The sequence below is a fragment of the Ascidiella aspersa genome, chromosome 6 (genome assembly GCF_963924565.1).
Source record: "Ascidiella aspersa chromosome 6, kaAscAspe10.2, whole genome shotgun sequence".
Taxonomy (NCBI): Eukaryota; Metazoa; Chordata; class Ascidiacea; order Phlebobranchia; family Ascidiidae; genus Ascidiella; species Ascidiella aspersa.
Window position 1 is genome coordinate 27,575,388 of NC_139452.1, and position 72,089 is coordinate 27,647,476.

General features: G+C 35.9%; 5 protein-coding genes and 1 non-coding gene across 6 annotated transcripts; all 6 read left to right on the plus strand.

Moving 5' to 3' along the window:
- The first annotated feature begins 5,400 nt into the window (after positions 1-5,400).
- LOC146141077 (uncharacterized) lies at positions 5,401-6,418 on the plus strand. Its single transcript, XM_083392309.1, has one exon. It carries the CDS (start codon positions 5,452-5,454, stop codon positions 6,166-6,168), a length of 717 nt encoding a protein of 238 aa, XP_083248435.1. The 5' UTR covers positions 5,401-5,451; the 3' UTR covers positions 6,169-6,418.
- A 25,894-nt stretch (positions 6,419-32,312) lies between these two features.
- On the plus strand, positions 32,313-36,158 carry LOC146141078 (claudin-7-like). The gene is made up of 5 exons (XM_083392045.1): positions 32,313-32,492; positions 33,050-33,152; positions 33,685-33,791; positions 34,367-34,515; positions 35,346-36,158. Exons 1-5 carry the CDS (start codon positions 32,361-32,363, stop codon positions 35,515-35,517), a joined length of 663 nt encoding a protein of 220 aa, XP_083248171.1. The 5' UTR covers positions 32,313-32,360; the 3' UTR covers positions 35,518-36,158.
- A 4,714-nt stretch (positions 36,159-40,872) lies between these two features.
- Positions 40,873-48,846, plus strand: LOC146141079 (claudin-7-like). The gene is made up of 5 exons (XM_083391617.1): positions 40,873-41,045; positions 42,571-42,673; positions 45,201-45,307; positions 47,288-47,439; positions 48,431-48,846. Exons 1-5 carry the CDS (start codon positions 40,914-40,916, stop codon positions 48,600-48,602), a joined length of 666 nt encoding a protein of 221 aa, XP_083247743.1. The 5' UTR covers positions 40,873-40,913; the 3' UTR covers positions 48,603-48,846.
- On the plus strand, positions 43,484-43,558 carry Trnaq-uug (transfer RNA glutamine (anticodon UUG)). The gene has a single exon. It is a non-coding gene; the product is annotated as a tRNA-Gln (tRNA).
- Positions 48,847-53,814: 4,968 nt separating the features above from the next.
- On the plus strand, positions 53,815-58,519 carry LOC146141081 (claudin-7-like). The gene is made up of 5 exons (XM_083392261.1): positions 53,815-54,231; positions 55,380-55,482; positions 55,883-55,983; positions 56,479-56,621; positions 57,224-58,519. The coding sequence occupies exons 1-5, from the start codon at positions 54,049-54,051 to the stop codon at positions 57,393-57,395; spliced, it is 702 nt and encodes a 233-aa protein (XP_083248387.1). The 5' UTR covers positions 53,815-54,048; the 3' UTR covers positions 57,396-58,519.
- Positions 58,520-65,340: 6,821 nt separating this feature from the next.
- On the plus strand, positions 65,341-66,015 carry LOC146141082 (uncharacterized). Its single transcript, XM_083392805.1, has one exon. It carries the CDS (start codon positions 65,341-65,343, stop codon positions 66,013-66,015), a length of 675 nt encoding a protein of 224 aa, XP_083248931.1.
- The last annotated feature ends 6,074 nt before the right edge of the window (positions 66,016-72,089 follow it).

Below are 72,089 nucleotides of genomic sequence, written 5' to 3' on the forward strand. Positions count from 1 at the left end.
TTTATACTGGAGAAATTATGTTGCTAGACAGTACATTTCATTTCATTAAAATTGTTTTAGCCCAAATGCGCCATACGTCATAAATTGGGCAACTTAAACGATATAAAGGCGTTTTTTGTATCGTAACGTGACGTGAAGGAATGACGTCATCTCTGAAAAAAATTGTCGTGCCCCCTCCAGAGAAAAATCCTTGATCCGCCCCTGGTCACGGCGATGGAATTTTATGACAGCTGAACGTTGAGATACAGATCCGGTAATTGGACAGATTAAAAATTGCTGTGCCTTATGTATAAAATTGGAATTTTAGACTGTTATAATTAACGCGACATGTACGGTATTCCAAACACGCCTTTTCAAAAGACATTTTTCCTTTAGCCCTATCTTAACTCAAACAGAATATTAATGTAAACATTGCGTCGCCAACACAGGGTTATAGTCAAGTTTTGGTTAACATTTGGCGTTCCTGATTGGCGACCTTTGTGAAAGTTTTAAAGAACATTACTGAACCGGCCTAGAAAGACCAACTGCTAATTCTTTTGCTTATATAGAGAAAGGCTTTATTTTAAGAGAGAAGGCTGTATTTTAGGAGACTATCAGATCAGCTTAAGAGACCCTCTGGGGCTTCAACAATTGAATAGCTCTTGTGTTAGTACTGAAATCGTTTTTTTTTGTTTTTGTTTTATTTATAAAAAAACACAACAAAACGAATGCGATAAAAAAGAGACGAGATAAAACACATGTCAGAAAGCGACGATATACCAGGGCGCATTAAAAGACAGCTGGGGATTCAGACTTACTTATATAGCCTACTGGGCTTCAAAAGAACCCTGTCCACTTGCAGAGGAAGTCACTCATTTTATTGTTATAAGTGGCAATAAGACGTTCAGATTGCTGGACCGATTTAATCATACTGAGAAACATATTTAATCAAAACGGACGTATAGTAGCCTACTGAAATCTGCTAGACGACATCTCATCATGTATAGGTTAGCTTTTCTAGCGGCCAATTTACGCTAGATTAAATCCTCGTCAGAAAATATTTCTTTAGTATATTTGCCGATCTGACTAATACTTACAATTTATACTGTTACTACTACTTATATTGTTTCCTAATTACACAGCTCGTCCATCATTACACTAACATTTAGACCCTGTTAAGGACTTAAGTCAATAAAAATGCTTTGGAAAAAAGGTGTAGAGTTTTTACCTGGCTTTATGTGTAGACTCCTGTGCGAAAAAAGTCTACCTCAAATTAACGGGTTGATTGCCAGCTATTTTACTCACGAAGTTCCAGGGAGAAAAGTGTTTAAGATCAACGAAAAAGATATCGGAGATTATGATGTAAGGGCGGCCAAAGAACATCTCAAGTACAATGCCTCGTTGGGAACTTTTGTGAAAGATAGCGACGAACTAATTGCTGTCGAGCTGAACACAATACATAACAAAACAGAAGGCGACACTCTTTATAAGTTTGCTACAACTGAGCGAAATGCTTTGGAGGTTACATTTTTAAAATCGGTTCTGGGCGACGTGTTTTCCGATTTTAAAACAAATTGTTACATGTACCTTTCCATGGGTTGCGTGAAACCAGATTATCGTTCTAAAGGCATTTTTAACGCCCTAGAAGACTCCAGGATTCATCTTGCTAGATCAAGGGGTTGTGAATATATTGTGTCCGTTGCTGGTTCATATTATTCGCAACGCTATGCAAAAAGCAAAGGATATAAAGTGTTAAGGGAGATTGCATTTGCTGACTTTGTCGACCCGAAAACTGGATTGAAACCGGATTTAGAACCTTCTCCAATCCATACTTCTTATCAGATGGTGTACAAAAAGATCACAAGTGCTGGCAACAAGTTTTTTTAAAGGGGACTGATTGCTTTTATTGCTTGTGTTTTGCTGGGCAATGTCACGAATCGTATTACTTACGTCAGCACAGTTTTAAACGAGGATGAAACAATTTGTAAAACAGGTTTCCAGCGAAACTTTTTTGCATACTTTTTCAGCAGCTTTGATGTCGTAATCTCCGAGCCTTGTGTTGTGACCTTAAAATAGCTCGCCAAGGTTATTGGTAAAATTAGTTACTTGCAAATGGATAAATAATTTTTGGCCAATAAGTTTGGTCCAAAAACATAAATATCAGACCTAGTAGCAACTTATTCCTCTGAAATAATTTCTCAGGTCATTTAGAGATTAGTAAAACAGTAATTCCAGACTTTAAATATAAAAAATGAAAATAAAATTAAAATGAAATTCAAGTTACACAAGTTGTGTTGTAAATACAAATATTTTATTACAAAATCCCTTTTTTCTACCTAGCTGTTTATATTTGAAAGAAATTGACTACAGTTTAAACTTCACAATGTTCGTTAAATGAACACATCATTTTCATCACATGTGAAATAATAACATGGAAATTGCAGTAAAATTGAGATGTTCGGTAAATTCCAACCAAATGACCTATATTTTTCAACCATTCGTCTATTAAAAAAATGATGTCCTTTTTTGCTACGTTAAGTGCTTTGTTATTGTAATAGGGCGTGTTCACTTAACTCTTGATTGGTCAAAACTGTTTTCACCAAAATACACTTCAAAACTGCTATTTATTTCAAAAACAGATGTCTAAAATGTCGAAGTGCCGTTATAATTTGTGTTCAAAGAATGGCATTCTTCCGAAGAAGTGTTTTTTAAACTGGGGTACGCGGGCCTTCTGGGGTATACGTGACCTCATTTTTTGAGTCCATGAATTTTTATATTAAAATCTAGCGTAGGTATTGTATAATACAAAAAAAATTGATTTTCCAAAATAAAGATAAGTTTTTTCTTAAGTCTACGTGTTCCACGTGGTCATCTCTGAAAAACTTCATATTCACCCTGATCCAAATAAACTTAAAATTCCACATTGCAAAAGGTTTAAGAATCCCTGTTCGAGTCACATTGGTTTTATGAGAAATAACTTCAATAGGACTTCAACCATAAGATTAAAATAATAAAAAAACACGCTTTGAAATATTACCAAAATAGAACTATTAGCTAATAGTCGTAAAGCCGTCTAAATCAGAATAGGTCCCAAATACGTTAAAACAATTCCTAAATGGTCAGAATCAGGCTTATACAACCTTTTACCTAACCCCAAATCCACCCCGAAGTACACCACTAACTCCCCTAATAATTTCAACCGTAGCCCAAATTCTAACTCCTAACATTCCCCCCACTAACCCACAAAAGGTGCAAACAATCCGGTGCCAAAACAGCGTCACCCTAACGGCAAACTAGGCCGCCTAAACGTCGGCACCCAAACGGCTTATGCCAGAACGACGGCCCCCGACCTCTCCCTGCAGTTTCAGGCGTTATTTTAGCCATTTAGGCCTTATTCTGACAGGTTTGGGATTTTGCAGATCATTCTGCTTTAGATATTGTTGCTTTGTAGGTCATATTGTTATTGGTAAGTAAATTTTTTTTAAACAATTTTTGAGTAACACTTTATCAAATGCAATAGACATCGTATATGTATGACAACTATACTAGATTACCATACATCCGCTTTTCTTTCTTCATTTTAAGAAACAATAGCCGCCGTTAAATAGCGTATGATATTAGCTGTAAATCAACCGCTTGATATAAACTGTGCGGGAGCTAAATGGAAGTGTTCAGGTCATTTTGAAATGAAAGTCCCACAAAGTAATTTGCGAACTACTTAAGTTCAAGTCAAGTCTTTTTAAAAAATAACGAGGCAAACAAGTCATTGTAAGAGCAAGTCGTTTACCCCAAGTCAAATTGCTAATACAATAAAACGATAAACCTTTAAAATTGTCAAACTTGTCCGATTCGGAGCAATAAGTCACCTAAAAAATAAAAATAAACATGCAGCAAACTGATCATTTTACGTGTAACAATTAATATAAATAGCTCAATTTTATAGTGGGCCTAATGTGTTCAATAAAAAACACTTAATTTAAACCTAAGCCAATTAACAAAATGACTTAATTAGGTCGTCCAAAAGACTTAAGTCAAGTAAAGTCATTCGAAAAAGCCAAGCAATTGTGTTGCTTAATACTGCTGAATGGTGCCGCAGTCTACATGTTGCATACACCTGTCCTAGCATGATGACTACCACAGCGCACAGCCGAAAGCCATTATGTAATGTAACATTTTACAGTGCAGTCGTGACCACGTATAAGCTCAATGTCTAGCAAATATTGACTATTCCTGTGGGGCTGCAGTCTAGTTACGTATGGTGACTTTACAGGCATTTGATTCAAGGCTTTAAGTTGAGGTTTAAGTTTATGGCTAATGCAAAACTGACACTGCAAGAAATAGAGCAAGAAATAAAAACCTCAACTTGCTTTAGCTTATATTAAATACATTCAGTGGCAGAAAACGACATCTTTTAGATCTAATAAACTGTACTGCAATTGCTAATTTGAAAAACCAAAGTGATTATATTCTAAAATGGTCACAACTTTATTGCATGATTAATCACCAGAGCGTAGCATACTCACCAGACCGTAGCAAACGGAAGGACAAGGCAATAAGAACAAGGCAGCTGACTAATTTCGGCAACTTTTTAGAAATGCCATTTTAAGTTAGTTAAACAATCTTGTCAGCAGATGGCAAGATAATTTGATGTTGCCAATACTCTACTTTGGTTGTTGGTTGGTCTAATTCTATGTTTGAACATATTTACAACTGCTGCTACACTTACTTACAGCCTTTACCACAATTGTGAGAAACATAAGAGCGTTTGCTTTTGTTGTTGTACGTCTAAAGTTCAGTTTTGCTGGCGGCTTTTGCGTCATTTGAAGTAGCTAAGGTCGTCGACTGGCAATTTGTATCAGTAGACAGCTGCTGAAACTACTAGTACTGTCAAATATAGTCTCGTTTTGCTTTATGGCAAATTTGGCAATACAAGACTAGATCTGATATGAATAATCACGATTGCGTTACAGCTTAAAACCAATAGCATAGACTTGGACAATACGTTTGAAATGTGGTTTGTTTAATTATTACACCTATCCCGAGATTTGCGTAATAATTCTACTAAAATTTGATAAACTATGAGCCTGCTTGGTGCGCTCCTTCACTTTTGTTCGTAGAAAGGTATGCAAAAAACAAAACAAAAACTGCCGCATACCACAACGCACATTATTTGGGTTAGGGTGCTGGTTAGCGTTTGGGTGATGGTGGGTCAAGTATTGTTATATTTATTATTAATAATAGCACTTAACCCATCCTCACCCAAACGCTAACCCGCACCCTAACATAAACAATGTGCGTTGCGGTATGCGGTATTTGTAGACCGTTTTTTGGTAATTTCTACATACATAACTGAAGTAGCGCCTCTATTTTACCTAAAATTGTTGCTATACGATTTTCCCTTTTCAGTTCTCATAGTAGGCCTATAGCGCGTTTTTGAATATGTTAGCTTCTAGCTAGACACGAGTTGATAACATGGGAAAAATGTTTCTGAAAAAAGCGATCGAAGTGTCTCCAGGCTTGCTGTGCCGACTCTTGCACCAAGGCGATTTGCCACAAATCAACCAACTTATCGCAACCAACTACAGCTACCAGTATCCGATGCGGCGGGTGTTCAAAGTGACCGAGAAAGAACTGGGCGATTTTGATGCAAGGGCGGCCAAAGAAAACCTGAAAAGCAACGCCTCGCTGGGCACCTTCGTGAAAAACACTGGCGAACTTATCGCGATTGAAATGAACACAATACACGACGTAACAGTAGGTGATCACGTGCACACTGTAGCGGACAGCGAGCGGCTTTCCTCTGAGTTACGAATGATTAAAATGGTTCTAGGAGACGTTTTCGCCGACTTGAAGACCAGCAGATACATTCGCGGCAGGCTGGCGTGCGTGAAATCCGATCACCTTGCCAGCGGGCTGTTTACGTCGCTCGAAGACCTCAGAATGGAGCTGGCTAGACGGAGAGGCTGCGAATACCTCGTGGCCGTTGTTGGTTCCTATTATACGCAAAGGGCGGCCAAACGCGCCGGCTATTCAACGCTAAGGGAGATTCGTTGCGCCGACTTTGTAGACCCCGAAACTGGACTTAAACCTGACTTGGAGCTTTCCCCAGTACACACTTCTTGCCAGCTCGTGTACAAAAAGATTCCGCCCGCTGCCAAAACGAAACAACAGCCACAAAGCAAGCTATAGGACCAGACTTGGACAACTAGATTTAGTTTCGCTTTTCAAACTTCTATCGGCCATTAAATCAGATCATATTAGGTTTCTCAAAATAGAATTACCGAATTTTTGAAAACCAGAATTTAACCTAGAGCAGGGGTTCTTAAACTGGGGTCCATGGACCCCTTGGGGGTCCGTGAACTAGTTTTAAGGGGTCCATGAAGGCCTAATTGAAATATTCGTGTATATTTTAAAAGTGGACGTAATTTATTATTTTGTTCCCTACCGTGGTCCACGCGAGGCCAAAAAAAAAAAAATTTAGGGGTCCGCGGTAAAAAAAGTTTAAGAACCCCTGACCTAGAGTTTGAACTAGAATTGCATTTAACTATTCACAATTAGTTTAATTTATATCGCAATTTATTGTCATATGAATCTAAGTGGTAAAGATTTGTGTGCTAATTTGTGTACGGTTTAGCGTAATTTATCCTTTTCAGACTACAGAAATCAATTACAAGTCGTTTTGAGCAAATAGTGGTAATAATATTTTGTTCCGACTGGGAGACTGAACTCTGTAAAATAAATCATTTTTTATTAAACCCGATTTAGATTAGAACTATCACACAAGCAATTTACAAATTAAAGAACCTAGCCGCATATTTCACCAATTCGTTGAATTAGAAAACTGGAATTATTCCACATCAATTCAGAATTGATAAGTTTAATAGAGTGAATGCAACTAGAAAATCGTGTCAAGCTGTTCGATTTTGTTTTTTTGCTTGTCTTTTATCATACTTTAACATTAACATTTGTGGGTTTTAAGCACAAAGAAAGAATATTTATTGCAATTACACAAACGACCATCAGTACTTACACAGATACTTACGATACATACATACAATAATTACCTCCGTATAACGTACGCGATCTGGACTCCACAATGAACAGTATGCAAGACTGCTATTTTTGGTATAAAATGAAATCCCTTATATACAGCATTCCAGCTGGCGGTAATTAAATATCGTGACAATGCGGTTCGGCGACGCATCGAAAAAGAGGAAACTCGGACAAACGACGAAAACACGATAAGGCAATAAACTGTCAATTTGATGAATTCACAGAGGCTGGTGTGACGACGTCACAACCGGCCAGCCTGCTTCATTTGGTTGGCCGGGGTTTCAAGCCGGTAACAATATGGAGCGCAAACGCTACACATTAAACCATTATGCTTGGTGCTCCAGGTTTATAACAAGGTGCATATTTAAAAACAACTTTGAGGTTTTTACATATAAGACGTTCAGATTTCGTCAATTAAATGAAACATGACTATTAAAAATCCGGTTACACCGAGAAACACTAGAAGGCTACCAACAGAACTCCATTTTTCAACATTTATTACATTGCTAATTGCTTACAATCGAGTATTGTTTTTCTATGACTAAACTTTCGCAACTAAATTCTTACTTATTGGCAGTTACAGATTTGGAGCTAAACGGAAAGTAGGATAAACTTTGTCGTTTCTGAAACGCAGAGAATTGTTAAATTGTGATGTTAACGTTTTCAAACTGACGGAAGAGGAATGCTGGTATAAATGTATTGTATGTTGAAATTGCTGGGTATAGAAAGGCTATATTTATGTCCAATAATATTTGAGCCAATACCTGATTCCAAGTGGTATAAATGACTTGACTTGAGTGCGCTTAAATTACTTTTTTCAAATGACTTGGCTCGATTCAAGTATTTTGGCAACATGACTTGACTTGAATCTTTTTGTAAATGAGTTAAAATGGCCGTAAGTCATTGAGTCAATATACGTTGGTTGAAATTAAATGCTTTTATTAAACATTTAAAAATAATTCTGTTTTTTGTTTCAAATTTTGCACCTAAAAATACTTGCTTGCTTCATGTTACCCTATAAGTATTTTTTTTAGATTTTTGCTCATAATAATCAGATGAGCTTATAAAGTTTAAAAGTATTACTTTAGGTTTATATTTTAATGACTTGGCTTGCTCAAAGAATGAGTTTGACCTTGGACTGAGACTTGATATGTTTATTTTCCAAAATAGTTGACTTGGACTTTTCAATAAGACTTTCATTTTCAAATGACTTTTACTGTGACTTAATTTCAAAATGTCTTGTTTACAACTGTCTATACCAGGGGTGGGCAAATGTATTCAATGGAAGAGCCATTTGCAGAAAATACCAGTACCAGAGAGCCTCAAAATTGTAAGCTGAAGGTTACTATTATAGCAGTGAAATTGCGTTGACTTGCTGTTGACTAACTATTCGGATTCTATGTCTAGTGTGGCGTCATAAACGAAATGCTGGCTTACACAACGAAAAAATGAGAGAAACGTCTATAAACTGTATTCTTGGTAACCTTTACCATTTTTTTTGAAATGTTACGAAGAGCCACAAAAAACATGCCGGCGAGCCGCAGTTGACCCACCCCTGGTACATAGGCTGCTATGATATACGACCGGCAACTATACCTATTTGTCAATCATTGCCGAGGTAAAATACACCAAATGGTAAGTCAGTATTCACAAAGCAGGCCGCTAAGATGAAATAACAAATCCAACTGCGATTAACAACGTTAGCAGCAAGTAATATGCACTTAGAACGGGTTGTTTTTATCGTCAGAAAATAGTGTTGTGGGAAAATAGTAATGTTTCGTAGATAAAGCCTATGTTTTCGGCTAGATGAGAATTGTACAAACTTTTTGGTTTCACTTTGCAAACATACTTTGCTTTTATAGCAAACCTCCACTTAACAATGTTTGTGGCTTCGTTCAGAAGTATAGGATATTCAAGCCAATTAAGATTCCTTTACATGCTCGAAATTACCCAGAAACTCGAATTATTAGTATACTTAACGAAGAGATCAGTGATTTAATTCAGTGGGTTGTATCATTTCTAGATCTTCACACCTTTAAGTTTAATGCAAAACCCACTACCTGATTTTATTTCAAGAAATACAATGCAAGAAATAGATTTAAAGAAAGGAGTTGAAATATTGCCTGGCTTGATATGCAGACTTTTGGACGAAAACGATTTGCCAAAAGTAAACGAACTGTTGGCTGGCAACTACACTTACCAGCTCCCGGGAAGGCAAATATTCAAATTAACAAAAGAAGACATTCGAGACTATGATGTCAGGGCGGCCAAGGAAATCGTAAAACATAATGTTTCGTTGGGGACTTTTGTGAAAGAAACTGGCGAACTTGTTCAGGCTGAAATGAATACGATACATGACCTAAGAAAAGGAAACACCCGCTTTATGGTTTCCAGTGTTGGGCGAAATGCAGTGGAACTTCGTTCGAGGAAAGTCATACTGGGTGACGTGTTTGCAGACTTGAAGACCAAACGTTACATGTTCGTAGGAATGGGTTGCGTAAAGTCGAATTTCCGTTCTCGCCGAATAATGATCTTCATCGAGGGTCTTCGTGTTGAACTTGCCAAACTGAGGGGCTGCGAATACTTGGTCTGTTTGGCTCTTTCCCTTTATTCGCAAAAAGGCACGAAACGAGTCGGTTACAAAGTGTTGAGGGAAGTAAAGTAGGCTATGCCGACTATATCGATCCCGAAACAGATTTGAAACCAGACCTTGAACTGTCACCAATACACACCTCATGTCAGGTGTTATATAAAAAGATTACGCCGGATTGCAAAGGAAATTTGCTTCCCCAACATAAACTGTGAGCCAGTGGTGGTTAATCTGTGTCCCTACATGGTATTTAGCAACGTTATGAATGTAATTTTGGCAATTAGGTAAGACACTGTCTTTGACCAAGAGCATAAAGATGTATCTACATCTGTACATCTTTTCACATGCTTTAATTCAGTCATCAATTCATTTAAATTCTTTGGAATTGTTTAATTGCAGCTCAAATCTTATCTCCTTTTTTTCATGTCATTTTTCATTCGTGAGTTGATGAGTGTTGTGTGCTCCGTATTGAAGGCATCCTTCATAGGTTTTCAAACTTTGCATTAAATAAATAAATACAAATCAGAAGAGCTTCTAGGCCTACTTAGTCAAGAAAAACAAGTAATGTGCAACGATAAAAAGAAGTGCGTTTTAAAGGAAGAAATTTGTGCGTATATTAATAAAAAGTAGTTATACAGGGTTCATAGATTGTACTGATACTCTTTCAAAATACAAGTCTTAGTGTCGTTGCACATCACTTCATGTTCCGTGTAAGGACAGTTAATCTCATCACTCCCATCGATAACAGTCTTATTTCAAGTCACAAATAATTTATTTTACTTAAAATGCATATATTAGTATCATTGCACATTACTTCATGTGTTTGGCAAAAGCATTTCAATTCATCACTTCCATCATTACAGTTAGTATTCCAGTCACAAATATCTTCCTTCAAAATGCACTTCTTCGTATGGTTGCACTTCACTTCGTTTTTTTTTGGCATGAGCAATTCCATTCATCGCTCCCATCATCACAGTTTATATGGTTATCACAAATCTCTTTCGAAATAGGCTACAAGCCTGGGTATCATTGCACATTACTTCATGTTCTGCACAAGGACAGCCACATTAATCGCTGCCATCTTGGCAGTCAGAAACACCATTGCACTTAGTATAGTAGGGAATACATACCCAGCTAACAATTTGACGTCGCAGCGACGTAGATTTTTGGTTTAAGTTTGGTCGATAAGACGTTGCAACCAACGTTATTTCTACGTAAAAGCGTCGACACTTTACGACCTAGATGCGACGTTGTGCAACTACGTTATTTATGCGTTTATCATCAACGTTATTTTTACGTAGAAGTGTCTACTCCAGATGACGTAGATTAGACGTTGCAAATTACGATGTTTAGCGACGTTATTTATACGTTTATCCTGAACGATATTTTCACGTAAAAGCGTCGACACCAAACGATGTAGATGCGACGTTGTGCAACTACGTTATTTAGACGTTTATCATGAACGTTATTTTCACGTAAAAGCGTCGACACTTTACGACCTAGATGCGACGTTGTGCAACTACGTTATTTATACCTTTATCATGAACGTTGTTTTTACGTAGAAGTGTCTATTCCAGACGACGTAGATTAGACGTTGCAAATTACGATGTTCAGCGACGTTATTTATAAGTTTATCACAGACGTTATTTTTACGTAAAAATGTGTGATCCGGACAAAGTTCATGCGACGTTGGAAACTACGTTGTAAAACTAGGTTATTGAAAGCGTTTACATTGTTATGTTTGCGTAATAGTTTGGACTCCATGCCCTACAAATTACGTTTGCAATGAAGTTACAAATTACATTCGCAACTACGGTATAATGCGCAAAAAAGAAACATAATAACGATGTTTTTGAACTTTTAAAACACTTATACTTGTTGTGACATATCTGACTGTAATTATTTACACTTGCAAATTCTTACTAAATCTTCTAAACAATTACCATCCAGGAAAATATAGAAATAATATAGTATTGAAGTAAAACAAACACGGCAGTATAAAAATGTTGACAATAAAGAACTGTAAAAAAGACAAGAAAACTGAGAAAATTGGTCTGTGGACCTGCAAAACACACAAATTTTATAGTGTTACTTAAATTGCTCTATTACACTAACACAGTCTAAAAGACAAAATTGAAAAAGTTTTGCATTTCACAGACTATGTGTAAAACAATGCACATTAAAACAGGAAAGTAACGTTAACAACAACAACGTATTGAAAAACTAAAAACAATACAAATCCAGCGGTGTAAAACGAAAATCCAGCAGTTTAATCCGAATCTGAATGCATGTGTGATACATCGAGAGAGCTGTGGGCAAATAATATAAAAATTAGGGAATAGGGAATGTGCCATTTACTAATTTAGCCAAGCACAGAAATTTTATATCACTGTTAATGTATTTTCTTGTGCAACCTGAATTTGTTTGGTAAAATTTAGTATCAAGAATTTTTATCTCAGTTTTTTGCCAATAATAACATTTAATAATGAATATTAGTATTTTTTACATTTTTTAAACTTTGTTTTTATATTAAAAAAATATAGACCATTCTTAGTACTAGTCTATGGTATAATTTTTTCCCAATAATTCTGTCATATTATGTTTATTTTGCCTTTACTTATTGTGTGATAGCGTTTTGTGCTGTGTAGCTTCTGGTCCACAGAATGCAGACTGGTCAGAAATATATAAAATTAAAATTCTGGTGACATTGTATAACTATCACTGGTAGGTTTTGAAAAAAATTGCTGCCCAAATAAAGAAATTTAAACGCAGCCAGGATACATTTTAAAGTCTTTGTTGTTAGTATCTAGGGCAATTGCAAGCATAAAACAAAACAGTAAGAGTCAAATAAATATAATAATTAACAAAAATCTTGAAAATATTAATCACTAATTTACCTGTAAATATTGATGAGCAGCCAAGTTCATGAGGAATATCTTTAACGTGTACCCTTCTTCAAATCCCACCTTGAACTTTTAATCAAGCCTTCAGTCGAGATCTTCAGTAATGAATTTTCAAGTGTTCATTTGGGGTTTTATGCACACCCAAGGTATTTACGCTGGCATGATACAAATATAAAGATTTGCATTAAAATTGTCTAAAAAGTTTGGGTGTTCACTCGCCGTAGAATGCAATTGGGCGCTGGTTTAGAATCCTACCACAATGATTAAATCAACGCACAATATTTGGGTTAGGGTGCGAGTTAGCGTTTGGGTGAGGGTGGGCCAAGTATTATTATATCTATTATTTAATACTTCACCCACCCTAATCCAAAATGCTAACCCGCACCCTAACCCAAATATTGTGCACTGTGGTAGGATTCTAGACCAGTGCCTGCAATTGCCCACAGAGGTAATAGAGCTTGTTTTTCTATGTTAGATGAAAATTAGTGGAGGCTTTAAAGTCATTTATTCAGTAAATCATTTTTTTTCCTACTTAAAATAAAAGTTATAAATAAAACTACAAATACAGCTTAGACTATTTAACCTGAAAATATATTTGATAACAAAGCCTTATCTTTTTATGTAACCCTAATCTTCATGGTTTAAGGAAAACAACCTAAATATCTAACAAGCACTCTAGCGCTGAGCTGCCAAAACTTATTTTGAATTCCAATGTCCTGACAGCAAATGTTCAAACTGGACTGTGATGTCATCCGCATATTGGCCAATCACGAGTTTACGCGCCGTTCGAAAACCGCGAAAAAAAAGCAGCAGGGAGCGACATTCTTGTCTATCCAGGAAACTGCGTCTATAGCGGTCGCTGCGCTAAGTACTTTTTTATGCGATTTGTTTCATGTAAAGACAATGTTACCCTTACTAAAATGCTATCTTAAATTAAGTCACATCTCTATTTTATGTAAGCATAACTAAGTATACTTCTTTACATTTTCTAAAATAGTTAATCAAAACACATTACAGAAAAAAACAAATATTTTGTAAATAGGCTACATAATCCCGACGCATTCCTTAAAAGAAAGCATTTCTATTTAGCGAAAATTAAAACTTGGAAAGTTAGTTTTGACGTCGGTAAACAACGTTTTTTATACGACACGTATGACATTTTGATTCGATTGTACTTCAGCTCAGTCGAAAAAACTGTGTATGACACGCAAATTCGTCTAAAATCAGTTACCTTCAACGTAAGTAGGCTAATTGATGTTGTTTCTACCTCACGTTTAACGTTTTAATAGGGTTCCTTTGACGTTTGTATCAACGCTAAACAATATTAATGAAATGTTTTAATTTATGTATAAAATAGTCTAAAACAAGTTGACCTCGATGTCAGGTATATACCTTGTTGTATACGTCACGTTTAACGTTTTAATCCGGTTGCATTGTGGTTTGCCGTAACCTTCGAAATGACTACGATCATTTAAGATGTTGCAAATTTGGTCGCGTTTTAGTTTTTCGTAATGTCAAGAAATAAAGTTATTGGAACTTTTGAAAATAGCATTTAAAATGGTTTCAAATAAGTTATCTTCAGCGACAGTTATCATTGCTTTTTGCATATACGTCACGTATGATGTTTTGAATTGGTTATATTGAAGATTGTAATAACGTTGAAAAATAACGTTATATTAACGTTATAAATGACGTATAAAATAGTCTAATTCTAAACACAACTAAGCTTCGATGTCAGTATTTACCGTAGTTTTTACGTCACGTGAAGTTCTAATTAGATTGCTTTGTTGTTAGTTACAAACCAAAAAATAACGTTATTAAAAAGCTTAAAATCACGTCCAAAATGCTGTCAAAGAAGTAAGCTTTGACCTTAGAATTCAACATCATTTATACCTCACGCGTGACGTTGTCAGTTAGTTGGATCTTAGTTTGACGCAACGTCAAGAAATAACGTTATTAAAACGTTTAAAATTACATCCAAAACGGTCTTAAATAAGTTAGCTTTGACGTCAGAAATCACCGTTGATTGTACGTCACGTATGATTTCCTAAATTGGGTCCATTGTGGTTTCTCACGACAACGTATGACATGAAATCAAGTTTACTTTGACGTGAGTAATTAACGTTACATGTACGTCACCTATGACGTTCTAAATTGGTTACATTAAGGTTTGTAATAAGGTTGAGAAATTACGTTATTAAAACGTTAGAAATGATGTACAAAATAGTCATAAAAAAATTATCCTTGTTACAAAAGGTAACGTTGTTGTTACGTCACGTTTCACGTTTTAATTATATAACATTGTAGTTAGTCAAAACGGTAAAATGACGTTATTATAACGCTTAAAATGGCGTCCTGGTCTCCAAGAAATTAGCTTTGATGTCAAAATTTAATGTTGATTGTACGTCACGTATCACGTTGTAAATTAGTAACATCAATGGTGGTCACAAAGTTTAAAAATAATGTTAGCAAAACGTTCGCTCTGACGTACAAAACAGCCTAAAACAAGTTATTAGCCTCGAAGTAATTAATTAACCTTGTTCGTACGTCACCTTTGACGTTATAATCAGGTTACTTTGTGGTGCGCCACAATTTTTTTAAAGAATACCATTAAATTGAAAAAACGTTTAAACGACGTCAAAAGTGGCTGAAAAGACGTTAGTTTTGACGTCAGTAAACAACGTTTTTTGTACGTGATTTATGACGTTTTAAAATAAGTTGCATTTGGTTTGTTTCAACGTTACGAAAGAACGTTAAACAAACGTTTGAAGTTACGTTAAAATTTGTCTATAACAAGTTAATTGTGACGTCAGAAATGAACGTGAATTCTACGTCACGTATGACGTTCTAAGCTGGTTGCGTTATAGTTTTACGGAACGTTAAATATATAGCGTCAATTAAACGTGTAAAAGACGTCTGAACCGGTCTAAAAATGTTAGATTTTACGTCAGTAATCAACGTTATTTGCATGTCACCTATGACGTTGTAAATTTGTTTCATTGTGGTTCGTCGCAACGTTAAAAAATAACGTTCCACAAACGTTCGAAGTGACGTCCAAAATGATGTAAAACATGTTAAGATCGACGTCTGTAATCAACGTTGTTTGTACGTTACAAATGACGTTGAAATTTGGTCGCATTGCGGTTTTTCTTAACGTTAATTTTGACGTTAATGCTACGTTTTACATTACGTTTTGATAACACGGCCTCGACGTATTTTCTTAACGTTCGTTTGGACACATTCCCACAACGTTTACTTAGTTTAAAAAAAAAATCCGAACGTCGAAAATACGTTGTGTGTTAGCTGGGTAATTATGTTTTTATCCTTACAGATCACGTCACTTTGCAGTTACAGCCTACCTCGTCGGTTCCATCATCACAGTTATGTAAATCACACCTAAAGTGTTCAGCTATCACTTATGTAATCACACCTAAAGTGTTCAGCTATACACTCTCCAGTATCATTGCACGTTACCCCACCGCTACAAAAGTTACAGTTTGATTCGTCGATGCCATCTGGACAATATGTAATGCCGTTGCAAATTAGTTGCTTGTGCATACACGTGTTCGTAACAACACATTTAACTTCATATTCGCTACAAGGGTAGCCAGACTCGTCACTACCATCGACGCAGTTTGTGTTGCCATCACAAACAAGGTTCCCGGGAACAACTTGGTCATTACCTCCGCAAATAAACTCATTTGGCAACCAGGGCAATTCAACTCGTCTCTACCATCTTCACACTCCGCGATGCAATCGCACAAACACCCAAAGTAAAACCAATTACAACTTAAAGTTACTCGTGTTAGAGCAGTGCTTCTCAATCTTTTTTCGCGACGACCCAAATATTAAGCGCAAGTATGACGATAAGCTTTGGCGACCCAATTGTTTTTTGTTGTTTTGTAGGCGAAATAAAAACTAATTTCTTGTAAGCGAACAAAAATTTTGAATATTACAAATACTACAAGACATTATTTGTATTGCTTCCTTAATTTTCTTCATTAAGAAATCTTTCTCTGAACCAATCTCAATTAGGATATACATCTGAAATACAGCGGTCGGCGACCCAACCAAATCAAACAGCGACCCAGTTTTGGGCCGCGACCCATAGGTTGAGAAGCACTGTGTTAGAAGAGCAACAATCACTACGAATGTCATTGCCTTGTCACAGTTTACCAATGAGACAACAATCTATTGATAAAAATGTTCCTAAAAGAGATAGTCAAGTTTTAAACAGTATGATTTAAGCGCCTTGCACTTTTATTAAAAGTTGTCCTCTTTGAAGAACATAAGTTGTCACAGAACTATTTAATTGAAATGCGTAACATATCAAAGCAGAACATAGATATTTTGACCAGTTTGTTTTTTTCTCTCTAACAATTTTTATCGGTTGAGCTGAACAACCTTGTAAAACAACGCACTTCCTCAAACAATCAGATGACATGTGCCTTTTTTGACATATATGGCAGTGAACTTTGTTGAAATTGTAAAAAAATGAAAATGTGTTTGATTATAATCGAATTAATGGCGCGAAGTTTGGGATTAAAGTAAATTTAACTTGTGAAAGACTTTCGGTCTTTGTTAAATACATCTGTATGTTGTATTTTATTTCATTATTTATGTACCCACCACTGATTTCATTCAAAAAATAAGTCAGAAATACCACGATTTTTATTTAGTATCAAGTAAAACAGTAAAACTGTCAAGTAAAAAAATATCTATAAAAAAAAGAACAGTGGTGACGTATTTACTTAAAATAATGCCGAACAGCACATCAAGTTGGTGAAGAACGTTTCTCGCCTTTAGACCAAAATATAATAACGTCCCACTTGAAGCTAGATATGATCGACAAATCTGAGGGCAAGCTGGTTGTCTATTCACTATAAAGACATTTTCGTCACTTATTAAATGCCCTAAAAATATATCGGTAACTTTAGCTACTGGCCGAAAGTTGATTTGAAGCGAATTATAGTTTCGTCAAACATTACAACATCAGGAAAGGATTCATGTTTTTTTTGTGGAATTGTAACTCGAAAATTATGTTCTCCTGCATGTACAAACAGGGGAAACGCGTTTTTTTCGGGGTAGTGTTGCATTATTTGTTGAATAAATGACCATGGACATTATCTTAATTGTACCCTTCCATGTTAAAAAGGAAAAACAGGCCAACGGCGAAGAGTGTCAAAGTTGAAAATACATCGTAGGTTATTTGTCGTTATTATTTTTTTTTGACTCACCCTCACCCAAACTGACACCCTAAGTTTTGATGTTTATTTATCACGACCTAGTCACCCGGTCCGTTAGAAATTAGTGCAGTTCTAATTAAGCAAAGTGGTCTACGACGATTAGATTGTTCAAGGTCAGAAAAGTTTAACTTTTAGACCTTGAAGTCGTGGCAAAGCGCTAATGTGCACCTTTAGGTATGCTCCCGGTATAAATAAATTGAAAATATTGACTAAAAATTCACAACAGATAAGAAATGTAAGATAGAATTAATAATACTTGACATAACTGAACAAAAACGCTAACCCACTTAATGTGCATTAATTTAATAATTATTTGAACGCTGGGGAAAAAAAACAAACTCGATGGGCATAAGATAGTTTCTCGTCCATGGTATATAGGATTGTTACGTCACAAATTAGTATTGGGGCCTAAAGCGTTTATGTAATTATTAAATTAACGCACAACATTTGGGTTAGGGTGCTGGTTAGCGTATGGGTTCGGGTGGGTCAAGTATTAATTATTAAACCTCATCTTATGCAGATTAGTTAAGTCAAATTAGTGCATTGTCTAATCTAAGACCTCAAAGTCTAAAAGTTAGGCTTTTTGATCTTTTGGATGCACTAATTGCCGTAGACCTTTTTGCTTAGAACTGCACCAATTTATAATGGATCGGGTGACCTAATTAATATACAAAATATTACTAACAATTTTTACACTTTGTCTAATAAATCCAATTGAGCACTCTCGAATATTTCGACGTAAACCCGTTGAAAGACACAGTTTTAAAGAAAACGCAAGAGCATAGACAGTATATAAATTCCACATTTGTCGAATCCAACTATATGTACAAGGGCGTTATGAAAAATCAGTTTCCACAAAGAAATTTATTTCCAAAATGTAATAAACTGAAGCAAGTCCGACTAATGGATTGATGTCATGAACTACTAAACAATTTCTTTTTTGTGATGCTAGTGTAAAACAGTTTCTGACTGGTGGCAATATTTTAAAAAAGATTTGAAAAAAAATTTAAATTTTGGCCAGGACTGCGAAGTCGGACCCAGAACTCGGGACTCGAGTAAGACCGCGTAAAACTACCCAAATCCCGAGTCCGACGTGCGCATGCGCAGTATCAAATTTTAAAACTGTTAAGCCGGCAAAATGTAAGTTGTAAAAGTATAATAGCAAATGGTGAAATATTTTTAAACCATATAATTCGGGTGGATCAATTATGACACCAATATGAGTGGATTGCAGAAAATCCACCTTAATTTAGTTACTTAAATGGGTAAAATACAGGCTGTAGAGTCAGAGCTGGACTCGGGACTCGACTAAATCTTACATTTGGCCGGAGTCGGAGTCGGGTGTATTTTTTTGGCCGGAGTCGGACTCGGAAGTCGGACTCTGGTTGTTTTTAACCGACTCCGCAGCCCTTATGTTGGCTAAAGGTTTATCGCTACTCCTGAAAAGCACTTTTTTGGATTTTTTTTTTACCTTATAAATATAGGATATGCAGTGCAACCGAACAATGCACAAATACGTCAATTGCTAATAAATGATTTGCATTTAAATAAGGGTTTTAAACAGTTGATATAACTTATGTAATTGCCAAAATTACCTCCATTACATTTCCTAATGCCATGTAGGGGCGCTGATTAACCACCACTGGCTCACAGTTTATGTTGGGGAAGCAAATTTCTCTTGCAATCCGGTGTGATCTTTTTATATAACACCTGACATGAGGTGTGTATTGGTGACAGCTCAAGGTCTGGTTTCAAACCTGTTTCGGGATCGATATAGTCGGCATACTTTACTTCCCTCAACACTTTGTAACCCACTCATTTCGTAGCTTTTTGCGAATAAAGGGAAAGAGCCAAACAGACCAAGTATTCGCAGCCCCTCAGTTTGGCAAGTTCAACACGAAGACTTTCGACGAAGTTCATTATTCGACGGGAACGGAAATTCGATTTTACGCAACCCATTCCTACGTACATGTAACTCTTGGTGCTCAAGTCTGCAAACACGTCACCCAGTATGACTTTTCTTGAACGAAGTTCCACTGCATTTCGCCCAACACTGGAAACCATAAAGTGGGTGTTTCCTTTCGTTACGTCGTGTATCGTATTCATTTCAACCTGAACAAGTTCGCCAGTTCCTTTCACGAAAGTCCCCAACGAAGCATTGTATTTCATGTGTTCCTTAGTCGCCCTGATATCATAGTCTCCTATGTCTCCTTTTGTTACTTTGAATATTTCCCTTCCCGGATGCTGGTAGCTGTAGCTGCTTGCGATCAGTTCATTTACTTTCGGCCAATCATTTTCGTCTAGAAGTCTGCATATCAAGCCAGGCAAGATTTCAACTCCTTTCTTTAAATCTATTTCTTGCATTTTAGTGCTTGAAATTAAATCCAGTTTGTTTTAACTAACAAGGAAATAAAATTTAGGCCTGGTATATCAGATTAGTTAAGTTGTCTGGCCTCGCATCTTTCTAGGGGTCAACATTGTACGAAATTTAACAATTTTACCTTTTACGATATAGGATTGTCAAACAAGTGTCTCTCAGGAGTCTGACCATTGTTTTTCGGTCTGTGAAACCTGTTATAAAAATATTTTTAGTGTGGCTTAAATGACATTACACGTTCTGAGAAAAAAAGGCTGTCTTAGTTGTAGCTTTGCACACCAAAAAGCCCGGGATTTTCAGTGCACAACACACCAATAGAATTGTATTTGCGTGTTTTTGCCACTATTGCTAATTTGACTACCAATGAATTTAACCTGAACATTTACTATAAGCCTGTTTAATTTTGTCTGTTTTAAGTTTAGAAAAGGGTCTAACTCAGGTGTGACAAATACATGTAACTTACACTAGTTGCATGACGCTCCTGTAATAATTCAATTTTTAAGCTCCTGTGGCGCCTATTTGGTTGGAATATTTGAAATACTGCCGTGAATGGAATGATTTGCTGCTTTTCTAAAACCATTTTCTTGTTTTATAAACGAACATGTCCTAATTTTTTAATAAATGAAATCGTTACAAATGCAACGTATTCCAAAATAGCGGAATTTTGGATGAATAAAAACAATAAAATATATGCAGATGCCGATGTCACAACTTATATTTATAGACGCTGCTAACATATGATGTTTGTATGCATATTGACACCTTATAACAGGGGTTCTTAAACTTTTTTACCGCGGACCCCTAAAAATTATTTTTGGCCTCGCGTGGACCACAATAGGCAAACTTTTTTAAAATGACGTCATGAATTTATGTCACAATACAAATAGACTTCATAAGTCTGCTGATTTCGGTCCAAAAATGTGAAAATGAAATGGGTCTTAATGCATTCAGTGCAATACCGTTTTATTTTTAATTAAACTGTTGTGTTTGATAAATTGATTACTTCTTAAATATACACTAATATATCAATTAGGCTTTAATGGACCCCCTAAAGCTAGCTGAAGGATCCCTAAGGGGTCCATGGACCCCAGTTTAAGAACCCCTGTCTTGTAATAAGTATTGTTCGGATACAACAAATATAACTGATCATAAAATAGTTTTTCTTTTTTAGTTACGTTAGTATGCGGTCCGTTTGACTATATTCAAATAAACAATCATTTGCTATTCTCAGAAAAACTTGAGTTTGATATCCCAGTTTTGGGTGATATCAACCTTCATGCTTCTTAACTGATTTAAGTGTTCTCTTTTAATATTTACCTTTTAATGTTTAGCGAAGAAAATTTGACCGGTGGATTTGCTATAAAAGCGAACCATGTTTGCAGGACAAAAACTTTCTGGATAGAAGAAAGTGTAATTAACAAAAAAAAATACGTCCTGCGAAATGCCTGCAGCCTAAAATGTAGCTTTGTTCAAGGTAGATTACTACACTTAGAGAATTAGTCAAATTATAAACTAACTTTTCGTACACTCCCCATAGAACTTTACTTGCTGCTATCGTTTTGAGCTACTGGACCTGCCATTCTAATAAAACTTCGGTCTGGCTACGTTCGTTAAGCCAATATTGACAAACCAGCTGCTGCATTTTCACTTCGGCAATGATTGACAAGTCTATTTTTGTCGGTCGAAAAGCACAGTAACTTTTGATTCTCGAATTTTGCCATTTGTTGAGAATGAATCTCAAAGCCTAAAGCAGGGATGTCCAAACTTTTATTATAGTGGGCCGCATTGACACTTGAAATAATTCTATTAAGTTTCAAGATTAAGTATTGCTCTTTAGAGGTATAACGGGCCTTTAGAGTTATATATATATTTTTTACCCATACTATACGATTAGTGCGCCCCTAAAGCTGACTGGTACATTTTAATTAGGCTAATATTGAACGTTTAAAATACTACTTGGGAGTCAAAATGACAAGCGGGCCGCATAAGAATTTCAGACGGGCCGCAGGTTGGACATCCCTGGCCTAAAGGGTCGAGTAAATCGACATCAATTGTAAAGACGGTTTGATTTGTACTTGTATCATCACCAGTCAATGTGACTTAAATATTAAACCTCACTTCTAAAATGTCGAACGCAATTCTTATCATTCGGAGTTTCTACTCGTTTATAGAATTGGACTCGTTTTTACAATCCTTGCCGTCGGCAGATTTTAATTTTGAAACTTAACTGAATTGTAACCACACTTTTTATTTTTTGCACTGATAACGAATAAATATTCTCTTTTGCACCAAATGCAGCAATTATTTAAAAAAAAATTTACCACAAGGTGCGCCGTTCGCCGTAATTCCAGTTAAATAATTTTATTCTCGTTTCGTTAAGAACGATCGCGCAAAACCCCATTTTATTTTATAAAAAAAAAATCTTGTTTCGTTACAAAAAGATGAACCGTGCAAAGCATTTGTGAATTGTGTTCTTTTATGTACAAGATATGCAATTTATTAATGTAAATATGCCGAGGGTGTCCCGACTATGTTACGCTTTTTCGCGATGGTATCTTTTGTGCGAACTTCCGAGCAATATTCGACTTTAAAAAGAGAAAATATGGCGATACACAAAAGTAAATGGTCGTTCGCCGCATGAGAGCTTTTCTGCTATAATTTGTTTTCCTCGTGCTCTTTTCGCAATTTTATTTGCTAAAATATATATTCTTTCTAAGTTTTCCACTGAACCAATTAATTCCACGTTTGAAAACGAACCCGCCAAACCCAACAGCAATAAACAGCGGCAAACACCCGATCATTCGTTCAGACGTAAGGTGGTTCAAGTTACTTGTCAACAACAACGACAGCATTTTTAGTACGCGTGAGAGCAAACTTGTTTTTTGGTGCTGTCAGGATTTAAAAAATGAAAAAACAATGATTTTTCTCGTTTAATGAAAGTATGCCGAAATCATTCCAGTCCACGTTTTAAAATTGTTTTTCAGTGGTTTTACGAACTGAAAAAAAGAGAATTTTGTTCTTTTAATGAAATACAAAACGCTGAGTATGCCAGAATCTTGTAATTTTTTTGTTTATTAATAAAAAATATATTCTCTTTTCGTTTCGTTGGCAAAACTGGGAAGCAAGGCCCCACGTGCATGTTAAATATTTTATTTCGGAATTTCTGATTCTTTGTGTTTTGTTCATATTCCGAATGCAACTCCACTTTACGTGAACCGTGATACTAAAACCGTGAAATAAAAAAGTACATATTAAGCATAAATTCACATCTTAAAATTAACATAATTCTTTATGCTTCTGTAAGAGGTTTTATTGAACAATGCAAATATCGATTGCTTTTTAAATAAAAATGTTTTTTCCTTTCATTTTATTGTCTGCGGGAGATCCCTTGTATACGAAACGAACGTTATCTGGCCAGTTGTGTTGACATTATGCGAACTTTTTCAAGAAACCATTATTCGTGCAGTTGGGTGCAGTTGACTCGATGTAGCTAACGGTGTTTCACTGCATCCTGGAACAAATAACTGTAATTTTTCTTCGTCTCTTTGTACTGAGTTTTATTTGTTTTATCTCCAAAAAAATAAAGCTATCTATCTATTTAAATTCAGCAAATTTCAAATTAAGCGCGAAAATGTTTGTCTCCTCATTTGCTTGATCGTATACAAACTCGATTTCAGTATAACGTTTGCGCAGGAGTTCGACCGCGAACAGCAGATTTTTGAAATCTATATATACATGTGTTTTTTTGTCGCGTTATAACGTAACTTTTTGATGTCGTGATCAGTGTTTAGATATGCCACATTGTTACAGTCAGTTAATAAATTTGTTCAAATTTGTGCATAGGAACTGAACGTCTTGTAATACTTGTTTTGTATTATGGTACATAAAATTGCACAAGGCTGCTCATAAAAAATCTCGTTTCACTTAACTTCAAAACCTGAAACATATTTACCCCAAATAGAAAAGTTTTTTTATGACTTTATTGCTTTTTTTGCGGGAATAAAACCAAATAGGTTCGTTGGTTCAAACTCTGAAACTGCTGTATTGTCACAGCGGTTTGTCGCGTCACAACGATGCGTGGTGACGTCACAATGGGATTTAACAATCTTGACCCAGTGGGATTTTGGCGCACACTCTGGCAAGATTCAAACAAAAACAATCGTCCCTCTCAGTTCGCTTTTGTTGAATTGAAGCGAGCTGTATTATGAGATTGACAGTTTCGGTTGCTTGATTTTTGTAGGATCGGGGTTTTGTTGTTAATTGCTTTAAATTACAGCTGGTGTTGGGTGCTAAATTTTTTTATTAATGTTAACTCAATTGTTTTGCTTTTTCGACTGAGATTACCCCCATCTTATAAAAAAATGAATTGTCCTATACTCAAAATTGAGGTGGCGCAAATATGTTTTACAAGAATTAGTTGTTATTAAGTTTACAAGAAATGTTTTTTAAAGTCTGTCTACGATTATGCCTCGAATATCAGCTTGTTTGTCAACTAAAACGTCAGTGGAATACTTTGTTCAATCGAAGAATGTTTAAAAGAGGTTATATTTTATTAGAATGATTAAAAAAAAATAAAATTTAGATCAAAATTGAATGTAATCAGTTTTAACAGTGGTTTTAACGTAATAGAACTAAGTTAAACATAGAATCGTTATACTTTATGTAATATCTATTTATTTTATTTTAACGTAGGCTATATCTAATCCATAGTTTTACTTTTTTTTAGGTATATTACTATTTTGGCATCATTATTAATTCCTAAAAATCATTTAAATTAAGCAGCAATTTAAATTAAAGTGTTTCTGATTTAGGACTAAAAAGAATATTCGTCAATATTTCCACTTGTCCATTTTTTATGTGAAAAGAAATCATCGCCCTACAGTTGTGCCACAAAAGTTTTTGTTATAAGCAGGAGAAATATAAATCTTTTTACATCTTACAAAATTGCTAACTAGAAACCCATAAAGAATACTTCCGTAAAAAAACAAATGTTCTTTTTCAAAATTAAAATTGGTACAATTAAAAATGGGGCAACGCTATGTTAACTGGCAAAACATAAAACGTTCAAAAACACACCAGGGATATTTTAAAAATGCGGTTTGTTAGCTTGCCTTATTAAACCAGGCCCAAGTTAAAAAATCATTTGAAACCGCGGAAACCGAATTAAATTTAGGGCGAGTCTCTTTTAAATAGCAGAGCCTCAAAGCAAAACTTCACAGCTTCATAAATCTCGTTCCCTCACTACCCCGTTGCGAGTCACTCAGAGGGGAGGCCAATTGTGGTGTCACAATAGACATGACGCTTTCGCTTAATGTCGCCGCTTTTTATTTGGACTCGCCTTGACATATTCGAGCTTCATTTGCAATTTAAATATGTTAGATAGAAATCAAAACTGGAGGCTGATATGTTTTAAAGAACATAAATGTTATTTTATTTTTGTTTTTTCTTAAATATTGGTGAGGTATTTTGGTTTGGCGAATTGTACTTACTGACAGTTATTTCACTCCGCTTGGCGACATAGTGAGCTTCTTTTCAAGCTTGTCTTTTAAATGTTGTGTGTGTAGTTTTGTTGCAGCCAGCATACAGTCTCTTTTTTTAAGTCCGAATTTGCTACTAAGTAGATAACAAAGGGTTTTTACCTATATTAAAGGTTATCACAAATGCTAATGGGCTTTGCGATATATCCTGTTTACCATCAGACATTTTAAGCTAATGAGAATCCCTTTAAATCCTGGTACCATTATTGATATCCGTTAAATATGTTAGATAAAAGTATTGTACTTTTAATAATGTCCATGACAGTGTAGGGCTCTTGTAAAAATCGTTCTTTTTTTAGTCAAAACTGTCTGGTTAAAGTATGTTTAATTTCCAACATTTCAACTAAACTCGACTCCTTTGAAAATATGCGACAAATGTAAATATTTATAACATTTTGTGGCAGTTTCTCCAATGTGCTGTTCCTTTGTTGTAATTACCGTCTATGACGTAACGATGAGTTAACTAGCCTCGGGCATTGACATTGCAGAAGGTTCACTTGAATTGCACTTAAATCTTATTTAAATTGCCTTAATTGGGCATTAGTCGGAATGGACAAGATTTAAAACGCTGTGTCTGCGTTTGTGTTTGGCTAAATTAATGGCGTTGCTACAATTAGTAAATTTGTAACTTCCACATCCATAATAATAAACCATTTTAATTGAGCTAAAGAAAGCATTTTGACAGGTACTGGTATTTCGAGATAACAATTTCATGTAATTGGCTTAAAACGTTGTCAATTTCGAAAATACTCAAGAGATAATACCAATGTTTACGTTTGATGCGATACACTTCTACATGACAACAAAAATGGTAATAGGAATTGCTGAGTGTTCTAACCAGTTTTCTTTTCGTTGACTAGCTTTATTGTGAATGACGCTTTCAATTAAACAAATACAAACATATTTTAAATTGTAAACTAGCGATTACAAATGTCGTTCAAGTTATTTTTAGCCGATGGAAATTAAATCAGATTACGTCATAATATGTCTGATGAATACCCACCTAAAACTTTTACAGAAAACGTAGCAGAAAAGTGCAGCGGAAAAAGAAGCAATTTTCCATTACATCATTGAAAATCGTAACACAAAATTTATCAGCCGTGTTTCAACAAACTATAGTTTCTGCTTGCCCTTGGGCTAATTGAGGTTGATGTAAATCTGATTTGACAGTGACTTTGCGACATTTGATTCACAGACATTCAATTCTCATGTGATTCACCTATAATTGCATCACATGAACCTGGCTGGTCTACGTAGGCTTAACCGAATTATTTTCTCCTGTAGAGCAGACGCCAGTTTACCTTATTCGGCACTGACTGGGCCGCATGAAAATTTCATGCCCTCTGATTAAATATTAAAGCTCTGTAAAGGCGAATATTTACTTCGTTTATATTCAAGTGAGGGGTGGCCTACATCGTATACAGATCCATCCTTTTTGATAGAATTCATCGGCTCCTGGATGTGAGTTTAGTTACACCCCGACCTTACTAGAGTTATTTGTGAATTAAAATTGAAAAAATGGTCGTTTTGTAAAATTTAGTTGCAATGCAAATATATCAAAGACTTTTCTGGAGGATATTATTTTTTTCCTTTTGTTGAGGTGTTTCTAAAGGTCGGTGATGAACTGTCGAAAAAGTCTACAGTCATTTGGGAAGTAATACTTTAGTTGAAGCGATACTGTTTATGTGTGAGACTGTACAGCTTCGTTGCTGTCCAATAGAATAGGCCGAGTAACGAAAGAACAGAATCTGCCTAAATCCGAATGGTGAAATACAAACGATTCTGGTTCCACATCAATGATAAAGATTCAACTAAGTACAGAACTTAGTAAACCGAAAATCAGCTGGTTTGGATGTTATATGATAGATATATTTCGCTTTTAAAATACTGATTATATGATTTTAAGAGCGACATTTATTTATCGTAGATAACATGTGTAGAGTATGCTCTTGTCAATTACATAATATGATACAGTAAACACGTTGTTTTATCACAAAAATGTAGATGAGGATTGAGGAGTCATTTTGTTCGCTGTGCTAGTTTCCAGTTATTAAATTCGCCACAAGTTATAAACACAAAGAGTCTCGGACGATTTAATTGACCAAGAAGTGGAATGACTCTATTAATCATGTTTCGTTACCCGTTGTTTCGTATAAACACGGCCTATGCGTTTTGTAAGATAAGCCGCATATCCATATATACATCACATGCCGTTGGTATTTTGCTTTCGGCGATTTATCAGCCGCAAGTCGCTTGTGGGAACACAGGTTTGTTTTTCTGTACACAGCTCGTCGAGCTAAAGCAAAAACTGGGTTGGCCGATAAGAAAACCGCATGTTTTTCGCTGCCTGCGTTGCATTCTATATGCATTTTTGAATTTAGTTGCAATCAAAAAAAAGAACTCCTCCAAAAAACAAATCTTATATTAAGCTTTTCAAATTTTATTGGTAAAAACTCTTATGAAGCTTTTTGCTGGCCATTATTTCTATGCATTGGTTTAAATTGATTTGGAGCAATATTGTTTAGGATGCTTTCATTTTACTGTTTAAATCTAATTTGAAACTTTATTGTTAGGATACTTTTCTTATTAATTGATTACAAGTAATTAGAACTTTACTGTGCAAAATGCTTTTTCTATTTATTGTTTAAGATGATTGTGAAGCTTCACTGTTTGAGATGCTTTGGGTAATTTTGCTTAAGATGCATTTGATGCTATGATTCATAATCACGTGGAAAGTTTATTTTATAGAGTTGTTTAAACCCATTGAGCAACAGTTTATTGAGTACCACAAGCAATCAAACTTTTTGAGTGAAACGCAATTGGCAAAACACAAAACTATGAGCAGTCAATTTTTTTGCATCACGCGCAGCTTGTTTTTCGAGTAACTATCCGTTTTCTAAAGAAATTCAGCTAATTTGCACCTTTGGCGACTAGCATCCCGCCAAACAGAGTTAAAACGATTTTTTCTTCGACCGGTTGCTCGATTAAAAGGTAAAAAGCTGAACGGTTGCTTGTGTGTAAGCATGAGGTTCCCAATCACGCCGTTGGTTCTTCTTGGAATCGCGCAAAAGGTGGCAATTAACGAGATAATGGGAGGTAAAGCGCCGAAAATCGGCGTACCTGCCCCGTATCATTACACTGGCACTTCGAGAGCCGTTGGACAGCATGCCCCGGGGCTACTTGGTAGTTTCTTTCAATCGCGCCACCACATTCCAGTTTATATTGGCACCGTGCTGCGAATCACTGAGCAATGGCAGCAGTTTGAGCGCGAGGGATTCAGTCCAAGTGCTGCTCCAGCCTTGCTGCTGTTATTTTAGCCTTGGAATCGGTGTGACGTCACTGTAGTGAGGTGCTAGAGTGGAGCGACGACGTGCAGTGAAAACAGGTGCGCACGGCAGGAGGAAAGCCTTTGTAACCTCTTCATGCTGGTGCTGGTGTTTGTATTTCAAAGCTGTGCTGTTGTACGGTTGAAATGTTCGCAAGCTGCCAGCTGTTAAAGCCCATGTAACCGCTATTGCTAGTGCAGGCCGACATTTGTATTTAAAAGCTGTGCCGTTGTACGGGTAAAATTGTTGCAAGCTACCAGCTGTTTTGTGGACACTTGTTCTTTGATATAGCATCCGGTACAGATGAACGTGAGTTTAATAAACAAAACTTTTTATAGAAAAAGGGGTAAATGTGCTCGTGGAATGTCTTGATGTAGTACTGGTGTTTCGAAGGTCTGTTTTAGACCCCAATCCTCTTGTTGTTAATTTTTTTTGTGGTATGGTTACTGCCAGTATTATAGACATGAGGATTGCGATTTTACTACTAATTTTTTCATAGTTTACTGTGGTCAAAAAGTGCGTTTTAGAAAGATTAATCTGTTTGAAAAATTTTCTATTTAAGAAAACTTTGGCTTTACTGATTTTAAGATATGTCTCCAGTCTTTCTTTCAAATAGACATATGATTGAATCAGTAAAGTCAAAACATTAACGATTCAATGACCTCAAACTCGTCTTCCAGCGGGAATCGTTCTCTCCTAAATTATTATCGCAATTTGAAACGGCGCTAGACCAATCACGATTAGAAGAGCTTTTCCCAAGCGCCAATTAAAATCCTTCAAGCGCCCAGAGCAACCAGGATTCAAAATCTCTGTGAAAGGCGCGTCTCAGTAATCGCTGTGAAATCGTTTTAGCCCGGGGCGTATACGAGGCAACTTGAAGCCAACGTCTTGGACTAGGACGCTGTTCTGTGCTTTGCTTTCAGTTAGGTTTGCCGCAATGAAGAAGGCCTCTTTTTACGCGGAGAGTGCCCTACCCATTTTTGTTCAGTGTTTCGCTTTTTAGCCGTAGATAGAGACCGGTAGATGTGGTTTGAGATAGCCGAATATGGAGTTTTTGTGAACAGTGCTAGTTTTTGCGCGCTATACTGCAAATGGTTGTGTCTTCTGAAAATTATTATCTTATAAAATCCCGATGTTAGAAAAGATTTATAATACATGTTGGATTTTTGTATCAATCAAAATTATCTTTATGTTAATTTTGTCAGTAGCTTTATATTTTCAAAATAGCTATAATACTTACAACTTTTTTTTTAGTTTTGTTGGATTTTGCTCAAAATGGTGTAACGACAAAAGATATTCTTAAGTCAAGAGGACTGTTACCGGATTGTCGTTAAATCATTGAATTACTTCAATCTACTGTCTCTTAACCTTTTAATTGACGTACAATTTACTTAAGACACAAAACGTTAATATAGTGTATTCCGTCGTGTCCGGTATTTATAAAGTAGTCTGTCTCTCCAAATAAGCTATTTCTGTGTTTATTATACTAAAGGCCGGTAAAGCGTTAGTATTTACAATTCAGCATTGGATGCGTTCGTAGCATTTTACGTTGTTTCGCAAGCTTGAGTTTTAAAATCACACATATTGCAAATGGTCCCCCGGGGGCCGTCGTAAAACGTTTACGTCACTCTCACAGGGTATGACGTCATGGGAACAAAGCGTCGTCGAGCGTCTTATCGCGGTCTGCAGTTACACCAAAATGTGTGTGTGGGAGAAAAACAGTGGTGATTAAGACCTTATGGGACTCCCGTTGTTTTGTGATTCCACACCCATATTTCGCAACTTATTTAAACAATTTCTCTGCCTTTCAATGATTCTTACTATTTATTTAAAAACGTACTAGACCTCTACGCGAGATTTTTTTTTTTGAGTTTAGACCAATAAAAAACATGTGCAATTTGATTTTACAAAATTATCAGATTCTGATTATTAACTTTTGTAGTTGTTTATTATTATAGATTCTTATTATTTGAGTGAATTCAAGTAAAAAATAGTTTTGTTACGTTTATTGTCTGTGTTGTATAAACGAAGCTTTCAATTATGACAAATTTACGAAGAACGTCGGTCAAGCAAAAACATTAATAACTCGAACAGAAAATTAAAACAAAATGGTTTAATTTAAAATAGCAATAAATAGCCGCAATCTTAATGCGGCTTACAGTGTTACACTGTTTTAAAATAGTTCTACGCATCATACGGCCTTGTCAGACATCTTGTAAGTTTTATATGGGACACGATTAACTCCCCCTCGTCTTGATCTCAATGTTCCCGGCACCATTAGCCTAGTTTCAACAAAGGCGACGTGTAAGGCAGTCAATTAAAGTTTCTGTTGTTTTAGCTGCGCTTCACACAGTACCTCGGGGTTTAGTGATTCCTCTGTAGGTCAGAATCATTTAGCAATCTCTTTGTCGACTTGTTTAAGAAGATCGATAAATTCGCATTGTCATTTGATACGCACTTGGTTTGATTTGACGGAATGATGTTTTGATTTTGAGATGAGAGAATAATATTGAACTAACGTTGATGTAAGGCTGTTTTTCAAATCATATCATTATCTAATATATTATATTTTTAGTAAAGCAAAATATATATTTCTGTAAATTTTTAAGAAATTGTTTTAGTGTATTCCTTTTTTTAATATACAATCTGATAATTTGGCAGTTAATTGTCTGCGGGCGATTCCTTTATTTCAAAAGTCGCAGACTACTTTTGTTATACAATTCGAAATGAAATTGATTTAAACATAATTATGTACGTTATTTTGTTTTTATGTTTCCAGCTTCAAAATAAATGAATTAGGTTAATCTCTTCAAGTGCTCATTTAATGCAATAATTGAACTCGTTATCATTTTACGTCGGGACTTGTTTTTTTTGAACACTGACGCGACCGTGTAACCAAATGTTTATAAACATCAATGGTTTTCCGTGTAATTGGCGCTGTGGGTTAGGAGTAAAATAGCAGGACACAACAAGTTTATTATTTCAACATAGATATTATATTAACTTGGTTTTAACAAATGCGAGTAAAATGCGAGTAAAATGCTGGATAATAATTTTTTCTGACCAAGTAACACGTATTTTTACTAGAATGATTTTATACTTCAGGTAGAGTTGCAATTTGAAAGGCTAATAATAAAACATTTTTATTTTGTTTAGGAAAAAAAATCGAAATTTAACCACAAAAACTTATTCCTTCAGATTTTATAAAGTTAAGTTTTATTTTTAACCATGGAATTCTTTTAGATATTTCGAGTTAAGTTTTATTTTTAACCACCGAAACTTATTCTTTCAGATATTTTAAGTTCAGTTTAATTTTAACGACCCCGACTCTAAAAACCGAAAATACGCAATGGGTTCCGGCATAGAGATTGCGACGGTGGTAATGATGGCAATAGGTACGATCATGACGGTTGCGGCGTCCGCTATTCCCTACTGGAAGAGAAATGACCCAGAGGACACGATCAGAGACAGCATCGTCAGGGTAAGATACATAACTGCGTTTTCGAAATAAGGCCGGACAATTTGAACTAGGCATGTCCGACAGTATTGAATCGATCCCCGATGCTATATTGTAAAATTACTACTTGTCCGATACTAGGGTGGTATCGGTGCAGAGCCGATGAGAAATTAATCTAAGCATTTTAGTCATGATTTGGGAGACATCGAGCTGTTTTTATTTTGAATAACACTAACTTATTAAACGATATTAGTTAATAACTGAAGGCAATTAATGCCACCAAGAAAATTTTGACATTGTAACCTGAAACAAACTCCCTTTGAACGTTTTAATTTCATCTTTCTGCTTGTGGTATCGGATTAAAGCGTCGGACGGACATCTTTATTTGTCATTCAGTAGGTTGATGCACCGTACGTACAAAATCGCACACGCGCATGCGAAATGACCTAGGCACTATTTTATGGATGGGAATGGTAACAAGGAGTGACTTTCGCAAAAAATCAAAATCTGGAAAAAAATACTTAACACTTTTCTTATGAGCGTAACGATATGTTGATTAAACGTGTTGTTTATTTATCTAGCACGAAGGCCTATGGATCAAATGCCAAACCTTCCAAACTGGAAACTGGGATTGCGACGACTTCAATCGATTCTTCCTTGGACTTCCATCCGAATTACAAGCCGGTGAGTAAATCTTGGCATCCTTGAAAACCTCTACTAAGATTTCTAAAAAAATCAACCTGAAGGGTTAACGGCAGTTCAAAATCAACAGAAAATTTTCGCAAATTCAATGCACTTTTACAACCTTTCCTAAGTTTGGTTAACTCCAGTTTTACACGAGCGTTTCTCGAACTCAAAGCGTTTGCTGTCGTTTTAATTTCTAGTAAAATAAATTTTTAGCAGCTGATTAATTATGTGAATAAATTGTGTTTCGTTCTTCAGTGTTGTAAATAATTGTTTTTTAGTGACTCAAGTACCAGTCAGATCCCAATCAAGTCCTTATTAGAGCCAGTCAACTGCTCTAAAGGGAACTCATTAACTTAAGTCATTACAACAATGTATATTTTTGTTTTAAATTTGAGATCCCAAAATCAACACCAATGCCGATACTTCTTTTATGCGTACTTTTATTCATTAAAAGGACATACCTACTAGATATAAATTTCCTGCTTTCAATTTTTATGCTATGTTAACCAACATCTTATTCTCTTTACAGCCCGTGGACTTTCCATCACGTCGATCGTGTTCGGTATTTTCGCCATTGCTTGCATGATCATCGGAATGGACTCTGTGCCTTGCGGAAGCGACGATAAATCAACCAAGGTGCGTTTGATGCTGCGGTTTCAATCGTTGCGTTAACTAGACTCGGATTACAAACTCATTTACATGGGGCTTAACTGTGTTTGATAACTCAAAATTGTGTCATAAAACAACACTGATTAGAGACAGCATCGTCAGGTTAAGATAGATAACTGCTGTTGCTAAATAACGGAGGGACACTTTCAACTAATGTACAATCATATCGGATCGGATCCGTTGTCCGTTGCTAAGTTGTAGTTTTGCTACTCGTCCGATACTAGGGTGGTATTGGTACCGATCCGATATTAAATTAATGTAGGCATTTTATTCATGATTTGTGAGCCACCCAGCTATTTGTATCAACACTGTACTACACTGGATATTTATTGTCTCAACCAGGCTCCGTTTGATTTCGAAAGCGTTTCACACTTGTTTTGTTAATCTCTAAACAAAACAAGCGTAGCCTTATTGACTGGGAGATGTCATCGTTTCCAAAAATTCCAAAAATGTCTACAGTACCCTAAAAAATTGTTGTCGAATCACTGTCCCCCAATACCTCTAAAGCTAAATATAATTTAACATAAATTTTTCCTTTGCAGAAGCGAATCCGTCTGGTGGGTGGCATCCTCGGATTCCTCTCTGGTCTTCTTCTGGTCGCCGCCGTTTCCTGGTACGCCAACGACATCAGGATTCAGCACGAGTTCGCCACCGCTCAGATCCTGTCCGGGGGAGGAAGCGCCATTACAAGGTGAAATATTTAAGTGTTGAGTGGTCCTTGCTCCTGGATTTAGTTAAGGTGAAATATTTGACCTTGTCTGTGGTTAAACTATTAAGTGTTGGATGGCTGGTCCTTGTTAAATTTTAAAGTGTCTGCTAAGTCTTGCCACTGAAATTTAATTAGTTAAGGTGAACTATTTGACCTATACTGTTTTGTTGACCTTTTGAGGTCTATCAACAGCAGCCGAGAAGTAAAAGTAAAACTTTTTATTTGTTGCTGATCTCATGTTTACGTTCTTTACTGTTGTCCTTGTGAAATGCATATTCAGTGTTTATCCTAAAATTGCCGGATATTTGATCTAAAAACGGTTGTTTCCTCCCGAATATTGCCATTGAAGCGAATGAGAATTTGTTTGTATTGCTGCTTAAAAGGACTGTCCACCCCAGGCAACAGACGCTCACCCTTAACCTTATTGTTGCTCACTCTTGAGTATAAAAACGTTGTCAAGAACCTGTTTGTAAGAAAGCTGTTGTCACCAGATGTCAGTCTGATAATTAATTTACTTCGGTGCGTCGAAATAGGCCAAGTAGGTATCGTCACTTTATTAGGTAATTAAGTGTTGAAGTTGAAGTAGAGTGACTGGACAGAAAGACATTTATTCTTTTGTAAAACCTCCTTGTGAGTCAATGTCCTTGAAACAAGAACCAGCAAAGGCGTGTGAAAAAGCTTGGTATTGTAACGCAGAATATGGTCAACCACTTCTGTCCTGGTATGGCCACTTTATTAGGTAAAGCTTGTTTAAAACTCCCACATAACTTTCATGCTTTTTCATCCTAATAAATCGACCATTTTATACCCAGGTTCATCTTTGGCGAGGCTCTCTTCATTGGCTGGGCCGGGGGTGCTTTCCTGGTCATCGCAGGGCTTCTAGGAATTTGCACCGGTTGTGGGGGTGAATCGTACGACGAGGGACCAAGGAGCTATGTGTACAGGCCACCAAAGTCCGCCAACACCGGCCAGGAGTACGTCTAAAGATTGAGGATTTTCTCCCTTATGTAACATAACCCTTTAGCCCTGATGTGTTTTCTGGGTCTCGGCTGCTGCTGATGCTGCTGTTTTACTTCTGTTTGTTTTTAACCTTTTTATGAGAATAGCGCGTTTGAAATACGATTACCGTTGGAGAGATACCGAGGTTGAATGCTTTTTATCTGAATGTAACACAGTTCTTAGCGTTTTTGTGCTGAAATTTTAACGCCTTTCGTTGTCGCAGAACGCCGTATAATCGCTGTAAAAATTGAAACATTAATATGACATGTACAAAGCCCTTTGTTTTTCCATCCGGAAAACGACGTACTTGCAATTTTCGCTTTTATTTTCCGGCAACAGTTCATGGTGTGGCTTACCTTACCTCGAAATAACATAGCATCAGCTTTTTTCCTATTCAAGAGCCTGTTTGTGTTATTAAGTTACGTCGAAAATACTTTGAAAGTCGATAATTAAATGACGTTTCTTCCATTGCTTAAAAGCTATCGTCCCAAATGCCGTCGATAATGATAAACAGCTTTTATATAAATTGGCTAAATTCACTTGTTTTTATGATCCAGGTTGGCTTTTATTTTTGTTTTTTCTGCAAATATTTTCCCGTATTCCATTCCAACTGTTGGTGAACTCATAACGCGAACTTTGTACAGTCGTAATAAAACTTAATGGACTGATTAACCACTGGTCTTTGAAATGTGATAAAAAAAAAAAAAAATTTGGAATATTTTTGAATCATAATGACTGACGGTTTTGGTTAGATTCAGTAGGAATATCGAGGCGAATATAGAAATAGGTCACATTTTTAACGTTTCGAATATCTAGTTATCTATTGTAAACATGGTCTTTATTTATTTTTTGTTCAAACTGAATAATGAAATATTCAAAACTTTAAAATGTTACCTACTTCTATATGGTCTTTAAGATTGCTATATATTCTGAAGTATTTATCTTGAATCCACGTCAATCTTGGCTATTTTCAGGTAAACATTCGCTCGTTTCTCTGATAAATCTACTATATTAACATGTCTATGCTAAAATGAAAGCCGGCCTTTTGGGTAATTTAGGATAATTTGTTGTAACATTAAAACCGATTCTTGTAATATCAAACTCGAGATGGTAATTGGTGCAATTTTCAGTAATTCAAGTACTATAGTGACTATACGTGATAACTATTGTGAGTGAAAGAGAATATTGCAACTTTTAGAGGTTAATATATTTGAGTATACTTTTGCAGTTATGGTTATCTCATCAAATGTAGTATAATCGTGGCGCTTTTGCTACAATTAGGAAAAATGAAGATTAGAATGTCCGAAAGCGGTAATCAAAGTCATACTCAAAACCATAATTTTCTTACATACTAAAACACTCGAATAACTTGGATTCAAAACGCTAAATAAAAGTTTCGCCTGATAACCTTAGCATTAGATTTTGATATTTTACTTTCTTATATTTGCTTAATACGAAATTGCGCAAATTTATGTCAGGTCCGTATTTTTCCCGAAATGTCAGGTATCCGTATTTCAATGTTACACACGGTATCGAACATACCCAGCCAAAACAAGTTTATTTGACTGGCGCCCTCAATCAAACGTGGACAACTTCAAGACTAGAACATGAGACGGTAATTGGCGCAATTCCAGGGATCGTGCCACGTTCATATGATATCATGCAAGCTGTTTATTGAGCAAATTGCTATGTTACGTTTTAAATGAGTGTTTCAACCCACTATTCGCGACATATATAATTGGGCCGCCGTTCGTCGAGTCCGTTTTTGGTTCATGGACCAAAACTCTAAAGTCACTACAAAAGACTTTGCACCTAAAAACACTTACAGAAGTCCTGCTTTGCTTATATAATAATTACTAACTGTTTTACCTATGAATTTTACCAGCACCATTCGCTTTAGTTGTTCTGATATATGTAAATAAAGGAACAAACACCTGTTTTCTTTTTCTTGGAGTCTGTTATATTTTATGTAGGTTTGGGGACATTACGTCAAAAACAATAAATCAAGCCTCAAGCTGCTATTATGTCAAGAAATATGTTGATTATTTAAACGACAAGCTATTTATGAAGTTTGCAATGGCGGTCGGATGAATGTGGTTTTGTTAAATCAGCAGACTCGTTTAAAATGTACATACAACATCTTTCATAACCAAGGAATAAGTTATTACCTTTGTACTGTATGGTTTGTCAACTTAGTTTGCCTTTTAGAGAAAACAATTACTCATTATTCCTTTGTCGAAAACTTTATTTCTTAGGAAAATGTCGGAACGTCCACCAGGTGACGTTAGGTCACGTGAAAAGAAAACACGTGACAATGACGCCACTTTAAATTCGCGGTCTCTACTTCGATATATAAGCACATCTATAGCCATCTACTACCATATTGAACGATTTAATTTTTTGTTGTTAGCGAATCCCAGCCCGTCATTATATTTCAAGGCTTTAATGATCAGCAGCTTGATGCATTTGACTGCGCGTGTTCAAATTATCGTACAGACCGTTTGATTGAAGCGGCAAGAACACCATAGCATTTTGCGTATTCGCAGCCAAAACGACTGACGCCGCGAGGCATAGGCGATAACACAGTGACTTTGAGGTGTGGAATATCATAAAACAAACTGGAAGGAGGATATTTAAGAGGCTTAAACAGTACTAAACATCAAGATAAAACGTAAACCTAAATCAGTGGCGTGTTTAACTTGTTCTTTTCCTACGTTTAACGTTGGTTTTTATAAATTAAAAAAATGTAAATTAATGTGAAAGGGTTTCTTTAATTGCCCCCTCTTATTGAGCAACTGAAATCCCTCGTTCATCGAATATTCTGTCGCACAATCCACACACGCACACACACGTCTGTAGCCGAGGGCGTTGGCGCCTTTGGTTCTCTATTTTAGGCTCTATACGCTGGGAAAACGGCATTTCGCTTAACAGAGGCCGAATATATAGAATGCAGAGCAAAATATGTTAAAAAGCCGTCGCCGAATTTATTTTTCCAAACTTGTGTATTTTAAATTTTTTTTTGGCGCCGTGAATTTTTTCTGTGCTTTTTCAGAATAATTTCGGTTGAAACAAAAATTGAGCGTTCTGTGATTGCTCAGTAGTAGATAAGTGGAACATACGTCGGAAGGTAGCAATTATTATTGCTCGTACCTTTAATGGTTTAGGCTTGCCGCTACGTGAGATGAAACTATGCGACTTATGCAAGTCATTATGTAATTTGATCGCAGTGCGAAAAATTCCTAAAATTTCGCCATTGCCAGTCAAAACGTCAAAGTTTCAGATTACGCCTTGAAACACTAAAAGCTTAAACAAAGGCATTTTTAATATTTATTCATTGATAAAAATACCTTAAATAGGGTAATTATTAATTCATTGCTTGTAGTTTAAAAAAAATCTTGTTGTTTAAAAAAAAAGAGTTGGCGCGCCTTAAGAGTATAAGTAAGCTAATGAGCAATTAAAAAAGGGGACTATAGCCCCATTACAATAAAAACATTTTTCTGAATAAATCACCATACTAAACACATTCAGCAAATGAAAACAGCGCCAATTTCAAAAATCAATACAACGTTCAGCCCTATTTTTGGATTATACGTCTAGTTACGCAATATTACATTACACCGGTTAAAACCGTTGAAATGCCAACAACAAATGTGTATGCAATCACAGTGGCGACGATCAGATGTTGATTATATAGGACATCACGAATGCTAAGTGATGATATAAATCAGAATTTGCGTTCAGATGTGCTAATAGAAGGTTGAAGCCGTTTACCAAGAGCACAATAAATATTTGGTCAGTTTTAAGAGGGGTTTGTACAGTAAAAATTTGTTCAAAAATTGCTTTTGATACAGTAACGATAAGACAAATTAAGACTTTAAACAACTTAGTTTTCAAACAACTAAGTCACATAATATAACTTTGGAGATAATTGATGTCAAAGATTTGTAAAGCTACTGCAAATCACGTTTTTACCGAGATAGGATTGATATCTTATAATAAAGAAAACTCACTAATGTTGACCTGAAGATACTTTTGTTTACAAAACAAAAATAGCATGTGTTTAAAAATAATATGGGGTTAAGTGTTTTACCTAAGTAGATTTTTTCACTGAAATTGGCGCATTCGGTGAGATTCGGAAATAATATATAGAATACTGCAGTTTTTTAAATGATTTTTTACAAGGAGCCATAGACTAACAACCATAACTTATTCCTGGCGAAATCTCAATTTCACAAAATGTAAATTAAGCATAGTTTTTTTTTTGTTTTAATTCAGTTCTGAAAATAAGGATTAAAATCAAACACTAATTGAATTGGACTGTCAAATCACGGGCCTCATACAAACCCGTGAAAAATTTACATTGAAGTCAAGTTGGAGTATATATTTACACGCAGCAGTAAATGCCAAAAACGTCCTTGTCACAACATGGGCCTTCTTGCTCATACTTTTTTTTGTTTCCTACCCTTTATATGCCATTACTTGGGTTTTAGTGCCATATGAGTTCCATTTCAGCAGGCGTTGATGTTGTTTAGTGAAGTTTAGCCTTCCACAGTCAATCAGGCTTTTGTAGCTACAACTGTGGTACGTAAGGTGCCGTGTAGAAGTTGTGTTGTCATTGGCGTGTACGCAACAATGCTTTTGCGACGAAATTGACAAACCCGTTTTACAGTAATACTTGTTGTTCTCTGTATTACGGTAATCCTTGTTTTAAAATTGGTATAGACATGATTAGGCAATGGGTAGGCTAAACTTGCAGGCTATGTGATTGTGAACAGTGTTTAATTACGTTTTAAGTTACGTGAAAAATTTTATCGGTTTCAGTTGATAGTGCAGTTGCTTCTTTGTTTCTTTACTTATGGGGCGTTTCTACTCAATTCACTTAAACAGGTATTCCAGTCTTTTTTATCGTGCCCTGAACAAGTGTCAAAGTTGTCACAATATTTATTTTTGGTAGAAAAAGCTTCTCAATGTAAAGGTTAGAATAGCAAATCTAAAATATAAGAGCGGTCGACCGTTTTTTTGCAAAGGTATTATGAATGATGTCATAGCCAAATAGGTCGATTTCATAGACATTGACCTCAAAAATGCGTTTTGATTCGCAGTTAACAATTTAAATTATAAAAATTGCCTTTCCAGCTTTTATCAATGAGGTTTGAATGGATTTCAACTGTTGAAGATACAACGGCGTATCATAACTTGTTTTTCAAGATGATGTTGATCTACTCGACCTAATTTGCTTTCACATTCATTTTCAAGCTACATTATAGCATTATTTATGCATATAGAGTACCTATAAAGTAACAGGATTTTTAATAACACTTTTTTCTCTGTTTTAGACTTACTGGTTTGTATTTCGCTAAAAACTGACAAAACAGGACAAAATGGGTTCGGGCGGCGAAATTGCAACGATGATTATGATGAGCATCGGAACACTTATGACGTTAGTTGCTGTGTGCATTCCCTACTGGAAACGAAACGACCCAGAAGACACGATTAACGACAGTATATTCAGGGTAAGTATGTTACATATAAACACAAGATACCTTCGGAAAGGCTCATCGTAATCAGTCAGCCTGATCGCGATATAATGCTTTCAAGGCTATAGGCTCGAAAAACAACCAGCCTACGCCCTATACTATACGGTTAGGTTTAAACTCCTACAGGATGTAGCCGGCAATGGTGTTATGATTGTTTCTCGACCCGCTCCTCTCTGAACCTGTGTAGCTTTATTTAGCGTAGAGACGGTCCCCGTATGACAGGAGGTCGTGAGTTAGAATCCCACAATACGCTAGTTGTTTTTCTAGCCTTGACAAGGGTTCGATTACAGAATGCACACGTTTCAGTTACTTCCTATCAATATAAACTACCAACTACTGTATTGTAATGGTTGTAAAAGTATGAGCTAGCTATTGAAACCTAAAGGCATGTTAAATCAATAAATGTAAACCAAGGGTGATTTACCCGGGTGATGTATGCGACTGGTTTTAGGGAGCCATGAAGGCCTATGGAATTTTTAGTGTAAAATTTTGAAATACAACATTTTTTTCGCATATGTTATTAAATTAGCAGGGTTCTTCGTCTATTGTTCACTAACATCAATTTATGAGCACTTGTCAAAAAATTGCAAACCCTAGTCGACACAAAAAAACATATATATATATATTTAGGGCGCCGTGTTAAAAATATATTTAGGGCGCCGTGTTAAAAAAGATCTGGCAGAAAACTTGCTTTTCATCCGTGAATTAAATCAAAGGATTGTAGGTGGTTTGGAATTTTGAACCAGTAAGTTTTTAGAGATCATTTGAATTTTAAGAAAAAAACATACCCAACTGAAGCAGTCATATTCTGCTATTTTTGTGTACTTAATAAAATCCTTAATTCTAAATAAAACTAAGAACTCGTATATTGAATTGACTAAAAATAGTGAAATAGAAGTGAATATAGGTCGTTTCTAATATTTATTAATTCTTTACCCTATAATATGTTAATTGTCGTTTTTAATGTATAAGGCCTTTTGATTCTAAATACTTATCGGTAAACTGTACGAAGATTATATAATATAATCTATGACAATGGCAGACACACAGTGACACACAGTGACACACATACAACCACTGTGTCTACTGCAGCTCTTCTGAAGTCGTTTTTGATCATTGATTATGCCTTAAGTATCTCAATAGATCGACTAATGGTCGATAATCAACGGTCAAATTCAAATACAATACATCAGCGGCCTTGATAAGTTTGTCAAGTATGAAATATAGGACCATTTTAAAATTCGAAACCGCTAACGGTATCTTTTTCTTCATGATGCCTTAGTTATAGTCATTTCGCATTTACAGTAACAGAAAACGCCGTCAAGGCGAATCATGTATTCTTTTTAAACAAATTTATTTTAGAGCGATTTACAAAGTTCTTTATTTTAGTTTTACCTGTCTGTTGTAAACAATAACGTTTGAATTGACTGTACCATTGCCGTTTAGTGTCGATTTGCAACTTGTCTTGTATATTATTATATAGTTTACTTTTTATATATAGCACGAAGGTCTTTGGATCACCTGTCAAGCTTTTCAAACTGGAAACTGGGATTGCGACGATTTCAACCGGTTCTTCCTCGGACTTCCGATCGAATTGCAAGTTTGTGAGTCAATTTAAGTTCGCATTCTTCTGTGTAACAAGTTATTCGTGAAATGAATTAAGCAACAGCTAAGTCATTTGTAAAATAACTTAAGTCCCAGTCAAGTCGTTTAAAAAATATAGTATTTTAAAGATAAGTCAAGTCCCAGTCCCTAGCGCAGGGGTTTTTAAACTTTTTATACCGCGGACCCCTAAAATATTCTTTCATCTCGCGTGGACCACTGAAGTCAAAAATTTTAAAAATGACGTCATAAATTGACGTCACAATACAAATATGCTTCATAAATTTGCTGATTCTGGTCCAAAAATGCGAAAGTGAAATGGAGTCTAAATACATTCAGTGCAAAACCGCTTTATTTTTGATTAAATTGTTTTCTTTAATGATCTGATTACTTCTTAAATATACACTTATATTTCAATTAGATATTCATGGACCCCATAAAACTAGTTCACGGGCCCCCAAGGGGTCCATGGACCCCAGTTTAAGAATCCCTGCCCTAGGGCAAAGTCAAGTCCCGATCAAGTCATTATTAAAGCAGCAAGCCACATTTACGTTAAACCACTAATAATACTAATAAAACGACAAACCATTGAAATCGGTAAACTCGTCCGATTATGAGCAATAATTCAACTGAAAAATAACACAAAATCTACATGTAATGAAACATGAACACACGTATGTGTGTTTACATGTGTGTTCATGTTTCATTAAATAATGATATGGTACTGTGGATCCCCTTCAATTGAAGTTGCTTGTACTAACAGATCGAGCAAGCATTGGCGTATGGTTGTTTCTCGACTCGCTCCCTTCTGAGCCTGCATAGCTCAGTTGGTAGAGCGACGGTCCCGGCTTGACTGGAGGTCGTGAGTTCGAACCTCACTGCAGGCTAGTTGTTTTTCTAGCCTGCCCTGCTTGCATCATTGAACGACAGATTCGGTGAAGAGTCTGCAATGGCTTTCGGTATACTAAATCTACATGTAGTAATCTAATCGTTTTTCGTTAAAACTTTTTATAGTTCGATTTTACAATAAAATGTTGAATAAAAACACTTAGTTTCAGCCCAAGTCATTTAACTTGCTGACTTAAGTCCAAGTCAATGCAGTTGTCTAAAAGACGTAAGTCAGGTAAAGTCATTTTACCAAGAGTCAAGTCAAGCAATTTCGAAACAGTAACTTAAGTGCACCAATACAACACTGCAATTTTACATACGCTTTCTTAACGGTGCATATAATTATCTGAGTTGGATTCGTATCGTTGGTGATTCACGAAATACTAATTAATCCAGCACTCTCAGTAACTTACCTGTAGAAACAACCTGCTGTTTGTAACGTTTATGACTTGCATTCTTGTACGTTGACGAAACAGCCTTTACATTTGCATAGATGTGACCACGCTAAATTTTTCGCATTCAATTGATTTTTGTTAATCCTTATTTAACTGTATGTACCGGTAACGAATAATACTCGTTGTTTGGCAAGGTTATTGTTTTTTTTTTAATATCGTACAATAATAGGATTTCGAATTCGTATATAATTGAGGTATACATTTTCAGTTAAAACAAAAAATCAATACGACTTAGATCTTAATTAGAACCGGTATTTTTTTTTATTGATACCAAAAAACAAATTGTTTGGCGCTTTGCTTTTTCTTGCGAGTCCTGTTTTTTGTTTTTGCTTCAGGCGGGTTTTAAAATTAGACATTACTTTTTTCACGCTTAGAAGTATCGTCAGCACAATGGTGCTTTGGTACAGATTGATTTTAGACAACATTTAACATTATTATAATCTGAAAATATTCTGCAAATGTATAACTGTGGTTGCCTACCATAACATAAAGACTTAATAAAGACTTTTGTTAACTGTGTAATGTTTAAGCTAGCGGCTTTGGAATTGTGCTTGGAATTCTCGGCATAAAAGTTTTAAAACATTAAAATTTAACAATATGCGTAACAGTTAATATTGCGATAATTTGCTCGAATTTGTGATCTGTCAGTCTCGTTCAGTGCCTTTACCTTTTTTCGAGGCGACGCAAATACTAAACGTTAAGTAATTCAGCCAAGCTTTGGCTGCCAAAATTAGCTTTCAAAGCAGAACACGTTCGGTTAAATCACAAATCGTGGGCTTTCATTTTGTATCGGATCAAAACGTATACCACTCAAATATCGAACAAGCACCAAAACTGCCCTAGTATTAAGTACAGATTGGTATCGGGTATCGACTCCGATCCGATATTATCGGACGATCCTATAGTTGAAATTACTAATTTAATTATGTATCGGATCGGCACCAATGACACCCTAGTATCGGACAAGTACCGATACTACCCTGGTATTAAGTATACATATACTACTATTTTGTATCGGGTATCGACTCCGATCCGATATTATCGGACAATCCTATAGTTGAAATTACTAATTTAATTATGTATCGGCATGGATAATACCCTAACATCGGGCGAGTACCATCACTTTATATGGACGCCGTACCGAACACAATGTTCAACTATTAACACTTTTTTATATATATTTCAGCTCGCGGTTTTGCTATTTCGTCAATTGTGTTCTCTATCTTCGGATTAATTTGCATGGTGGTCGGAATGGATTCGGTTCCTTGTGGAGGTGACGATAAATCAACCAAGGTGAGTGTTTGAAAGCAATCGTCACGACAAGGAATGTCCGATATTTGTTTTCCATTCCGATATCCGATATCTGTGGCTAAAATTATCGCGATCCAATCCGAAATCAAACCGCGTCATGGTTATATCCAATTAACCAGAAGTAATCAAATTGATAACGAATATAGTGTCAATCGTTTAAAGGGTATTATGCCGAAATTTGCTTTGGCGTTTGGGTAGCCTATTTTTATCTTCGATTTTTATTTCAGTATTTCATCAGTGTTGTTTTATTTACCTTCTATAACAGAAAAAACTTAAATTTGAATCGCAAAACATGGTTATGCTGAACCTATTAATTTCGGATTGACGCCGATACCACCCAAGTGTTAAGTTCCGCAACCACTGCTTGGCATCGGGTATCGGCTCCGATCCGATATTATCGGACATTCCTAGTTACAACTATCAAGTTTAATCTTACAACTTCAAGCCAGTTTGGACAAATAAATAATTATTCTAGCCTATAGTTCGACAAATTAGAGAAGTTTGCTGGTAATTCATAATCTAATCTGCGCATTGGCCCCGTGTCTTCTGATTCAGTTCGTATTAATACAATTTCCGATTTTACTGAAAATCCTACTTTGTCGAATGGTGTTTTTCACTTACTCAGTCGGAACAAATTTTAGTCATTAGGGTAAACTGTTCAACTTGGAAAGTGGCATTCTATGCGTACAAATTTTTGTCGTCCATATTCAAGTCTGCTTCAAGCACAGCAAAACGTCTGTATTTTAACGCACTTTGCACATGTAGAACGCGTATAAATTAAAAACCTGTAAATTAAGAAATACAACTTTTAATTTCTAAGTTTTCTTAAACGAACTTCTAGGTTTAGTTGTATTATTTTCAGCTAAAATGTATTTTAATCGGTTATATCATTCTAAAAAAATCGTTTAAATCTGTGTTTATTAAACAGGTATACACAAGTGAAAGCTTAGTCTAATCCAGGGTTTCTCAACCGTGGCCCTCGCCCCCCCTAGGGGGCCACGGAGCGGTGATTAGGGGGGCCACGGGTATAACTCTTAAGCTGGTTCACGTGGTATTGCAACACTTCTGCCGTTAATTTATTCGTTTTATCGTTTGGACTAACGCCGCCTGTCGCTGTGGCGAAACAATTAATGTGGCTACAGCTTCAAATGCAGCCATATATGTGGCGTTAGCGCCTTTTCGGGCCAATTACTGACCGATAACCTTTCACAACCTATTATATTGTAGATTCTAGGCCTACTTTGAAGAACCCCACTTGCCAGTTTATTATTCTAGAATTATTGCTAGAAGTATTATGGGTAGTTTATCGCGGAAAAGTTCAACTTTTTTTTAAACGAAAAAGTTTCAAAAATTCGAGATTCGTCTCACTACTCAACAATAAGGCCGTTGTAATGTGCATTTTATTCGCCACTATAATTATCTTTGCAAAGCTGGATTTTCTGATCTTGCGTGAATAAAACGAAATGGCTCAAAACAAAACAGAGCCGAACAAAAAAATACCTTGGCGAAGTTCAAGAATGACCTTTGCAATGACTACAACTACGTTACTTTAAAGTAAAAACAGATTTGTTTATGTAGAAAGTAAGTAAGTTTATTCGTTAGACTTCGTTTAATTGCTGTTTGTAACCGACGTGGAGAAGTCACACAAGTGAAAACACGTGAATGCAATGTTAGGTATTTTGTACAAGCAGTGGCCACAATGGTTGAGAGCCTATTAAAGGGGGCCACGAAGCATAAAAGGTTGAGAACTACTGGTCTAATCCAACACTTACCTTATTTCTATTATAGCCTTCTTAAAAACGCTCGTCCAAGCAGCCGAAATGGATGCCATTATAGTAGCTCGGTTATTGCAACACCTCAAACAGCACCGCGGAGTATCGTTAAATACAATTTGGCAATAATAATGAATCAGCAACTTTTCCACAGAATAATAAACAACTTAATCATGTGTTACACAAACAGAGACGAATCCGATTGATAGCTGGTATACTTGTGATGCTTGCTGGAGTCCTGATATTTGCCGCTGTTTCTTGGTACGCCAACAATATAAGAATCCAGCACGAGTTTGCAACTGCTCGACGTCTGGCCAGCGGAGGGACTTCGTTTGTTACCAGGTAAAAACGTCTCATTTTACTGTTTTGCTCAGGTTTAGTTCACTGGTTCTTTACCTGTTGGTAACTACCAGTGGTGTATTGACTTGCCTTAAGTAATTGAATCTACTTTACGTAAAAATCACTGTTGTCAAATGACTTGACTTGACAGAAGTCTTTTGAAAAAATGACAGGCATTTTTTTTATAAAATTAGGTTATTTATCTCAATGTTTAAACATAAAACAATTTACTTGCTACATGTTGTTTTTTGGGGGGGGCTATTACCCGGTAAGAATTGACCCGTTTTTACAATTCTTTTGCTTGGGTTTAGTTTAGTTTACATTACCTGCGGGTAACGACCAGTGTATAATGACTTAAGTCATTGAATTGACGCAAGTACACTTAAGTCACTGTTCTCAAATGAATTGTCTTGACCTAATTTTTCGGGGAAAAGTGACTTCACTTGACTAAATTCGTTTGAATAAATGACTTCGGTTAAAGTGAAGTGATTAAGCTTTTTTATAAAATCGGGTTATTTAATTTAAATTTTTACACGTAAATCAATTTGCTTTGTATATGTTACGTTTTATTGTTTTTTAGCTGAGTGATTGCTCGTAATTAAACGAGTTTTCCAAATTTTAAGTTTATCGTTACGACGAGGGCTTGGCTTTGAGTTGATTTGATCTGATACTTCACTGGGAGGTTTCATTTATTCATAGAGACTTTACTTAACCTTAAATTGTTTCACAAATGACTTGACTTGGACATTACCCTAAAATGAGTGTTGTTTGTCAATTTTATGGGAGTATTTTTGACAATAATATGACGTGCTATCTTAGATCGCAAAAACGTAGAATCCAGTCTAAAAATTGTTCAAGGTTTTTTGAAATGCATATTGAACGGTTGTTCTATAGTTCTGTTTATAAAAAGGCGTATTTTTATGGTAGTCTTGTCTTGCTATAACTGTACGGTTTTCTCATTGAGGGTTCAAACTTACAAGACTGTTTTCCGTAGATATATCTTCGGTACAGCTCTCTTTATCGGTTGGGTTGGCGGTGCTTTCCTTTTGATTGCTGGACTTCTCGCTATGTGCACTGGCTGTGGTGGAGATTCCTATGAAGACGCCCCCAGGAACTATGTCTATAGGCCGCCCAAGTCGGTCAACACCGGACAAGAATACGTCTAAACTTGTACTTATCTGACTAAAAGTACAATGTTTACCTGGCAGCAACAGTATATTCGTTTAAACTTGTAGTTTTATATCTGCCTGTACAATCAGCTGTCATTTTTCTTGCTTTTATTTTGATTGGCAACCTCACCGCGATGTTTCTATGTGTGTAACTCTTTAAAAGCTTAAGTATTATTTACCACTATACGTTGACATTTGATCACAATAAGTGAACAACCATTAAAAGGACATTTGAACATGACATTTATCAGCAAGAGAGCAACAGGATATAGGACTTCTTTAAGCTTCATCGCATTTAGGGGTGCAACTTTGATGTTGTTGTTGTCCCTAATCCGAAGTTTAACTTACCAACATTCAGCTAAACTGTATATTTGTGATGCAATGTTAAGCCGAAATGCGGGTTTCACGAAAACGCTAATGCAGATTTATAGACAACAAAGCTGCTAAATTTTAAATTTTAAATTTATGTTTTACGATATTTTTTCAAATGCACATTAGGACCTAGCAGATATTGGCAAAATTTCACTTATAAATTAATCGTGTTTTACGTATACTGTTATCGCGCTTATGCCAATCGCTGTGTAACCCATTTGTCACAACACTACATTTCAATCATATACCTTTCGAATTGCTGCGAACTTTGTACAGTTGAAATAAACCAAACAATGGAAAATTTGTTACTTTTAAAATTGTGTAACTTAAGAGAATCACTTCTAAATAATTTGGACTTAAAAAGCGGGTTTAAAATCTTTGTTAAATTATTTAAACTCAGTCTGTTTAGTGAATAACTTGATTTATATGTCATTGATTAGCCTTCACTACAACCCCGTTAATAGTGCAGAAACAATCGATAAGAACCAAAAAATACCCTCAACCAAACGCCTGTTCATTAGGCTTGTACACCTGCTGGTACTGTACGCCTACCCTGATTATGACAAAACAGAGCACAGGAGCTGCAGTCGACTGAATGGCAGGTTAATGTAGCTCCAGGGCTGGTCGCATATGGCGCTATGTAAAACTTGAGACGGCAAATGCAACAATTGTCAGCAAGGCAACTGCATCATATAACTGGAGTTGTTTTACGATGAATTAGCAGGCAGATGACAGTAGTTTGGCATTTTTACGTTAGCGAAACTTGAAATGACAATTACATTGAAAAGCAAACGATTATTATCGAGATTTCTGTACATGAATCAAGATAGGCGGGAAACAATGTTTTAAGACATACGGTTTATAATTACTGTATTTTATTTTATAGAAGTACGCGTTTTATACAGTGTCAGTTCCGTAGCCTACAATATAAGATGCTTAATTGTTACCACATGTTGGTTTTTGTTCTACACTCTTAATATTATCATTAACCCTTGGGAAACGTATTGGATAGCGGTGATTTCTACAAAATAAGTTTTTGAAACTATACTTTGCAAAAAAAAGAGAGATTGATGCTCGAACTTAGTTTGAACATTTCTCCCATTGTTTAATAGTAATCATCGCCATAATTGAGGAACAGACGTTCTCCTATGATATATTGGACTCCCCTCGTGACTTTCTTCTACGTGTATCCTCATTACGTGCGTGATATTATTGGAAAACTGTAACCGGCGAATCAATCCTCCTTGTGAATTTAGGAGAAAGCGCGTGGATGCACCAAAAGTATGCTGCAGCTAGGCTACAAGGTCGAATAGTAATTCCAGTTATGTGTTCCCGGTCATCGAATTAGCGCCGGTAAGAAAAAACTTACCTTGACTCCTTCAATAAAATGCCAGAAATTTATCAGGGATATTTAATGTCGATATAATATGGCAAATTATTTGCCAAAGATGCCTTTTAGAATAGAGGTGCCTTTTAGTATAAATAAGATTTTGGTTTCACCCAAAACGCCAATTTTAAATCGCTTTAATAGGATCCGTATTATTTGCCATTTAGATTGAAACAAATGGAGCATAACTCGTTGAATGCATGTCAGCAGAAATGATAACTTCGGGTTTATAAAAGCAAGCAAACCCATTTCTAACAAACATGGACAAAATAGGACCACGATAGACATAGCAAAGTTACGCAGACTTTTCATCACGTAGGCCGGTTTGATTCATGCCGCGCATAATTCAAACTCGAGTTTATATAGCCAAGGGCGTTGACGATATTCTGAAACGTGCAGTACTCGACTGACAAGGCTACAGCGAACACAATTAACCGTTGAAAGTCGGGCTTTATTTTGCATCAGGCAAGCTTTTAGGCCGTAATATACCTATTGGCTCTTTTTGTGTCGTCATGTTAAATCGCTATGAATGTTTAATGGCAAAACGACGACTGCTCAAAGGGGCTGTTCTACGGGTCATCATGTAATTGTAAGGTGTAAGCTTACGGCAAATTGGTGCCTGAATAGAGATCAATGTAGTAGCACTGATAGGAGGTTTGTTGTCTTAAAGGTTTATGATGATTGTAAAGGCTGGATGTTTTCTGAACGTGTGGGTTCGTGCTAGTCCAGCTGAAGTAGAAAGTAACACAAATTAGAACAGTTCTTAGAAATGCCTTGCTGCAGCAGTTCACCTTACTGTGTGTGACATTAAACTGTGGACGAGTGAAATTATACAGTAAAAGTACAATTATTCGTAAACATGTTTATAAATGTTTAGTTACACAAAATCTAAAATTAGTCACACAGCGGGGGTGCTTCTTAAGAAAAAAACGTAAAGCCGTTTTGAAACCTGATGACGTAACTGTTTATGACGCACGTGACATTACGTCATGCTCTAAGAGAGAGGTTGGTTGTTTTAGCGCATACCAGCACGAGTACATAGTGTTCCTTGAAACTGTGGGCCCTGAAACGTGGACACGACATCGCACGTGCATTTGCGAACGTCTTTCGGAAAATATTGCGAAATTACGCGAACACACGGTGGCGCTGTAGCAAATTCGGTTTAGTTAAAAAGCAGTTTAGGGCCTTTACTTGTGCCGATACACAAAGTTAAATGGTCGTTAACTACATGAGAGATTTCTTATTCATAATTGGTTTGTCTTGTGCCTTTTTCTCTATTTTAGTTATTATTAATAAAAACTGGTTGGGTCTTTACAAACATTCGGTCACTTGATTAATTTGTTTTTTTAAAAGTGTATAATGTTGTAAAACAGGACAGGGTTCCGCAAAACTCCAAATAAATTTAACCCAAACGTTTGTAGAAATATATTTATTGCGCATGGTTTTGTCTAATGCGAAATCCTATTAGTTATTACCAGAAGGCAACAACTATTTGCTCATAGCAAAACATTTTACTACATTGTAATCATAAATGGACAAGCAGTGACACCATGAAAAGACGTTGCACTGAATATGTGATATTATAAATCACCTTGACCCCTACAAGATAAATGTCGACCTCAATTCCTGATCGATAACAGCTGTGTTTTTTAATGGCGCTCGACTAGTTATGTAAAGCGTCTTTAATTTATGACGTCTTTCCGTAATAAGCAGAATACTCTAGCAAAGCTATAGTAATTCAGGTCAGACACAATTAAAAAATCCTAATTATATATTTATTTTGCCAAGAAAGGCATTTTCAGTATATCTTAATTCGAATGAATCATAACGATGCCTTTGTTGTCGAAATTAATATATATATTTTAAGATCTTTTCATTGTGTCTTAACTGAATTGCTAGTTTTGCTAAAGTATTCTACTGTCATCAAAAGACGAGACAAATTAAAGACGTTTGTTCATAACTAGTCGAGCGTCATTAAAAAATACAGCCCGCCAATTCAAGTCACAACATTGCACCGCATATAGCCGGTGTTGTCGAACTGTATAAATAATAAACAGGCGTCCGTCTTCCACTCCCACCAAAAACACTTGGGCGTGGATTTCAGTTCCCCGAAGAACCACATTGCGACAACACAATTTCGAGCGGAATAGTTCGTCGTAATTTCGTCTGACTCAAAATCACGAGACAGATATTTCTCTATGTTTAGCTTCGGAGCCGTAGGGAAGAGAAATTGCCAGCAGCGCGTAATTTAGGTTCTTCATTCCTTTTCTTCTCAGAGTTCGCCGTTTCATTTGCCATAAAAGTTTTTGTCACATTGGTAGTTACATCTGTTATAACTTCGTGGATACTTTATAGGAAAAGGTTATTTGCCTGGCAACCCGTTATCGAACTTTAAAAAACTCTCGAACTTTAAAAAAAGTGCGTCAGTTTTTTTTTTAAGGTTTGGTTTGGGTGACCGCTAAGTAGTTTTAAGAGACCGCAAGTGTTTCATTTAAATACCAAAAAGTTGCAAGTCCAAAATTTGGGAAACCGCTGGAGAAATTTGGGGGACCGTTTCGGCCCCCCAAAACACCTTGAAAAAAACACTGAAATGCGGTAACTTGTCCATTTTCCATATATGGAAGAATGAGCCGGTCCCCGAAGTTCGAAGTTTAAAATTCGGTACACGGCTATAAAATTAGTTTGCGACTGAGAAGTACCTTCTTCTGCACATTATCTTGGTTAGGCTGTCGGTTAGTGTTACTGTAAACGACTTAATTTTGCGGATCCGGTTACAGTAGTGCAAATTTCGAAGTTCGGTAAACGGAACAGCCGGGCAAATCGCCTCTTCCTATACTTTATTTGATGTCAAATTTTTCCATATACCTAGGCTCTGAGCCAGTGATTCCCAAACTGTGTGCTGCAGCACACTAGTGTGCCTCGAGAGATTGTCAAGTGTGCCGCGAAACTTTTTTGTAATTTTGGAAAAGAGAGTGTTTGTATTCCAAATAGGTATACACGCAAGCATTTTCGAACTAATTACGCATTATTCAATACGAATTTTCAATTTAGAGACATTTAAATATAGTTTGTCGTGTTATGGGTGACTGTAAAATTTCTCTATTGTTGTTCTGTTAAAAGTGTGCCGCGAAAAGTTAAAAAATTTTTAGTGTGCCGCGCGCCCAAAAAGTTTGGGAACCACTGCTCTAAGCCATCATTTTGAAACAGTGAATAGTCACTTGCGAGATATTTTTTACGTAACAGGTATATTCACGCATTAGCAGTTGCAGTCTATTTGTCAATACTTTATTTATAGCTTTTGATTGCTAAATGTGACTACAGCCTTTTGTTTCAGCGATCGTTTTCCAATATAAACTTAGTTGTATAAGTTAACTTATGGTCGAATTTATATGGATTGTTTTTTTTTAGTTACCCAAGATTTCTGGTCATTTGCGAAAAGGAATAGGTTATTTCAAACAAGCAAAAAAATATGAAGTTTGTTATGAGTTAATAGAGAAGGAACGATCTATTAGGAATTTATTTATAAACTCTTGATTGAAATAGGCCTAACTTTGTGTCAACCTTACAAAGTTTTGTTAGAATGCAGTATTTACAAATACAAAAGTCTGAGTATTTACAAATACAAAACAAATACCTTGAGTAACATACAATAAAAGTTTACAGTATTTAATTTTGCGGAATTTAATGGTTAAACAGATTGTTAAAATACCTCATATATCTGCTAAATTGCCAACAATGGGTTACATCGGCCAATATATTGCTTTGATTGGCCTCATAATTGGCCTTTGTATGGCCATCGCGGCCACATTTACCCCAAATTGGGCCAGAAATTCACCGGAGGATACCGTCCGTGACGACATACAACAGGTACGTCACTATCTATGACGTCAATACTGGGTAAAACCTTTGCGTTTGATAAGAAGCCTTGTTCCATATAGTCAGGGTTGCCATACCGTGCTTATTTCTAAGATTTGTGCTTATTTTGGGGTATAGTTTCTTATAAAACACTAATATCCTTTTTTCTAAGAAACGTGCTTATTTTAGAGTTGTGTGCTACTGCTTAGGGTGTCTTATTTTAGTTTATAAAGTGTTCTTTATCAATTCTTTTACTTTAACCAAAGATTTTAAATAACTCCTTTTTTATTTTCAAATCATTTTGCGTTGACTGAGGAGTGTGAGACTTATTTATATTTAACAAGTTGTTTGACCAAGATTATAACAACAATGCATTATATTGCATAATAACATTGAGTTGTGATTGTTTTGTTTCTAAAAAATACATTGTAACCTGTAGTGTAGTAAGAAACTCAATTTATTTAAACGAATATTTCAAAAAAGAACAAGCTTTGGATTTGTAACGTTTTAATCACAATAAAAAGTTTGTTTCGAGACTTATTTTAAACTAGACCAACTAAAAAATCTGGGATAAGACTAACTCGTCAAACCATGCCAATGTAGATTTTTTTTAATGTATTAAAACACTTCACATGTAATAAAACTTAAATGTTGCGGTATACCGGTAACCCGCTAAACAGGTTTACAACGCTACCCATTCAACAGCGTTGTAATAACTTTTCAATAATTTGTTTTAAGAACACTTAAGTCACCGTTATTAAATGCTTTACATGATTCAAGTCTTTTTGGCAAAATAACTTGACATGACTTTGACGTTTTTTTTTATGTTCGAAAATCAGAATATCGCTAATGATTGCGACTTCACCAATTTTTATAATTTAACGTTTGATTTTGACTAAAATAACTTGACTTCCAGTTCACTTAATGAAAATGTCTTTGACTGCTATTGGACTTGTTATTTTCGCAAATGACTGTGTTAAGTCTTTGCAAAATTACTTTCAACACTGCAGTAATCAGAGCTAGAAAATGTGTTGTTCTAGGCCTTGGATTCTCTGCGCTAACATATAAGCGACCCTACCTACACATTTTTCTCAAGTGATTAGAATTTATTCTGATTATCTTATTTATTTACCAATTCTAATTACGTGAATGCTCTTCAGCACAAAGGTCTGTGGATAGAATGCACACGGCTGTCGACTGGAAACTGGGATTGTGAGTATTACCAACGATTCTTCATCAACCTTCCTGCTGGATTACAAGGAGGTAAACAAACACAATCAATATTTGGCCGTTAGTTTAGCGAAGCTTGACTACGAAATGAGTTACATGGCAACGAAACTATATTTTGAGGAAACAGAAAAGTATTCAAATTAAATGCAGCTTGCTAATAACAAACTTTAGGCCTACGTCATCCAAGGTAGCCTACTAAACTTGAATTTTATTATCCCAATTTTATTACCAAACATTTTATAAAAAGCATTTTTAACCCAAGTTATTTGACACAATGCCCTAAGTCCAAGCCAAGTCATTTGTCCTTGTCCAAAATACTTGAGTCAAGTCATGTCGTTTAAAAACAGTGACATAAGTGTACTTTTTTGAGTTGTTGACTTACAATCATTACAACACTGCATACCATCCAACTACTGATCACTAAACTTTGCAGCCCGAGGATTCTGCATTGGTTCCATTCTTGTCGGCTTAATTTCCGCTGTTGCCTTTATGGTGGGAATGAAGTGCTGTACTTGTTCGGCTACGCATGTGCAGGTAAGGGTGTTCGCAGTCAGGGTCCAGGGATACCAAGTGGTCATGCATCTCCAATTGTTTGTATGCCTGTTTTAACCACGCAAAATGTTAAACATTTTGACAAACCAAAAGGATATAAAGGCGTTTTGTCTTTGCGAGAGGCGATAACATGTTTGTAATGTAGCTTTTTGTATTAAAATTAACCACTCTTCAACCTACAACATAATCGCACTATGTGCCTCCCCAAATAATAAGCTGTGATCGGTGCCTCTCGGCAGATAATTTTAAGCTGTAAGTTATCGGGTCTATTAAGGAAATAAGGAAAATATTGAATACAAATATTGAATATTGTAAGGAATATTGAATTTATCACAAAGCGAAAGGGCACACACGGGACAAGCCTTCTTTAAAAAACAAAAAGAAAATGTGATGAAAAAATCGAATATGCTTCTGAAAAAAAAAAACGGTTAGAAGGTGCCGGGTAAAGTCAGCACTTATTTTGTAATTTTGCAACAGAGGAACGCTCGTAGACTTGGAGGTGGACTCGGAATCATCGCCGGAATTTTCCTTATCGTTGCGGTTTCGTGGTACGCGGGCGACGTCTACCGGATCTACCAAGAGAGCATTATTTTCCAGCAGCGTGGATTTACTGTGACAAGGTCAGAATGCGATAAAAAGATACAGAACGTTGCATTAGTTTATTTCAGGACTCCTGATGCGTTCTATAGGATCAAAATAAGATTATGATATGATACGATAACGATACGGCTACGATACGAATGCGATGTGATACGATTACGATATAATTAAGATACGATTACGATATGATGACAATATTATTACGATACAGTACAATTACATTACAATATGATTACAATACGATACAATTACGATACGATAACGATACGGTTGCAGGGCGATACGGTTGTGATGACAATACGATTGCGATACGATTACAATACAAATACGATACGACCACGATAGGACGATATGATTACAATACGATATAATTACAATACGATTACGATACGATTACAATACGATTACGAAACAATTGCGATGCAATACTATTTTCATACGATAAAGCTACGATATGATGACAATACGATTACGATACGATTTCAAAACGATTACGCACGATATGACTACATTACGATACTGTTACGATACGATTTCGATACAATACATTACGATACCATTTTATTACGATATGTCTAACGTACAATTTACGATATGTTTAACAATTTTGCCATTTTGGTAGGTGGATATTTGGTGAAAGTCTTTTCATCGGCTGGGTCGGCGGGGTTATTTCCATCGCAGCTGGGGCTGTTGGACTTTGCACAGGGTGCGGTAGGAGTACCCAGGAACCCCAGAACGTGTACGGGTACGGTGGACCCCAATCGGCCGCCCCAATATCGGACGCGTACGTGTGAAAAGTTTTGGATGCGTATAGGGCAGGGGTTCTTAAATTTTTTTAACCGCGGACCCCTAAAAAGATTTTTGGCTTCGCATGGACCAGTGTCAAAAAACTATTTTCAGTGATGGCGTCATAAATTGACGTCACAATACCAATAGACTTCATAAATCTACTACTTTCGTTCCAAAAAATGGGAAATGAAGTCCAAATTCATTCAGTGCAAAATCGTTTTATTTTTATTGAACTGTTTTACCTATAAAAAAATTGATTACTTCTTAAATAAACACTAATAGTTCAATAGGCCTTTATGGACCTCCTAAAACAATCAAGCTCACGTACCCCTAGGTCAGGGGTTCTTAAACTGGGGTCCGTGAACTAGTCGTTGGGGGTCAATGAAGGTCTAATTGAAATATTAGTGTTTATTTAAAAAGTAATCAATTTATTAAAGAAATCAATTTAATTAAAAATAAAACGGTTTTGCGCTGAATGTATTTAGACGCCATTTCACTTTCACAATTTTGGACCCAAATCAGCAAATTGATGAAGTCTATTTGTACTGTGACGTCAATTTATGACGTCATTTTTTAATTTTTTTTGCCTATAGTGGTCCACGCGAGATTAAAGAAAATCTTAGGGGTCCGCGGCAAAAAAAGTTTAAGAACCCCTGCCCTAGGTGGTCCATGGACCCCAGTTTAAGAACCCCTGGTATATGGTGCTTTGCAGCAATGACGAGCTAATAACGACTGACATACTTCGAACGCTGCCGTAACTATTTTGTTTAGTGATATTTTAAAGATTAAATTAGTGATCTTTAAAAGACTTTGCTACTGGGACACAAATCTTTTATTATTTGTTTTGTTGCTCGCATCAGTATTGCTACTTTTTATGTCGGTGAAAGAAGTGTTCCTTACCGGTTGCCACAAAAGTATTGTTCCATCATTGGAAGGTGCTTTGAGTTCAGGCCTTTCTTGAAGCATGTAGTCCTTTTAGCAACAATTTTTGTAACAATTTAAGAAATATTCATACAATCCAATTGTTTGTCTGTTTTTTTTAAGGTTACCGTGCACTTATTTACCGTTTTTTGCAGCAAACCGACGGATTGGTCGGTTTGTTAACCCGTATATTTTGCCTAATAAATGTATTCGCTCATATTTTTTAGTGATATTATTTGGAAGTTGTTTTGCTAAGGATATAGGACAAGTGAATCCCAAAATGCCGGGAAATAAAATATTGCAAACTTTTAAATAGAACTTAGTATATACGCCTCAAGTTATGATTTATTTTCCTCTGTAATCTTGTCGCAACACGTCAGTACATCAAATTAATTCTTTGTTTTATCGCCTTAATGTTGCGTCATGAAAGATTTTGTTTAAATTCGATTGCCGATATCTCTTGCTAGAGTTTGCAACGAATGCCTTGTTACACCAATTTTTATGCGTCAGAGCTGTATGTGATGTTACGTATATCCGTTTAATGTGAGCGCTTTGTTTTGAAATTCGCCTTATTGTCAACAATCCATTATTTTAGAATCGAACGCCAGTTACGTCGCAATGTAGAGCGAAGCGCTTTTGTTCAAGCCATATTTGGACAAAAATATTATTTCCGTCTATAAGAGTCGAGAGAAAAAGGTTTAGACCACGCCTTGTTATCACGTGATATTTTGTTAAGTATTATAAGAATTAATGACGTAAATCTTTCTTTATCGCAGAAATTTTCTTAACTGATTCTCGTCTATAAATAGCGTGTTCAATCAATATAAAGAGAGAGAGAGAGAGAGAGAGGCTTTTATAGCTTCTACTCAGACAGCAAACTTGAGTGCTTTTGTGACTGAACCAGAGAGAGGCTTTTACAGCTTTGACTGAAGACAGCAAAAATTGACTGTTTATATATCTGAACTAAGGGAAAGAATTGGACCTGAATGGCCTCACGAAGACAGGCCATCTCAAATCTTGTAGGAGTGTGGTCGATTCATCTTGGCAATTATATAAATGAAGACTCATTAATCGGACACACACACCTCACAAATTGGCGCGACCCGAGTGAGCAACGAAGCTCAAGAAAAGTTGAATCTAAATCCGAACGAACCACCTGCAAACTACTTTCCCAAGAAGACTGAAGAAACGAAGCTCAAAGAAAAAATATGTGCCTTAATCTGTATGGACCACCTACAAACGGCCGCCTAAAAACTGTCATGTTTGGAACTTGCAAGAAGCCAGCTTTAGAAGAAATTAATCTCATCGAAAGATACGTGAAGAGACGCTCCATAGCGTCAGCAAAGCATTTGCTTGGAATTCGAAACACGAAATACAAACAAGCGTTGCCGATAAAGACATCACCACCGTTTGGAATCATGGAAAACGCAATTGCACATGGATTTCACTATAACTGCGATTCTGCCTAGCTTATCAGGTGAAAAATCTATTATACTTTTAAAATAAAAAGAAAATTATATATATAATAAGTAAAAATATCGACTGAAAGGTCTGTAAATTGCTTTATTGCGACTTTTTATTAAACCATTATGTATCGCATTTCGCAAATTATGTATAGTCTATATCTATGAAGTCTAAGCTTAAACATCGATCGCACGATCTTTTGATAAATGTTAAAAGAGCTTAATTTTGTGCTTGGACCTCAATAGTTTGAAATCAACGCGTTAAACTTGTGAATCACGACTTAATTTTGTTGTGCACGAAATAATTTTGTGTTAAATTTCCGAATTCTTTTAAACATTTGGTACGTTTTGGGTTTTTGTCTGTTTTTCTCTCATCACGCAGCCGCGTTTACACACGAGTTTAAACATCTCGTATCAAGCATAATGATTTATCCACACGCGAAACATTAGCTTTCAAATCACAACTTTAGGAACACCCCATTTCCTGCCTTTTGTTGAAAGCAATAGTGAATAAGCAGCAACTTCAAAGCGTATTTTCTTGTGATGCGTCGTTATTTTAAAACTTACATTGAACAAATTGTGCAAACTAAAAAAAATACAAATTTTTAAGGAAATGTTGCTCAATGTTAAAAATCAAAAGAATTTAATTTTGTATTGAATCGCAAAAGATGTAACGTGAGTAATTACAAATTGCAGTAATTAATTGTCTCAAACTTTAAGTGTAACCTGTCGCGCCTATATATATATATATATATATAAGTATAGAAAATATGTGTGTCTATAACCAAAATATAAATAACTTGAATACTGAGTGTTGCTACAGATAATTTCGAACACACATCTGCCGGAAAAATATTTTGAAATTTCAGAAAACAAACACAACAAGCGTTGGACAAAGCGATAGATCGAGATGCAACGCGCAAAACAACGGCTTCCTGGTGACGTCAGAATTGCAACGCACCGCGCAGGGATTTTCACCTGCAAGCCGCACAGATTTCCTGAAAAGCAAAAAAAGCCACAGCAAACTGCTCTGGCGTGTCGATGAAACACATTTCAAGCAACCAGCGAACGCTGACATCAAAATCCTCCTTGCCAGTTCAGGCACAAACGAAAATTTTCTCGAGGAATCAGGAATCGAACCAAAAACAATTGCGCAAATGCGTTAAATGATCGGACAATTTCGCGTCCAATGCTCCATAAGCATTTCACAACAGCTGAAACACAACACACGAAAACAATTGGAAAATAATGTCATTCCTATATATTCGAAATGACTGCAAAACCTTTGCAAAGGGAGTATTTGTCGCAACACGTCAGTACATCAAATTAATTCTTTGTTTTATCGCCTTAATGTTGCGTCATGAAAGATTTTGTTTAAATTCGATTGCCGATATCTCTTGCTAGAGTTTGCAACGAATGCCTTGTTACACCAATTTTTATGCGTCAGAGCTGTATGTGATGTTACGTATATCCGTTTAATGTGAGCGCTTTGTTTTGAAATTCGCCTTATTGTCAACAATCCATTATTTTAGAATCGAACGCCAGTTACGTCGCAATGTAGAGCGAAGCGCTTTTGTTCAAGCCATATTTGGACAAAAATATTATTTCCGTCTATAAGAGTCGAGAGAAAAAGGTTTAGACCACGCCTTGTTATCACGTGATATTTTGTTAAGTATTATAAGAATTAATGACGTAAATCTTTCTTTATCGCAGAAATTTTCTTAACTGATTCTCGTCTATAAATAGCGTGTTCAATCAATATAAAGAGAGAGAGAGAGAGAGAGAGGCTTTTATAGCTTCTACTCAGACAGCAAACTTGAGTGCTTTTGTGACTGAACCAGAGAGAGGCTTTTACAGCTTTGACTGAAGACAGCAAAAATTGACTGTTTATATATCTGAACTAAGGGAAAGAATTGGACCTGAATGGCCTCACGAAGACAGGCCATCTCAAATCTTGTAGGAGTGTGGTCGATTCATCTTGGCAATTATATAAATGAAGACTCATTATCAGACCATACCCCTACAATCTAAACCCCCAAAAGATTAAAATACTTTTTAAAAACCAACACAAAAATAATATTTTTTTTTAGAGAACTATCACTTAGAGTAATTTAAGTTAGATCAGAGTCAATGATGATAGTCAGTTTAAGCAGAATTAAAGCGCCCTAATCAAACCAACAGACCCAATATAATTAAAACTTAAATCGTAGCTACAAAAGACTCGATGTAATTTATTTTTAATTGCCAATCAGCGTATACCCCGTTCACAATAATTTGCTCTCTATCTCCTTTTCGCGCAGAACAAGTTGATAAAGTGATTATTTTACGCAAGTCAGTAAGCTGTTAATTAACTGGTGTAGACCGTAGAGCTCCATGGGAATGCTAGTATTGGGTGCACCCAACTTATATTACTATTGGATTGTGAAGTGCCGAATGGAGTGACCAAAGCGTGCTGAGACGAAATACAGGTATCAGGTATGTGACACACTGAGTCTATTTCTATTTTAAATAACCTGACATAATACAGCTTGCTATAAGCAATGTCAAAGCCAAAATGGTTGAGTAAATTGACTGCATCTTCAAAAGGCGTTTCGATACGCACGTTTATCATCATCTGTTAATGACAGATATGTCTAAACCTCATTTATAAAAGGGGAAACGTCACGTTAACTGATAATATAATGATACAGGTGCTTATCAAAATGTCTTTTTCAAAATGAAGTCAAGATACTCGATCGTTTTGACTTCGACATTCATTATCAAGTTTCATAACAGATCGTACATAATGTACCTAAATATTATATTCTGTAACTGTATTGAAATGGTATGTTCAGAGTGTTGTATTTGGGTTGTACATTACACGCGTTTGTGACAAACATCTATAAAAGTCAAGATCAAAAGTACAATTAGACAACAGACTTAAGCCAATGACTTAAAATACGTGAAGTTTTTTAAATATCTTTAAATTACTTGACTTGACCAATATTTTAGACAAAGGTACTTGGCTTAACCCGACCTTCGAGAATTAAAGAAAAGAAATGACTTAATTTTGACTTAATCATTTTATTTAATTATTTCAGGACACCAAACTTATATTACAACACTTATAGTTGGATTGTGAACTTGAGAATAGAGTGACCAAAGCTTGCTGAGACGATATGCAGACACAGGTATGGTACACTTATTTTTATTATAAATATTTGAATATAGTGTGTTGTGTAACTGTATTAAAAAGTATGTTCAGGGGGTTGTATGTATTTAGCTTTTACAGTTGTAAACAAGACGTTTTGTGACAAACATACATAAAAGTCAAGATCGAAAGTATAAGCAAGACAGATGCTAGGGGTGAACAAAACTAAAAAACTTTAAAAAGCACTGCTACCGAGTATACAATTTTGCAAACCACTAGTAGGACCCTAAAAAATCAACTACCCATTGTTTCGTTTAGATCTCCGACGTCGTTGTATCAAATACCTTGGGTTAAAATGAAGTGTTCTCAAAGTTTGCACATAAAAAGTTTCTTGCTTTATACTGAGTTTTTGTTATTTTTTGTTGAGTTATTGCTCATATTCGGACGAATTTACCAATTTTAATAGTTTTGCCCTTTATTTCTATGTCAAGGACAGAGAATAACTAATCCAATTTTGCCAGAAAATGCTTCATATTAACCACTAAACTAAACAGTCATATGATGGATACAATTAAACAATTATCTTATACATAAGGTGAAAAGAGGCAATAAATCGGTCAAATATGCGGTTCTTTGTTGTTTTTGAGCGCATTTGTTTACATTTCAACTGGGCTACACATTCATCCTGTCACGCGCCTTACAAACGAAGCCCATTAAACCGCCAACGTAACGCAGTAAACACGTAATAGTGGCGACGATTAGGCTTATACATGCACGGAACACTTCGGGAGAATCCAGCAAAGATGGATAGATGTATTTATTCGAAACATCGAACGCAAAAATAAACAATAATAGAAATACACATCTACGAAAATTATGGTTCTGAGTTCCCAGGGGCAGCGAAAGACCGTTAGGTACATCCAGTCAGCTGCCCCCTGGTAGTGGTTCTATTCGCATTAAAAAATGTTGTAAGGAATGAATCTTATATAAACTACGTAAGAAGGACGACAAGACGTAAAACATATAACACCTTTCTGTATGCAAAAAAAGAAAACAAATATATGAATGTATGAATGTTAACTGTTTGCTTTCGGGGTAAAACTAAACTTTTATTCGAAATTACTTTTCCTCTATAATGTAGGTAAACCTGAAGGGCCATTTATTTCGCAGTTACTCGATCAGGACGAAATTACAAAATAACGATGGTCCTATCGAGACCAAAAATCGTAAAACTGATTTTACATACTTTCAAGCGACTAACCGACAAAAAGCGCCTTTTAATATTTTTACAAAATTTAGTTATGTGGCGACAGACGTGCTCTTTGCTTTACACGTCTACATAATTCATGACCTAATCAATAGATGGCACCCCTTGCGATGATGAAATAACCTAGACACAAACAAGTCATTGCTACCAGTAATTTCCACTTAAATAAAGTATTTTCGTCGTCCGATAATCCCATGTACTTCATTCGCCTAAACCAGGGATTCTCAGAGTGGATCCTTATGTCGCAAGCGATTTAATGCGGCTGCATATATTTTTTCGGTGAAATAGCTTAAGGTTTTTAAGGGGTGATATACTTTATTCGAACATTGACAAACTTACAGTTGCTGCTTTTCTTAGGAGAAAATTGAAAAACGCTATAGGGGTACACGCGTGATGAAAATGATTAAGAACCACTGGCTAAAATCACGATCACGACTGTGCTGTTTATAGCCAAGCCTTTGTAGTATAGTTTGTGCTTTCAGTCACGAACCTAAATGTCAACTGTCAAACTTGGTTTTGATTGATAGCAAGATGTGATTGTTGTTTTATGAAAGCAATCTTGTTTGAATAAGTTTGCTTAAACGCTTGTGTTGGAATAAATGTAAGCTTTAAAAAAGATTAAACAGTCCAACCTAATAACTCTAAAGAACAGGGGGAGTTGAGTAGAAGACAATGTCTTACTAATAATCAATAGACTGTAAAAATTTTGTTTCGGTAACAAAATAAATATAGTGGATAAGGCACAAAGGTGGATTCTATTTTACCTTTGATAGACAGAAAAATACAGTAGCTGCCTACAGAGCTCAAAGTTACACAAATAATCGTACAACTTATTTCAAGGCAGTGGATTTTCGTTTGGGTTGGTGGATGACAAATTGTTAGAAATATGACGTCACAATGCTACCTTAAAACGTGACGTAATTTCAGCAGGATGAACTAATATTAGTTTCATAAACGCCTAAATATGTTCCATTGTCAAGCCCTTAAACTTATCTTTGTGTTGGCACCTTCAACAAGGCCATTATGTTAATTTTTTTTATAATTCTGTGCATAGCTAAATATGCCTTTGTTGAAAAACTACGTTTGATCAGAATAAAACTTTGTATTACCCATTTACCACAGAAGCAATATGATAGAATTTTATTTAGTTTAAAATGAATAACTAAAATATGAAAATAGAGATTTTACCACGGCTGATATGCAGACTTTTGAATGAAAGCGATTTGCCAAAAGTAAACGAACTGGTTGCAAGCAGCTACAGTTACCAGCATCCCGCAAGGCAAATATTTAAAATAACAAAAGAAGATATTGGTGACTATGACATCATAGCAGCCAAGGAACGCGTGAAACACAACGCTTCGTTGGGGACTTTTGTGAAAGAAACTGGAGAACTTGTTGGTATTGCGATGAACACAATTCAGACAAATGCAGACGGAATCCCTCATTGCAATAAATCTGCCAGCGAGCGACTTTTATCTTCCGAAAGATTTGCGAAATATTTATTTGGTGACGTGTTGGCCGATTTGCAAACGAACCGCTACCTTTACGGTTCAATGGCTTGCGTAAGGTCCGACTACCGTTGCCGTGGTATTTATTCAGCGCTCCAATATTTGGCAATGGAGCTTGGTAGAACTAGGAATTGTGAATTTGTAGTGCATATTGCCTCGTCTCTATATACACAAAAAGCAGCCAAAAAATTGGGCTACACAGTATTAAGGGAGATGCCCTATGCCGACTACATTGATCCTGAAACTGGGATGAAACCGGATTTAAACTTATCTGCAATTAACAATTCTAGTCAGTTAGTGTATAAAATGATCCTACCTGCTTCAGACATAAAATAACTTACTCAAAGTAAACTGCAACTGTACTACCACATATGTTGTTCTCGCCTAATTTACAATAAAAGCTGTATAACAAATTGTAAAATGTCGTTCATTATGTTCTGGCGACATAAATATATTCTGACTATATCTGTGTATATTTAGCATATTGATTCAATACTATTTACCGTGCATTCTGTTGTATACCATTATCGCACAATTGTCGCATTACGTCATAACTACACATACGTCATTAGCAACAGCAATTACCTCATTCGCAACTACAAATACGTCAAACGAAAATTTTTGAACTCACATAGTTGAAATGGTCAAAAAATGCAGTTTGGGCGTTATGACTACTTTCGTTTGTATTTTGACAGCTTATACAAAGTTGCAGTGAAATAAATGCAACTCTATTGGAAAGAAAGCGAGTTATTTTTCTTCAGGAATTGTATGTAAGTGACTCCTGTTCGTCAATTGCTTACTGAGAGGTAGACACGACACAATAACTTACATAATAAGAATATCAAAGCCCATACAGTACTATGTATCATTTTGACTTAGACAGAAGCTCTTCTATCTTTGGAATATCGCTTTCTGTAACCCTTCTGGTGTTCAAAGATCCGCTTTTCTTATAAGCAAAATTCTTTACCATATGCTTGTCTAACCCTGGATTGTTGATCATGAAGTTCTAAATCTAAATAGTGGTTATTAAGTGTAGGTGTAAAGGTTTTCTTGATTGCAATACGTACTTTATTAATAAGTACTTCAAGAGTCTTTGTAAATGGCCGTATTTGTCTATGGCAGGGGTCGGCAACCTTTTGCTAGTCGCGGGCCAAACCAACCACAGCAAGCTCTTGGCGGGCCGTAATAAATTCTCACAAAAATTTTGTTATAAAAACGTGTGGTTCTTAATCATTCCAAATCGGGGTCGGACCTAAATGTTTTGTGCAATTTGAATAAAAATATATATTTTATACTAAAAACTTAACGCGCGAAAAATTGCGTTTGATTGGTTTAAATTGCCTTTCAATTTGCAAGACGTGACGCAATGTGCGCGCACAAAAGTTAAATTAGACACATTTCTGATACCCTTTGATGTAATTTTATCATAAAAGACGGAATTCATCAGAAAAAAGATTAAGTTGGAGAAAATTTTATTGGGTTCCATGCTACGATTAGTTTCCACTTAGATAGGTTTTGTGCGCACGACCCTTTGGTCTTAGAAGACTCCCTGGAAAGGAAAATGTATGACACAAGACGACTTGCGCGAAGCACGAACATTTTTTGCGTTTTTGTATGGTTCAAAAAGTTAAAAATATGATGCATGGCCTTGTGTCTAGTTTAAAAAAAGAGGTCGCGGGCCGGATGATTTTCACTCCGGCCCGCGGGCCGTAGGTTGCCGACCCCTGGTCTATGGCAAGTCTATGGCTATGGCATAGACAAATACGGCCATTTACAAAGACTCTTAAAGTAATTATTGAGGTTTTCAACCTATGGAGGTTTTCAACCTATGGGCCATGGCCCAGTAGTGGGCCATGACGCTGTTTTCAGTGGGCCACATAGCTTTGCATACAGCGATATCAAAAATCATGTAATTATGAACACATAAAAGTCCGACAAATAAATAGCAAGCACCTCGACCTAATGCTGTGTTTGTGATCATTTCTTTTTGCAATGTCTTAGATTTCTCGACACCCAACGTGTGGTACGGATGCCGGGAAGGTTGTCCAAACGTAACAATCGCCTTACTTACGTATTATTCTTTGTTACGTTCATTGTTTTGTTTACGAGTAATTTTGCTTGGTTTAGGACAGTGCGACGTTCCCGTAGGTGTGTTACTTGTATTCCAGGGTTCTTTTTAATCAGTCAAATTAACGCAAAAAATATGTATCTCATCAAGGCAGGTATTTTTGACATTATGCGATATTCCAGGTCTAAATTTATAAACTTCAATAATATTTAAAACGTTTTTAAAACCTATGTTCCTTCTATCGTCATAAATCGAATACTGACTTTACCACCAGGAACTACCAGGAGTATAAAAATACAACAATTGTTTTCAAATTTTACACCAACGTGGAAAGGGAGATTAACCATGCGCTCAAAACCCATAAAGTATCATTGTAAATATACTATTGGCATTTTGTGATAGTATAATTAGTCTTGTGTTGTTTCGAAGAATATCTGGAGCTACAAAATACAAAGCACCAATTTCCGGTTTCATTTTTCAAATGCTATTAAAGGCCCTCTGTTTTCTGTCAGCTATTTCAAGGAAATGCAATATTTAGACATTTGACTGGCTTCAGAAAGTCTGTAACCGCAAAGTCAGAAGATAAAGGAATGTACTACGTAAAATTTACGGCACCTTGGGCGCATTTCATTATAAACTGAACCTTTTTCGATTGGCTGCCCATGATATTTGCTGATGTTGTCCATCAACATATATTTCGTAGGTCTGCCGCCGATTTTTTAGCTCTGTTGGTGTGCCGCAGTTAAAAAAGGTTTTAGGACAGTGTTTTGTAACGATAGGTTCGGTTTGCTCTGCAAACAAAAATAAATTTAAAAAAAATTAATTGACGACAACGTTACACTGCCTGGCTTGAGATTGCCGGTAAGAATTAGTTTAATGCTTTGTAGCAAAGTTAAGAATTGTAGTTAACCGGTGGCCATTTTAAACGTATCTAAGTAGAGTTATATTATATTCTCTGTGTAAGAACGTTGACGTAGTTTGGAATGATGTATATGTTGTACATATTGAATGTCGTATAACTTTGCTATAGTACGCAATTATGGCTTATTTTTTGCTGTGGTGATTTTTACTTGCAGCGTGTATATATGTTAATTGTATTGATCTTGCGTTGACGCCCCTTCGTTTTCCTGATAGAAAACCGCGCTACAGTAGAAGGCATGCGTCTTTCACTTGTCTGTTTATATATTATTGAGCTAATCGCCTGGTTCCCAAGCCACGCCATTAAGTATGGGGCGACGTAACACATTTGAAATATTCTACAAGCTTTATTAATTTATTGTGTTGTTGAAATTTGGTGTTTTTCATTAAACGTTAATGAACCAACGCCATTTTTTACTAATTGAGTGGGTTATGAGCAAAAAAAGGGTAAAAACCCTTGTCGATGCTAAATAGAGGGTTTGGGTGGCACTATATGTAAAGACAAATGCTTTGACCTGATGAAGCACGGTTGTGTGAAAGCTTGTCGAAAATTCAAAATAATTTGTCTTTGCATAATGCCACCTGATCCCCCTACTTTAAGAGTATGAAAAGTAAATTGTAAATGTACTACGACATATATAAACTGTTGCTACCAGGCATGGTAATATAAATCAAAAACAGCTTAATATAAATCAAAAATAGCTATAGGTTGCCGAAACGTTGGTTAACAATTACAATTACCAGAGGAGCTGTTTTTAATTTATAGTACTACGACATATGTTGTTCTCGCGTAATTTACAATCAAAGCTGTAGAACAATTTGTAAAATGTCGTTCATTATGTTCTGGCAATATTAATTTTCTCTGACATATATTGATTTAATACCATTTACCGTACACGCAATTGTCGCATGACGTCATAACTACAATTACTTCATTCGCAACTGCAATTACGCCATACGACAATTTTTGAACTCACGTAGTTGAAATGGGGGGAAAATGCAGTTTTGGGGATATGACCACATTCTTTATATTTTGACAGCTAATACAAAGTTGCAGTGAAATAAATGCAACTCTATTGGAAAGAAAGCGAGTTATTTTCCTTCAGGAATTGTATGTAAGTGACTCCTGATCGTCAACTGTTTACTGAGAAATAGACACGACAAAACAACTTACATAATAAGAATATCAAAGCCCATACAGAAGTGTAGGTATCATTTTGAACGCATTTTAACATCATGAATAAAGAGTTATTCGAAACTTTTCAAAATGATACCTACTTCTGTATGGGCTTTGATATTCTTGTTACATCTTACCACAACCTCCAACCATTATTAACTAACATACAGGTATAGATACGATACTTTACTTCTTGTATTCCACATTTCATTGATTATCTTATCAAGTACGTGTTGTCAAATATCATCTTGTTGGTGCTTGAATTAACTTTGTAAAGTGCTACTATTGCTAGTTGGTTCTTCCAGTCGAATTTTAAAACACGTTAGTCATTTAGGGTTTCGTTAAGTGGTTTGTGACACACTATAAATAAATGTTATTGTCTGGGTTGGCAATTCGGGATTTTTGGAAGATTTTCAAATTCGTATTTTCAAGATTATAAGGAACCTAAATAGTTAATAAATGCTGCAGCATGGTCAGTGGTTCGCCAACCCTATTATAGGACATAGCCTAGATCAGTGGTACTCAAACTTTTGTTAAAAAAATACGCAACGGTCCCTTAGCAATTTTTTATTGCTCACGGTCCTCAAAATTATATACAAATAAACTCAAAATAACGCGTTGTTTTTAATTGTATCAATGGGACGGGTGCACTTGCTTCTTTGCTATCAGTTATGTTAACCTCTAATTAACTTTATTTGAGTCTAGCAATCACGAACAGTTTTAAAACCGTGACCGTACAGCCCAGAGTGGCAGCGCAGCAAGCTGTAAAAACGTAATTCTCACTAGCGCAACGCAAAACTATGACGTCACAATGGACAATTTAATTTAAGCGTGCAATAACGTAAATAAACAACCAATCAGCTTGGTTTGGAAAAGTAAGTTGCCTGAAAATTTTATTGCTCAAAAAATTATCTTCTTTAGGAGAGTCGTGTTGAATTTTTTGTTAGGTGCTTCGCGGTCCTAGAAAATTGTCTCGCTTAAATGAGCAATCTCCTCAGGTCCCCAATACGTTAAGCAATTCTATTGTAAAAAGTTGAATCGAATATAATTTCAAGTTATTTTGACAAAATTTGTTACGCACCAATGTCACGTAGAACGACAATTGAATAAAACGACACATCACATATAATATAGATTGTTAGCCTAACTGCTGACGTAAATATTTTGAAATATTATTTTAATCTGACAAAATGAAAAATCATCTGTCAGTCACGACTTTTTACATCGTGTTGACAAAAAGGAAGCTGTAATATGACGCTAGGAAGTGTTACCATAGTATAAACTGAATCTGCTTGACTCAGGATAAGTTTGTGCTCATTCAAAAGCTACGCATTTCGACGACATTTACTCTATTGTAGAGGATGGCTATTTAACAGAAAATAAGTTACCTTAGTAGCAATATATGCACTATTAGAACAATTTTTAAGTGAGAAAGCAGCCTGTTATATATTGTGTAATTCACAAATAAGTAAAGCAAAGAAATTTACAGCTAAGTTTTTATACAGCGTTATGTTAGACAAAAATCCGCAAAACCGACTACAGTAGTAGACTTATTATAATGCTTTCAGACCATTGTTTATTTGTTATCCATCACTCAGTTGCCCCGATATAAATACTCAAATATTGTTTGTTTATTTTCATAGTAGCATTTCACTTTATATGGGTAATAATGTAACAGTGCTTAGTCGAGTGACTTTTTAAGTTAATTTCTATTTCTTCAGTTACGAGGGTCGTCGATTGCTATTTGACGTTCCCTAACCAAAAAAGTGGGAAATATTACCGACCTAAATCATCACTGTGATGCAGTATTTACATCATATGCAGGTGGCTAATTATTGTTGTTAGTTCAACCTTCATCTTCAGACTTTTATTCAGGTAATTCAGGCACACTCGACTAATCCATCCTGCAAGCACTGTAACTTCACTGCGCTCTGTTTTCGAACAAAACTAAACCTTTTTGCGATGAAACAAAAACCGCAAAAAACAACGTATACTTTGGAGCGTAATAGTTGGAGGTTGTAGTAAGACGTAATAAAAATATCAAAGCCCATACAGAAGTAGGTACATCAGATGTTAAAAATGAATAAAGAGTTATTCGAAACGTTCAAAATACTTCTGTATAGGCTTTGATATTCTTATTACGTACAACGTATACTGTTTCCTACAGAGACATAGGGCGTAAAAAAAATGGAAACCCTAGCCAAAGGTGTTGAGATTTTACCTGGCTTCATATACAGACTTTTGAGC

Excerpts from the sequence above, each read along its gene's own strand:
- LOC146141082 (XM_083392805.1), top strand. The coding sequence starts at position 65,341 with ATGAAAATAGAGATTTTACCACGGCTGATATGCAGACTTTTGAATGAA.
- LOC146141077 (XM_083392309.1), top strand. The coding sequence starts at position 5,452 with ATGGGAAAAATGTTTCTGAAAAAAGCGATCGAAGTGTCTCCAGGCTTG.
- LOC146141081 (XM_083392261.1), top strand. The coding sequence starts at position 54,049 with ATGGTTAAACAGATTGTTAAAATACCTCATATATCTGCTAAATTGCCA. Across the intron at positions 55,483-55,882 it reads TCCTGCTGGATTACAAGGAG|CCCGAGGATTCTGCATTGGT; the intron begins GTAAACAAACAC and ends TAAACTTTGCAG. Across the intron at positions 55,984-56,478 it reads GTTCGGCTACGCATGTGCAG|AGGAACGCTCGTAGACTTGG; the intron begins GTAAGGGTGTTC and ends ATTTTGCAACAG.
- LOC146141079 (XM_083391617.1), top strand. The coding sequence starts at position 40,914 with ATGGGTTCGGGCGGCGAAATTGCAACGATGATTATGATGAGCATCGGA. Across the intron at positions 42,674-45,200 it reads TCCGATCGAATTGCAAGTTT|CTCGCGGTTTTGCTATTTCG; the intron begins GTGAGTCAATTT and ends TATATATTTCAG. Across the intron at positions 47,440-48,430 it reads GGGACTTCGTTTGTTACCAG|ATATATCTTCGGTACAGCTC; the intron begins GTAAAAACGTCT and ends TGTTTTCCGTAG.
- LOC146141078 (XM_083392045.1), top strand. The coding sequence starts at position 32,361 with ATGGGTTCCGGCATAGAGATTGCGACGGTGGTAATGATGGCAATAGGT. Across the intron at positions 33,153-33,684 it reads TCCATCCGAATTACAAGCCG|CCCGTGGACTTTCCATCACG; the intron begins GTGAGTAAATCT and ends TTCTCTTTACAG. Across the intron at positions 33,792-34,366 it reads GCGACGATAAATCAACCAAG|AAGCGAATCCGTCTGGTGGG; the intron begins GTGCGTTTGATG and ends TTTCCTTTGCAG.